The 71446-nt window shown below is 32.4% G+C and overlaps 7 protein-coding genes and 1 pseudogene across 15 annotated transcripts in view; 2 read left to right on the top strand and 6 right to left on the bottom strand.

The window, feature by feature from the left end:
- LOC114415461 (PHD finger protein EHD3-like) overlaps window positions 1-2646 on the bottom strand; it is a 10503-nt gene extending 7857 nt beyond the window's left edge. For 5 of the 6 annotated variants that reach the window (XR_003667361.1, XM_028380148.1, XM_028380149.1 and 2 more), the window contains exons 1-3: window positions 1841-2646; window positions 178-363; window positions 1-76 (exon numbers count right to left, since the gene is read on the bottom strand). The exon at window positions 1-76 is cut by the window's left edge and continues 257 nt beyond it. Coding sequence is in view for 5 of the 6 variants with exons in the window: in XM_028380148.1 (XP_028235949.1) it covers window positions 1-76; window positions 178-363; window positions 1841-2215 (637 nt within the window). In the remaining variant the exon portion in view is untranslated. The remainder of the gene's footprint in view (window positions 77-177; window positions 364-1840) is intronic. The other variant, XM_028380153.1, reaches the window with a different exon arrangement.
- A 1691-nt stretch (window positions 2647-4337) lies between these two features.
- Window positions 4338-6953, top strand: LOC114415460 (BTB/POZ domain-containing protein At4g08455). Its single transcript, XM_028380147.1, has 2 exons — window positions 4338-4730; window positions 6207-6953. The coding sequence occupies exons 1-2, from the start codon at window positions 4398-4400 to the stop codon at window positions 6654-6656; spliced, it is 783 nt and encodes a 260-aa protein (XP_028235948.1). The 5' UTR covers window positions 4338-4397; the 3' UTR covers window positions 6657-6953.
- A 2630-nt stretch (window positions 6954-9583) lies between these two features.
- LOC114415459 (UDP-sugar pyrophosphorylase 1-like) lies at window positions 9584-17946 on the bottom strand. The gene is made up of 17 exons (XM_028380146.1): window positions 17472-17946; window positions 17283-17387; window positions 17078-17194; window positions 16792-16932; window positions 16008-16098; window positions 15419-15546; window positions 14935-15006; window positions 14713-14777; window positions 14325-14385; window positions 14109-14226; window positions 13092-13216; window positions 12741-12817; window positions 12267-12372; window positions 12019-12078; window positions 11637-11717; window positions 10964-11203; window positions 9584-10250 (listed from the first exon to the last, which is right to left on the bottom strand). The coding sequence occupies exons 1-17, from the start codon at window positions 17517-17519 to the stop codon at window positions 10083-10085; spliced, it is 1803 nt and encodes a 600-aa protein (XP_028235947.1). The 5' UTR covers window positions 17520-17946; the 3' UTR covers window positions 9584-10082.
- A 2643-nt stretch (window positions 17947-20589) lies between these two features.
- On the bottom strand, window positions 20590-22293 carry LOC114415458 (NAD(P)H-quinone oxidoreductase subunit M, chloroplastic-like). The gene is made up of 2 exons (XM_028380145.1): window positions 21723-22293; window positions 20590-21023 (listed from the first exon to the last, which is right to left on the bottom strand). The coding sequence occupies exons 1-2, from the start codon at window positions 22188-22190 to the stop codon at window positions 20835-20837; spliced, it is 657 nt and encodes a 218-aa protein (XP_028235946.1). The 5' UTR covers window positions 22191-22293; the 3' UTR covers window positions 20590-20834.
- A 2379-nt stretch (window positions 22294-24672) lies between these two features.
- Window positions 24673-28694, bottom strand: LOC114415457 (annotated as a pseudogene).
- Window positions 28695-37222: 8528 nt separating this feature from the next.
- On the top strand, window positions 37223-40128 carry LOC114415456 (glutathione S-transferase TCHQD-like). Of its 2 annotated transcripts, none has more exons than XM_028380142.1 (3): window positions 37223-37473; window positions 38225-38522; window positions 39060-40128. In XM_028380142.1, exons 2-3 carry the CDS (start codon window positions 38314-38316, stop codon window positions 39652-39654), a joined length of 804 nt encoding a protein of 267 aa, XP_028235943.1. In that variant the 5' UTR covers window positions 37223-37473; window positions 38225-38313; the 3' UTR covers window positions 39655-40128. The 2 variants fall into 2 exon arrangements, with proteins under 2 accessions (XP_028235943.1, XP_028235945.1); XM_028380144.1 differs by lacking the exon at window positions 37223-37473 and adding an exon at window positions 37526-37543.
- Window positions 40129-44301: 4173 nt separating this feature from the next.
- Window positions 44302-58928, bottom strand: LOC114415455 (histone-lysine N-methyltransferase ASHH2-like). 3 transcript variants are annotated; one of them, XM_028380139.1, is made up of 20 exons: window positions 58765-58928; window positions 58516-58581; window positions 55401-58384; window positions 55041-55281; window positions 54573-54739; window positions 54361-54440; window positions 52893-53024; window positions 52684-52800; window positions 51766-51858; window positions 50499-50576; window positions 50166-50222; window positions 48858-49635; window positions 48726-48781; window positions 48310-48389; window positions 48107-48189; window positions 47913-47992; window positions 46876-46955; window positions 45890-45935; window positions 44699-45743; window positions 44302-44538 (listed from the first exon to the last, which is right to left on the bottom strand). In XM_028380139.1, exons 3-19 carry the CDS (start codon window positions 58327-58329, stop codon window positions 44700-44702), a joined length of 6141 nt encoding a protein of 2046 aa, XP_028235940.1. In that variant the 5' UTR covers window positions 58330-58384; window positions 58516-58581; window positions 58765-58928; the 3' UTR covers window positions 44302-44538; window position 44699. The 3 variants fall into 3 exon arrangements, with proteins under 3 accessions (XP_028235940.1, XP_028235941.1, XP_028235942.1); XM_028380140.1 differs by lacking the exon at window positions 44302-44538 and having other exon boundaries at window positions 44540-45743; window positions 55401-58376; XM_028380141.1 differs by lacking the exon at window positions 44302-44538 and having other exon boundaries at window positions 44540-45743; window positions 55041-55263; window positions 58765-58927.
- An 8052-nt stretch (window positions 58929-66980) lies between these two features.
- LOC114414010 (floral homeotic protein PMADS 2-like) lies at window positions 66981-69877 on the bottom strand. The gene is made up of 7 exons (XM_028378389.1): window positions 69606-69877; window positions 69375-69441; window positions 68735-68796; window positions 68538-68637; window positions 68409-68438; window positions 68052-68096; window positions 66981-67185 (listed from the first exon to the last, which is right to left on the bottom strand). Exons 1-7 carry the CDS (start codon window positions 69791-69793, stop codon window positions 67132-67134), a joined length of 546 nt encoding a protein of 181 aa, XP_028234190.1. The 5' UTR covers window positions 69794-69877; the 3' UTR covers window positions 66981-67131.
- Window positions 69878-71446: the final 1569 nt, after the last annotated feature.

The following is a 71446-nucleotide window of genomic DNA, read 5'->3' as shown; positions in this document are numbered from 1 at the left end:
CCTTCTCTGTTCTATGAGAAAGTGGCTCAAATTGCAAAGAGCATTCTTGTCCATCTTTGTCAATTTTAAAAGTTTCCTGCAAACAAAATAAGATGGAACATAAAATAAAAGAGACCAAAAATACTTTAGGATAAGTTGAGTAAGCAGGATGTAGGTAGTTCTAGCTGAAGAACCAACCATAACTGTAGTGGTATGATTATGTTTAGGATAATGAATAAGTGCTTCCCTTATGCACCCCTCTATGCCGCCATTGCCATCACCTAATGACTGATATAAATGCTTTAGCACAATATTTCCCCACTGTCCATGGGAGCAATCATCTGAAGTATTGCATAAGGCTACATCACATGGTTTCGTCACATCCTACAATAAAAAAAATAATCAAAATACAGTGTTGAAGATATAAACAAGAAACCGTATTTATCGTCCCATGCTGTTTAGTGATGTACAAAAAAGTAGGACCCAAACAACATGATTTTTATGAAATAGAAGAAATTAATTATTATTGAACTATGACAAAAAAGGAAGACAATTTTATCACATGTTTCCTACTGTGCAGTTTTTTGCATCTCAACCCTCAAATTACATATCTTGTACACATCAATATGGTATCATTTTATACTTAACCTGCATGTTATCTTATTATCAATAAAATCATTGAAAATTGCGGCATTCCTTATATAAACCAAGCAATTTAGCCCCTCGTACAACCAAATTTCTACATAATCAACTATGAATTTATCAAAGTAAATTGCATTCCCGGCATTTAGCACATAGGTTGCAACTTGGCTGACTCCATTTATAGTATACCCCAGAATAAATGTGTAGATACAGGAGGATCTTATCGTAGCAATGCCTAACACAAACAAAGCAAAGATAGTAAATTAGTCCCCTCTTGCCATCAAAGTCCACGGATGGTCCATGATCAATATATTCTTGTATATCCTTTCCAATGTGTCCATACTCTGATATATACTTATCCTAAGTTGCAACTTAACTCTGAACATAATAGATTTTAACTAAAAACAGCATAGGTACACTGGAAATAGTAATAACAAAAATTAAAATAAAACTGATGAACCAGAGTTGTGGGTGGACGTTCTCATAATTTTTTCTGTCATTCAATTCACAAATTTAACTCAACGTAACCTAAAGTTACAAAAATGTCAATCAAATGCATCTCATCTACTTAGCTAGCTTATTTTTATAAGCAGAAATGGTATACTAAAGATATATAAATAAGACTTCGAGTAACTCCACAAACCATCTAGAAAACAAGAGCATCAATGGAAAAAAAAATATATGCACAATAAGTTGCATTGACTTCTAATTAAACATTAGCATTTTTTCCAGCTGATATTTTTTTCTTTTATATATCAATCATAAAGCTTTAAAATATTAACTGATTTGTAAGTCATTGCAAGTAACCAAAAACCTAAAACCTGATACATTAACAGGCAGCTAAATGATGTGCCTATAAGTAACCAAACACTGCTCCAAATAACCTAAGAAGGATAATACTTCTTCATAATCACATCTTTTATTCCTGTTTATGACTAAAACAACTATAACTAAATAACTAATTACTAATGCACACCCACAAAAACAAGCATATCCCTTTGAAAACTAGGCACGGTTACCAGTTGCAAGCACAAGTGTAGATTACAAGCTAAATAGCTAGCTGAAAACATTTTTAGGTTTTACTCATGTGTGCCTTTCCAATTCATGTCAAACAATTCTAAAAAACCCCTTAACGCAAATTGACACGCTACAACAAATAATTGGCCATCATAGGTACACAAATTGAAAAACCAAAAAATAAATAAAAAGGATAGTAAACCTGATCTGCTATGTGAGTTGAAGTTTCCACGTTTTTTCTGCATTGTTCCTGAACTTCTCCTTTTGAACTTGACTTCTTACGCCTCTTATATGTTTGCAAACATTCAACTCCACCAGAGTCCCCTTTATCTGCAACTGCCACCCGATTACAAAAGGTTTCACTTTTCCAGATCCTACCCTCTTCAGCAACACCATTTTCATCAGCAATTGCAACCCCAACATTCATGGCTTCACTTTTCAAGAGCTGGCCCTCTTCAGAAACACAATTCCCATCCACAATTGCCACCCCACCATCCATTGCGGCACCTTTCAAACACTGAACTCGTTCATCAAATTCCGTTTTATCAGCATCGCTTGTTCCATCCTCAGTCCCCATAAAGAAAAAAGAAAATATAGATAACAACAACAATAAGCGGTGCAGAAGAACAAAAATAGGGTTTTACAATTTCCACCGACCAACCTTCAAAGATCCAAAATTTTGACAAGATTTGACTACCCAAATGCCTCCTAAAGCGAAACCCTAAAAAACCTATCAGAAGTCAAAACACTCCACTCAGTTGCCCCCAAAGAAATGATGACGAAAAATTGCAAGTTGAAGGAGGAGGATGCGGTAGTGGAAATCTGAGTTGAAGTGCAGCAAATACTCTTTTTATATGTGTGTTAATCAAAAGAACAAGAAAAAAGATGTATATATTTATGTATCTGACATCTGAGTAATTTTGAAACCGATAACGGACGACGCGTCTTCGCAGTTTCCTTCGCACGCTGACTGTGTGTGCCAGCTAGAACTCGCGTGTTGTTTACTTTCTTTGTAATTCTTATTGCGTTCTTTTCTCAACATTTTCTCATTATTACAGGTGGGAACAGGTGTACTACGCCAATGTTATTTTGTCTGTTCATTTTTGGTTTGTTATTTCATTGTTTTAAAATAAGTATTGAAATTTTATTTTTCCATTTAATTGATTTAATGTTTCATCTGTTTTTATATACTAAGGTAAATTTTATAATTAAAATAACGTGTAAATTATTATAAACTCTTAGTGTATAGTGCAGTACTTATTTTTTTCTTATGAATAAGAAAATCAATTATTTTAACTAAACAGTAGTTTATAGTTTGAATTTTAGATAACTACACAGTGTTGTTAAATATTTAGAAAATTTGTCGTCATAAGAGGAAATTGTCTTTTCATATTAAAATTTGTTTGGTTAATGATAGCATATTTTTTTAAAAGTAATGTTCATAAAGTTTGATTACTGTAGCACTTTTCTAATATATAAGATTTTCTTTACAAATATATGCTTTATTAAAATAATTTGATCAAATCTTTTTTTACTCAAATTTTATTATATGACACTTACCTAATTTAATTACAAGATTTATATAAACTTATAAAAAATATTTGCAAAATAAAATTGAACAAAAATAATTTTAAAATATTTTTACTATTATTGATTATTTGATTTAATTATGACGATATTTTACTTGGTTGAAGTATTATTATGACTTCTATAATATTAGATATTGAATTACAATATTTTCATCATGTTAAAAAAATTTAATAAAATAGTCGGAGATTTCCGTTTTAAAAAAATAAAGATAAAGAAGGATTTATTTTTTTACAAATTTCAAAAGTAAATAATTTTTTCAAAATTAAAGAAAGATATAATCATGTGGATAAGTTTCTAGAAAATGATAAACCCTAAGTGAACAAATTTTGTATTTGAAAAATGGTAATATAGTCTTTTCAAATAATTAAAATTTTCTCTTAAGTTGGAAAAGTTTAGATTCCCACTTTCTTTATGATTTTTTTTGGAAACCTAATTAAAATCATTCTTGAGAAATTATTTCCTAAGAATGTTATTTTAATATATATATATATATATATATATATATATAATTTGTAATTTAAGATTTTTAGAAAATCAATTTTTTTCTCTCTTACCAAACATTCCTAAATAGCCTTACACGGCTTAAACATATTTGTAATTTTTGTTATGAAAAGGGGAGAATTTTTTTTATTATCATATAACTTGTTAAATAATAATATTAAGAACATATTTAAATGATATACATATATATATATATATATATATAGTTTGTACATTACATATAATAAATACTATTTATTTTTACATAATTAAAAAATATTATTAACAAATATTTTGAAATATATGAATTGTACTACAACTAAAATATATTAAATATTTTTTTAAATATAAATTATATTGTAAATTTATAATGAATAATTTAAATAAAAATATAATATTATTTTAAAATATTACCAGTTTATAAAAAAATATAAAATTAGGAAAGGTAAAAGATGGAATTAATTTAAATTAAAAACAACCCTAATATTTTTTTCTGTACAAACAAACCCTAACAAAAAATTTAAAATTAATTAATTAATTAAAATAAATTAATGAAGAAGTTTGACGAATCACCAAACGACGTTTCTCTTGTGAGTACTGAGTACTACTTAAGTATACAAGGTTGGGTTTTTTCTTCTTTTTTTATTTTTTTTGTTGTTGTTAGGAGCGTGCGTGAGAGACAGCACATCATGGTACGGAATCGGAGAAGGATGCCTCCGCGGCGGTGCACGGCGTCTATGGGCAGCAGCAACGGGAGCGAGAGCGATGCGTCAGACTTGGTGATGCGGTGCCTCTCGTGCGAGGAGGAATACGACATGGACGACTCGGGAACCTGCAGGGAGTGCTACCAGGAGGCCAACGAGGCTGAGGAGGAGCTCCGCCGCGAGATCGAAGAGCTCAAATCCAAAGTCTCCTTCCTCACTCTCCCCTATCCCAATCTAAACGCTTCCACCGCCGATATCATCCTCGTTCCCGTCGACGACTCCGACGCCGTTCCCATTCCCGCTCACAAGCACCTTCTGGTCAGCCAATTTCTTCTCTTCTCTTTCAATTGAGACGAAGCATGCGTGTTGCTCTCCAATTTTAAGTGGTTACTGTGATTTAGTTTTGTCCAATTGATTTTTTATTGATCCTTGTTTATGCTGATTTTTTATTTGTACGAAAAATTGAAGTTATGTGTAAACAGTTTATGAGGTCAATTTTTTATTGATCCTTTATTTTATTTATTTTTTGCTTGGTTTGCGGTTATGCTCGTGGAAGTTAAATTATACTTGTTTTTTTTTTTTAAAGTCTAAATTTTACTTGTGTGAATAAGGTTTCATGCGTATCTGGCATATAACATTTGAATTTAGAGTAAACCGTCAATTAAATGGTCCTTAAAGCAAGATGAAATTACTTGAGTAGTGCTAGAAGTATTAGAAATCATGTTGAGTGGTCCCTTAAATATTGAAAATCCCTTCAAATTACTTGATGAATTTTACTGAAATACAACAACTTAGGTCTAAACTGATAGATATTCAGTACTTAGGAACTACTTGAACAATTTTATTATTTTAGGGTCTATTTAGGATGCAGCCTTTTTTTTACTAGTTTGGCAATGGATGGTGATGATTTGGACTGTTTGATAACCAAGAGCATATGTGGTTTTAGGTTTTTAGGAGTCATTTTGAAATCCATGCTAGGGAGGTGAATAATTGGCTATTTGGCAGAAATTTTATCTTGTGCAATTGCACAAAATATGGGGCACAAGGCATGTTTTCCTAAAGGGGGAAAAAATGCTTCGAGCAAATGACCCTCTGATTTCTGACAGCTAAAGCAATCAAGCTTTAAGTTGATGACAAGAAACTTTTACATTACATGCCATAGTATACTAGATGGTGTTACCTATCTTGTCCAAAGTCAGGATAGGAGTGAAGGAGTAGTATAATATGCTATAATAATGATCAAATGAGTTGAGAAACAATTTTTACCAAGGATATGTATTGCTCATGAAAGGCTATAACTTTTAAATAAACTGATGCTGTAACTTGTTTCAATCATTTATTCGTACTTTTGGTTATTTCATTCTGTTAACTGGACAGAAGGAAATGCCACCTAACTTGTTTCCTAATCCAAAATTTGGCTTCTTTCTTCTTATCTTTGTTTTTGTAATTTTCTTTAAGAAATCCTTGACAATGGAATGTGAATACTGAATAGACTCTGAAGCTGTATGCAGATTGGATTCAAGAGTCTTTTAGTTTACACCGCATTGAATTGGGCTCAATTCGGATATGTACTCAATTTTGATTAACGAAATTTAACACAATCTTTTAATCCCTGACCGTTTTATTTAACCAATAAATGAGGGGAGCATCACAAATACTTTGGATGTTGCTTTCCGGTGCAGTTAGGCATCCTTGATTAGATTTGCTACATTGATGTTGTTAAATGTTGCTATGATTTATTCTTGTGTTTTGGCTGTTCTTAATGAAACTAATGATATTTTATGATACGATTAGGTTAGTCGCTCTCCTGTTTTCAAAGCAATGCTTGAGAACGATATGGCAGAAAGGCGGAGTGGCACCATCAAGATTTCTGACATATCATATGATACCCTTAGTGCTTTTGTTAATTATTTATACACTGCTGAAGCGTCCCTTGATAACGAATTGGCCTGTAACCTGTTGGTTTTAGGAGAAAAGTATCAGGTGAAGCATCTCAAGACATATTGTGAAAAGTATTTGATCGCCAAAATGAATTGGAATAAAGCTATTTCTAACTATGCCTTTGCATATCAATACAATTGCAAACAATTACGAAGTGCGTCCTTGGCAGTGATCTTGGACAACATGGACCTGCTCACTCAAAATGAATGTTATGCGGAGCTGGTGGACACTAATCCTCGTCTTGTTGTGGAAATATATGAAACATATATCGGCAAGCAATTAAATACTGCAGGCGCATTTTAGGTTATTGGAACAGAGCTAAGGAAGCTAGTGAAATCATCTTTAAGCTGAGGTGTGATACTTCAGTTGGAATTATATTCTTGATTAGTAATTAGTCTGTGGTAGTATTTAATTGTACATTATCATACACTACTACAATTAAACATGCAATTGGACCTAATACCTCTTTCATTATAGTATTGTTCTTTCTAGATTACCTTTTGGTTCTTGGTAGATTGGGTACCAGGTATTATTAATTTTTATTAGTGCAGTGATTATCGATGGAGATTCCTTCTAAATGTTACTATTGTTGAAATGCCATATTTACTCCTTGAGTGCCCTTTTTGCTGACTGACTTCTTCAGGAGGAATAAGAAATATTAAGAGATATTGGGTATATGAATCTGAAGGTTGAAAATGTTGGATATGGTGCTAACTAGTACTTATTCGTCTGCAATGAAGCCTATTTCTGAACCTCAATACTTTAGATAGATTGAGTGGTTTGATGTTGCATTGTGTTTCCCAGGGGAACAAAAATATTTGTTGAGATACTCAAACTATTTAATGCCTTGGCAAACTTTGGTGTGTATATATATATATATATAAATTGTATCCTAGTAAAACGTAGGAATGTTAGTTAATCATATCATCTGATATCCTTTCTGAACAAAATGATTTTGCTCTTCTTGTGTTTAATTCATTACACACTGATATAAACTTAATGTCCGTGCTTTAATTAGACAGTTTGTAAGTCTCTGTTAAGCTAAGAATTGTAAGATAATAGAAGTAACCTTGGCACATGAAGTAAAATTCATGATCATGTTACACCAAGTTAAAGCAGAAATTCCCATAAATGCACAAGCCTTTGTCAGAAATAGGATTCTGTAGCGTCAAAAATCAAGAGTTTAAATGATGCAGGGCACACTAGAATCGAGCAGGCATAAGCTTAAAGATCAAATCATCTCAGTTTGGTTAGTTTTTGACTTTGTGGATGGTTTTATTTTTATAAACAAAGAGTTAACTTTCACTGCTTATTAAGCTCTGAATTTAACAAGCTCTGGTTTTAACTTTCACTGCATATTAAGCTCTGATTTTAACAAGAACTAAAATTTAAAACAAAAACAGACATTAAGTAAATAATTTAAATTTTTTTCACGCTTAAAACGTCTTTGCTCATGAAAGTATACACTACTACGAAGAAAAAAAAATATCACAAAGAATTGTAATATGAAACCCAAAACCTACTTCAAGATTCAGATAAAAATAAAGGTCAATTTGTTTAAATTTAAAAAAGTAATTTTTTAAGAAGTAAATAAACTTTAAAAAACAAAAAATGTATTTAAAAAAAAAGGGTTTAGATAAATACATTAAAGAAGTAAAGCAAAATTGCTTATTTTATTACAAAAGTGTTTTTTTATATAAAAAAAAAAAAACTAAACAAACGGGTCAAATTTATCAGGACGGCCCCAAAATTATCAGCTTAAAAAAAAATTGAGCCATTTTAAAGCTACCAGATAGATCACATAAAGAAAATGAATAAATTTTAAAATTTGAGCCATGCTCTTGGCTTGTGATGAAACCATCTCCATCCAAGTCGAACGTCTTGGCGAGGTCGCTCTCGAACTCCTCCTCCGTGTCTTCTTCACCTCATTGTTCAGCTCCGATATGGAGTTCTAAAAGAACAAGAAATCGCTGAAACCAAGACTCTTCTTTTCCACAACCGATTCAGCTCCTCAAGGCTCACGAATCCGTCGCTATTCACGTCCAATCTACCTTACCGTAAGTATATTTTTTCTTGGAAAATATTGTATTAGGTGAATTCAATCCAATTTGGCATTGGAAGTCAAAATCAAACCAGAACCTTGAATGGTTCTTCCTTTTTCTACTCGAGCACGGTTTCAATGGCGGTTCTCCGAGGTCACTTTCTGTATGATTTCACAGTTTGTCAATCATATTTTCATACGAGTGCTGCTGTTGTGTTGTTGATAGGAAGAAGTGGATAAGCAATAGCCCATGAAAGTAGGCCCAAATTTATAACCGCAAATATTTTTCCTTAAAAAATTAATGATTAATTTCTCCAGGTGTAAGACATTTAAAGAGTTGACCTTCCAATAGATTTTTTTCCAACTTATAAAAAGTTAGAAGAAGTAACTGAGAAGGTGAGATTTCGCTAATGGATAAACTTTTAGTTTTTAATTATAGGACTAATTTGTCACGGATTTTTTTTAAAAATAATTCCAATGTAAAATAAAAGACAAAATTTAATTTATATTTTCTTTAACGGTTTATGTTTGTTTACAATCAATTTCTTTCATTAAAAGTAACAACTGATTTTATGATAAGTGTTTCTAAATAACATAGTTATAATCAAAGTTTAGATTTTTTTCAGCTTTTGATTATTTTTTAAAAACTGAAACAAACACATGAAAAATTAACAAAAAGTGGTTATTTTATAAAAAAAAATCTAGAAAAAAAACTATCAAACAAACTCATAATTTTCAATATCTCATTAGGACATTTTCCCTATAAGTTTAAGAAATAGTCCCTTTTATTATATTAGGACCAAAGAAAAAAGAGTGAAATCTACAGCTATATCTTCCATAAATATGGCAGCGTGCGCAGGTTGGTATGCTATTTTTTTTAATTAACAATTTAGTCATCAAATTATTTTAAACGGAATAATTTCATTTCCAAATTTTTAAAAGGATTAATTTAATCCCCAAGTCAAGTTCTTAAACATGAATCAATTTGATCCCTGAATTTTTAAAAAATATTCAATTTGATTCTCATTTTTAAAATAAATCAATTTAACCCTAAAATTAACCAAATTGATAATTAAGTTTTTTCTTTTTTTCCCCATGCAAACGCAGATTGGTTTGCTGTCCAGGGAATCACCAGATGCGTCACACTACAAAACAATTATGTACTTTTGAATTTAAAGTATAATCGAGATAAAACAAAAATCATGTATTAAGTGTCCTTGTATATTTTGCCCCTTTGGTGTAACAAAACTACAAGAAAAGGTAACAGATTGAGATCCAGTGTATAGGATGGGTAAAACAATCAATATTAGTCCAACTTGTTGGCACCTTATTAAATGGCACGTCAACCGACAACCGTCTTCCATATGCACACATAATGAATCTGCTCAAGTTTCTATCACACCAATACAAATGGACTCAGATTCTTTAGACATTGAGCTAGGAATGCATAAATAGTTTCTCTAATCGAAGTGGGGGCAAAACTTATGAACAAAATAGTACATCAGCATTTATCCCCATCAAACACCTAAAAGGTTGGGGGGGAGGGGAGAGGAGAGAAACTCTGCAAAACTTCTGATCCCACTGCTTAGAACATGAGAGCCAAAGAGTAGAAAGACAGGTTAAAAAAGAGACAAAGAATAATAATGAATGTAGCATGAGGATTAAAACTTCTTTACACAGATGCATGTTCAAGCCTTCAAGTGAAATTTGCCAGGCTCGGAGTATTTCGTTTCCAGCTGCTCAATTTTGTTAAATTTAAAACCCCTGATTCTCAACACCTCAGGCTCCGAGGCATCTTTGTAGTCAATAGTTTCAAGGATCCACCCATCGTTTTGAACTGAGCCACTCACGTTTACCTATTTTTTTATAAGAAAAAATTCCCACCTCAGTTTAAAATATTCAATAAACACAAACATGAGCATTCGTAGTAAATATAGTTTCAAGCCTTAATTAATTTTTTTAAGAAATAGTGGTGGAGGAGTACAGTAATAAAAGAATAGAAATCACTAGACCATGTGCAATTATCAGGATTATGAAATTATTAATTATCAGTTGGGAATTTAGTATTCCGGAGAGTCAATTAAAAAAAAAGTTATTGTATTTAAATTTGGATAACTTGGCTATTTAGTTAGGTATTTATTAAGAAAAGCTAGGCTCCAGTGTTTTATGCCTTGCTATGTAATTTGGGTTCTCAATCTATGTTATGGTGTTGAAAATTGAAACAAATCTACCCTAATTATCCTTTGAGTAATGTTGTTAACAAATCTACCCTAACTTGTTAGTACACCTCATTTCTACATCTCAGTGTTATCAACTTTTACTAAATCTGTTTTCTGACTATTCAACATAACTAGTTATTGTCCAACCCCGGTATGACCTGTGAGCAAAAACCATTTTTGGGTTTGGATAATTAGAAGAATAGTAGATAATATTAAGGTGTAGACAATGAGGTGTACACTCTACTGTTCTATTTTCATACATCAAATGGTAATTAATTACTCCTCTCAAACAGTTAATATGAAACTCAGGAAATAAAAAATAAAATATTGATAAATTTGTCTTGCCATACCTCTGCATCATCCACAGCATCAATGATTAGAGCCCCATCTACGGACAGATTTTCAATAAATATATTTGGACCCTTAATAGCCAGAGTAGACCTTAGGGAAATGGAGCAATTTCCACTGACTTTGCTCTTGATCCGATTAAAAGTCAGACCCCATTTTGGCTTCCATGTGATACGAGGCCAAACTTCAACCTCTTGCCCATTGAAGACCTGCACTACTGGATCTGCTACTTGGACACCAGCCTGGCAGGAGAAAAAATGTAGAGACAACTACTCAGTTGTCTGAGGTAGGTTGTAAATTTGTAATTGTAACAGCTGCCATCTCAGGAGTTAGACAAAAGCACAAAATGAGGTAAGAGAAGGATATGCATACATAGGAATTCTAAATCAACCTGGACACAAGGAAGATCCTTGGACTTGGAATAACATTCTTAAGCAAAAATATAAATTGTATCTTGCAGGCCCTTTTATATGCATATTAGAGCTTCATTGGCAAGTAAATAATCTTATAGAACTTTCCTAATCCATAATGTTCTAAAAGGAATTTAATTCTATGACAAATACTTTAACATTACCAAAAAATAACAAGCCAATATTTTCAAAAACTAATTCCTATAGAAATTGCAATAAAATCATATACAAAAATCAAGACTTGAGGGTAAAAGCACTACATTACCTTTTTGAGAATAATGCTATTTGCACGATAGATGGCCATTTCTCCAGAAGTTGCACTATGGTATGGATTTCCTTTCGGCACCTTCAGAAATATTAAGAAAATGTGTAAGAGATAATTCCTCTCTTGAAAAACTTTTTAGTGAATTAAAATACCATTATTCAAAACCCCTACCATCAAAATAGCATTTCAAATCCAAATTTCCCAATTGCATCCAATCTTTTTGGTCAGACCTTATCAATCTACTTCAATTAAGTACTGCATAGTTCTTACACTTCAATATGAAATCAAGGGCTCAAAAGTCATACTCCCTCTCTTTCTTTTTATCAACTTTGTTTCTCCGGGTGTAAATTAGTAGTTTAGTACATTAGAATTTATGCTGTACCTTAGCAGCATCCTCAGCATTATTCTTCACGGGTGCATAAGCAAGCCATGTTTCCATCACCTACACAATTATATAGAACCAGTGAGGTAGCACCAAGCATAACAACCGTTCATCCATTTCCATTAACTAAAGTGGCATCAGCATGGACGGACTACATCAATAACCTAAAAGGCTAGGTCCAAGGATGGAAAAGTCAAGCTCAATTGATTTGCTAAGATTTTTGCACTGTTCTCAAATAGATAATTTACCGTGAACCCAACCCTGGCAGATAGGGCCAACGTTTTTGGATAGTCTTGCATCATACATTCAAGTCGAGTTGAGGACTTAAATGAAGTTTTGCTGGCATCCTTATATCTGCAGTAAGGAAATATATTAATATAGCATTGAAAATTGAAGCATGCTACAGCAAAGTGTTACAAACAATAAGGGAAAACTCTCAAAAATAAAACTTTTCAAGTTGTGTACTTCGCTCTTAATCCACCACAACTAAGCTTCCTGATTCCAGAATAGTCCTAGAATAACCAGATAGTGACCTGAGTCCTTTTCCATCCACTTTTTTAACAGTTGTGATGGAATTGAAGTAAAGTGCACAGCTCAACATTTATATACCATTTTACGCATTTTGAATGTAACAAAGACCAAAACACACTAGGTCAAATACAGGGAGGTTTTTAGAGATTTCCCACATAAATAGTAAAGTGAGTATTAGAAAGAAGAATTACTTTGGGTTAACAAACTCCTGTATGGCACCTCCTGTTTTTGAGAGCTCTTCAATGTAAGGACCAAGTTCTAAAATCAACTGTTAGAATAAGATGTTGTCACTATGCAATCATGGTATAATCATGGTACGGTTCAACTAAATAATAATAATAATTCAGTTACAATTATAACTAAACCATGGTTATAACAGCCTGATATTTCTATATTTCAAACATCATTATGAATTAAAAGCTCACACCATGTGGTGTGTGAGAGCAATGCAGATAAGAATAATAAATCATCCCGACAATATAATTGAAAAGGTAAGTTGCATGAGAGGGAGGAGGATGTTGAAGTATGAAAAAGAGGGTTACTTGGTTAATATTTCCTGGAAATGGGGAGTAGCCAGTCTCACAATTTACATCACCATTAGGGTATCCACTTGCTCTGAGAAGAGGATCTAGCTGATTGTATTCCACATTTATCACCATAGACCTCCCTGATTATGTATTCAAATTAATCCTCAAATGCTAAAAATATGAATCCAGGAAAATTCATAAAAAGTGGCATTGATATAAAGAAGTCAAGATACAGATACATTATTTATATAATATTAATACATTTGAATAAACTATCAAGCATGGAAAAGTATAAGAAATCTCACTTTAAAAGTCTCATTAAATGGTAAAAATACATGGCAACTTATTATTTTAAGTTAGATCTCACTCCAAATACTTTTTCTCAAACAAAAAGATCTCTCCCAGTAACCACTGAATCGAATTTGGTAGCATTTTCAATTCTCAGAATACAAATAAAAAGAGGCGCACACACAAACATTCAAAGAGACAGCAAGTGGGATGAAAAAGCTGTTAAAAACATTTAGCTTTCGCTAACAGATCGACAATGTGAATTGTATTAGTTCAAGTGAATACCTGCAAGATCAGCATCAAATTGTTTGAACATTATGAATACCTATGTGTTATCAAAGTAGGTACCAATACCCATATTAACTTATAACTTTTGTTTGTAGAACAGTTGGTTTAAGATTTTGTAACAATCCACAATATTTACAAACTTTTTTTTTTATCATTCATTAAAAAATACAAACAGTTTACCTGACCAGTCCTACATCAATATCAGTGGATGAATGTCAATTATACAAACCATCTTGCCCTCATAACTATCATTGTCTACCATTTACCCATTAATTATGATAAATAATAACATATTCATAAAATTTACAGTTTTAAATTACTTTACAGAAGAAAGAAGTTATATTCCACTGTGAAATACACCAAAAGCAAGTATATTATCCTCACCCACATTAACATATAGTCCAGAATCAGCATTATTTTCTTTATATGTGAGGGATGAAACAATTATTAGCTTACCATCAGAGTGAGTGAGTCTGGTAATTCCACCAATAGCTTCTTTTGCTTTCCGAGGTACTGCAAGAGAGTTAACATGGTACTGTTTGGCAGCACTGACGCCCAGTGCTGATGGAATTGCCTGCATCCTCAAATTACTAGGCAATGAATACATTAAAAATATTAATGGGCAAACCAGAAAAGTGTGTCTGAAAGTACGAAAATGCAAAAATAACTAACCTTGAATAAAAGCCCATTTGTATCTTGAAAAAATAAAACCCATTTCAACCCAGCTTCATACCTAACAAATGTAAACCGTTGTATAAAATTATAAATATATATATATATATATATATTATGATCAAAGTATACAAGTGAAAGACAAAGATCCCTTTGCACTTTTAATTTCTTGGATTTCTAGAATACAATCCTGTCAATTTACAGAATTAAAAATTAATAATTATAGTTTCACATAAAAGTTTTTTGTTGTGCACAAATATATTCCGAATATTCTTTAAATTACTTGGAAACATGTAGTGAAAAGATTTATCAAATGTCTACAACTTAGAAAAATGAAATGGACTACACAAACTGATCCTAAAAGATAAGTAAACTGTTTGAGACATACCATACTTTCAGAATGCCACTTGAAAAAAGAAGCGCATGCACATCACCATGTCCATGAGGTTTTGTCTACCCAAAGAGAAATGGTCAATGGATTGCACTTAGTTTGAAAATCTAATTATGAGGTTAATAGAATGCATCTCATTCATTGCTTTTTGCTAAATAAACTTCCTGGTCACACAATCATACTGTTACCCAGCAAGACAGAACAAGAAGTCAACAATACCTGAATTTTGTACTTGTTTTGTGGTTCCAATGCAAGCCTGGCATCGTTATCTTCTAAGCATGCAACTTTTTCCTGAATAACATACAAAGTTAAGAATTATTCAAAAAAGGGTTAAATTAAAATTTTGGTCCCTACACCTAACACTATTAGTCCCTATATGAAAAAAAACCCTACATTTTAGTTCCAACACTAAAAAACATTTACAAATTGATCCCTGCAGTTTGTCAAAGTTTTAACAGTATTAGATTTAGTCCCTATACTTGACACCATTTTTTGTTTTGCATTTTGGTTCCTACAGGGAAAAAATTCTAATACCATTATAACTTTAATAAATGATAGGGACTAATTTGTAAACAATGTAAAGAACAAAATGTAGAGTTTTTTCATGTTGGGACTAGACAGGGAAACAGTGTTTGATACAGGGACTGAATTTACCATTTCACCATTTAAATATTAAATCGAAATTGAATTTTCCAAGACATACCTGCTTTAAAAGTGTTACTTGCGTGGGTTGCAAACCAAAATAAGAATTTGATTCTAATAACTCTAAAGTACGTCCATGGGTGTCATCAGATGTCATAATAACAAGAGGAATCTGTGTCTGGGATTCACCTAAAAGTTGAAAAACACAACCATTACTTCAAGGGACTTTCAAATATGATAGTTAACATTAATAACTACAATAGAGTGGGCTATTGTTTGAAAGAGTGGCAGAAGAAAAAGAAAGTCTGGGAGTAATTTACCACAAAATGCTTACAGCAGAAAAAAAAATTTAAGAAAAATTTACCACAAAATGTTTTCTAGGAAGCTATTTTCTACTGGGAACATTTTCCAAAAAAAACAAGTCATTTTTAAAAAAAATTCAAGCACAAAAAAAGTTACTTTCATCAAAACAAATGAACTCAGCATCTTAAACATTGGGTATAATTTAAACATACTATCTATTTCCTGTATAAAAGATTTACATGCACAAGTTTATCAATGTTTTGTTTTGTTTTACCACATAAGCAACCAAATCAGGAGGATGAACATGACTCTTATTTTTATATAGCAAAAGCACAACTGGTACTAACCTTGTGAGCTGGCTTCTTGAAGAGCCAATATAGATTCAATGTATTGTTGTACAAAACATGTTCCAGTAGTGCTTTCTGCAGGAAGAGCAAGCTGCAAGAGGCAGAAGCTACAATTAAGAACAGGAATTAATCCCTTGACATACTGGAACTGTCCACACACACAAACACAACAAACCCTTTACATTGTATCAGAAATAGGACCAAGACTATTAAAAGGCATGAAATATCCATTAGTAAGAAGTTTCCATAGCCACAGAGGCACACACAATGAAAGTCATACCCAACTGTAATAAGAAAAAATGCAGCAAAGACTCCATCAGTCCTTATATCATAGTATTAGACTTTTAAGAGTTTTCTGCCAATTGCCAATGGGTGTTGCGCCTGTTGGCACAAGTGATCAAGGATCTAGAGTTAACTCTCATTCTCCCCATGAATGCGGATTCAATTCTTTCTAAAGCCATGAAAATCTAATTTGGTGGACAACCCTATTCAGGAAAATCACTTGGAGCCTAAGGGCTAATTGAGTAACTGTGACTAGGTAAAAGTAAAACTGCTTGCTGTCTAGGCATGTAAAGTAATCGTTTGGGTAGGCTGTGCAACCCCAACATGCCACTGGGCACTAGTATTGGGGGTGGCTCGGCCTCCTCAATCTACTACGAATATTCTGTTATAGGTTTAATAAAAACCACTAGAATAAGCATTCCTCTAACCTGAGTATATATCTAGATTACACACAATAACAGAGCAACAAAATGACGAGATGACACAGATCGACAAGGCATACCTTAATCCCACTGTATCCTAAACGCTCGCCAAGACCACCGGCAACAAGAACAAACGCAGCTTTCCGAGCTTCAAGTACACCTGCTTCCTCAAATTTGATGTAGCTCTCATCACCAAATGCCAAAGTCTCACCCGTTGGAACCTAGAAAATGATTACCACACGGTCTCATGCATTACTCAATGGCTAAATCGAGAATTAGAATTTTATTACAATGGCATAAAGTTATACATTAGATGTGCAATGTCGAAAATATAAGCATATAAAAAACACGTTTGTCAAGACTTACGGAAGGTGTAAAGCCGTCGAAAGGGTTTCTGCCGGCCTTAGAATCAGCCAAGAGCCGTTTAGCGTTTTTGATGTATGATTCCAGACCACCAGGGTAACTCGAATCGAGCCGAGTCAACTAATGAAAAACGCAGCGTCGTTTAGGAATACAAGGAAGGAAGGAATGGATCTATGTATTTGAATTGAGCGAATGAATAAAACAAAACCTGGTCAAAGAAAGCTTTCTTGTGGTTATCGTCGACGCCGGGAGCTGGCCAATCGCGAAACAGGTGCTCTTGGCCGTTATCCAGTAGCACCTTAACCAGCTCTTGCTGAGAGAGTCACCGAATCAAAATCAAAATCCGAATCCAGAAGCGTTCGTTGAAATTCGAAAGAGAGAGAGAGGGAGAGAGAACCTGTTGAGGAGAGAGAAGGTTGAAGTTGTCGCCGAGGGAGGAAGCCATGGAAATGGAATCGCTGAAGAAGAGAGTGGAAGTGGAAGTTGGTGGTGGTGTGAAGACAGAAGAAGAACAAGCATGAAAAATAAATGCAAATTCTGTTGTTTGTTATTTTTTAGGATTATGATTTTATGATTATTAACTGGTGAACCGGGGGTGCCTGTGATTATGTGGATCTGAGTCTGATCCAACAACACGTCAACTTCACTTCTGACTGGAAGGCACGGATCACGCTCAGTTAGTTAATGGGACCCACACTCTACGTCACGTGATACCACCACGCGTCGCCACCGTCGCCGCCGCCTCCGCCATCGCCGTAGGTTGCACCACCAGGTTCCAAACATCCACCGTCGCAAGCGAGACTCACGGAGTGACGCTAGAGGGATTTATTCTACATTTTGTGGCGGTGAATATTTGCTACCAGCTATAGCTGCGTGAATCATTACTCCTCTTTCACCCTTTTTTTGCCAGTGAATAATTATTAGGAAGAAAAGAAACTTTCAAGTAGAATTACTAAATTAGCATTTTTACTTATAAAAATATGAATTCTTGAAACAATACGAACTAGCCTGTAAACAGCAAGTGGACAAATTTGCATTTGAGATTTAATCATATTATAACTCAATTCTAGTTTACAAAATATATATACAAAAAAAATCCTATTTTATTTTGAGGTGTTTAATACATATATAAAATTAATATAAAAGATAAGGTACGAAATTTTTAAATATTTTAATTGGAATCAAGTCATGTGGGATCCACTACTGATTAGATTATCAACATCCCCTCATTTGATTTTTAAATATTTTTTCCTGTAACAAGTACAAAGTTATTTAAATTAGGCCTAACTAGCTATCTCCTTTAACACAAACAACTAATTATAATTAAAATTTGTTAAAATAGAAAAGACATAATATTTTTAATTCTCTATTTTCTATTTTCATTTCTTCTCTTTATTTTTATCTTCCCAGTTTAAACATAAAGCTATTTTTTTTTCCTTCAATAAAACTTTAGACATAAAGCTATGGCTCTTTTTTCTTTAACAAAGTAGTAAAATGCATTTTCCTCATAATAAAAAAAAAGGGTAGTAAAATGCCGAATGATTGTGCACCATGTCAATTGTCAAAATTTCCGTGTACGCAAAACTATTCTGATTTCTGAATAATAACTTTGATCACGTAGACTGATAACTCATAACTGTTTAGCTTCTTAATTAAGTACTGCAATGGTCAATTGTGTCATCTTTCTCAACTAGATTAGCAGACTGGTGTAAAAGTGGGGAGTTTCTTAATCTAAAAAATTGAAAACTGAAATAGACCGAACATAGATTTTTTTATTATATTAGATTAAATTTTAAAAAGTGATTTAATTCAATTTAAATCAAATCTTCTGTATATATAAATTGGAATATTTATTTTAAATTTGAGTTTCTTTAAAAGTTATTCTTCCATTTTGAATGAAAATATTAATCTAAAAAACTATTCTTGTGTGTGTGACAGAAAAACAAAATATAATATGTGGAAAAAAAATGTTAAGTCTAAAAGTATAAACCAAATACTCCAGAGTCCATCCAAAGGTTTTTTTTTTTTTTGTATGTGTGTGACAGAAAAACACTTTAGTGAAGTGAGCCAGCTAAAAAGAGCAAAGATTTTCCCGTGCCTTTTTTCTGCAGATACGCACAACCTCTTTAATAATCTTTATTCTTTACTTACATGGAAAGGTGCCATTAGACTCGAAAGGTCTTCAAGAAAGAAAGAAATTCAATTATTTTTTTTATTATTCTGCGTGCTTTTTTTATTCTGAATAAATGCTAAAGCTGGAAATTAACTAAGAAACAAATGGGGCTCTCCACCCCACTTTTCAGCATACCCTCACTCCTCATATTTGTGTTGGTTGAATGGTATGAGATAGTATATATAGCTCATAGTTTTTTATACAAAACTAAAACTAGAGTTATTTTAATTTACATAAACAAACAGTTTTATATAGTATATTTGAATCTTTCTAGGTCCATCCTAACAGTTTTTTTTAAGGAGGGAAAACAACATATTAAAACCAGAAGCAAGGAAAGTGGATCGAGGTGATGGTAATCAATCATTATGGAGTGACTTAAAGCTTGGTAGCAGGAGATCTATTTTATATTTTCATTTTACTTGCTCTATAATGTTTACTAGATGCATATGGTTATAGTTTCTAGGCAAACATTGTTCTTTCATTTGCTGAACATTCCACTTCAAAAGGCTAACACCTAACTTACTTGCCATTACACCGGGGCCTTGTGCAATTGACAAAAGAGTGAAATCGGAATTATTGGAATTGACAATGCTAAAAGCTTCAGCTTTTAACATAGCATTCCTTTGAATAAAATAATCCACTTTGTGGATATTATTATGAGTTTTGGGCCCATAAATGTTCATAGAAATCGTTATGCAGCAAGATCAATTACTGGAATTTTGCTATATATTTAGAAGCAAAAAGAGTCCCGTAAATCTGAGCGGCAACTAAGTTTATCACAGTTAATTCTATCCATGAACTTTGATCTTTGGCATTATTTGTTTGAACTCTTTTATAAAGGAAATCAGATATAAATCCTCTGTTTTTAGAATATTTTTATATTCCCAGTGGCCATGTAGAATCAGTCAAGTGACTTAAATTAAGATTTGGTCAATCTATTATCAAAGGAGAAGACTATCAAGTCAATTCCATTTTCTTCTGCTGTACCTGTATTTCTGTATTTTGCGCAACCATATAATGTTCTTACAATTAATCTAGCATTAAAGTTTTTTCATTTGTATTTGTGGTCAAAAGTAAAATCATTTGCCTTTATTCTCTATAAATACCCGGATAAGGGACTAAAAATCCACGATTTTAATTTAAATATAAGGAATAAAATTGAAATAAATTTAAAGAAAAACTAATTGCAAAATAATCATATTTTCAAATATTAAAAACATATTTAAACTCTAGAATAATTATATATGTTTAATAATGCCATACATATATCGCATGATAAATGATGTTATAAATTTTTACCAAAAGTAAAATGCATAAAAATTAAATGACTAAAATTTTAAGATAGCATATTAACATCCATGTTATAGCAGAGGTGATTATACTAGTTGTTTAGTAACATAAGCGAGGAACAGAAGCTATATTACGGACTGTAAGAATACTCTGTATCTATAACTATATTTAGGTTTGCATTAGTTTACTCAAACTCCAAAAAATGTCTTATGTTGGACTAGAGATTTTTACAATTTACAAAACAATCATATGCAAACCACCAATGATTGCTCACTTTTTCTTGGTGTATTTCACAAATCATTTCTCAATTGCATCTTCAGGTTGGATATCATTGTTGTTGAACATGATCCTTGGCTTTCCCATGCTGAAATTCAGAACCCTTGCATTCATGTTATACTTGATTACCCCATCGTATAACATCTTTCTTATATAGTGCTCTATGTCTGAACCAATCAGGCGAAGTGTGTATTCTGTCAATGGAGCACCCTGCTTTGCATCAGCACAGGTTAGTATTTCAACACACAAAACTATCTTAAGAACATATAAAAAATCTAATGCGTTTTTTTTTCTTTTTTGCCATAGCTTGTTGGATTACCATTTAGACTCATGAGTAGAATTTTTAGAAACTGTCAACCAAAGCCAAATATACATCAATTTTATTTTATATATTTTCTAGAGTTTCATTTTTATAATGGTAACTATTAAGATTTATACATTACCAACTCATTAGACATCAATCTAGATATGACTAGTAATTAGTACAAGAGTCGATAATTTTAATATACACGATAAATTATTATTAGATGATACGGTAAGAAAAAAAAAACTTTACACGGTTAGGAGATTTTAATTAAATTCGCTTTTTACCATTAATTAAATTCTTTGTTTATCTCTTTTCAGAATTTCAGGCTTCTAACTAATTTTGCTTGGCCAAGATTTTAAATTGCGATCAGGATCTTGGTTTCGTCACAATTTTATTTTTTTTATATATATATATTGTGAAAAACTCTGGCCAATATTGGTCACAGCATTGGTATCACAAACATCTTAAAAACATTGATGCTACAACCAAAAATCACAATCAGAGATGATTTTAAAACCTTGTTTGTAATTGTAAGAAACACTAATTAATCTAAGACATATCAAAAGAAAAATAAATTAGATTGTGTTTAAGGAAAGTACTACCTCGTAGTGATCAACAAGTTCCTGGAAGTAAGAATAGACCATGTTGCAAGTCTCAGGATTCCACACAAACTCATCAGTGGGATCAAGAATAAGGGTGAGCTTATCCATCTGGGTTTGATCAAACTCACAAGTCACCGGATCGATATACGCTGCATAGATCCTCACATGGCGAGTGGCGCAGCTCAGCCACTGCCCTCCATATTCCCTCAACATGTTCTTGCTCTTCACATTCAACTGAGGTTCCACTGGCCTTGGTGTTGTTCCTTTTGGCTTTGGTGTTTGGGTTTGCACTTGTTCTTGCTCCTTCTCCTCTTCTACTACCTTCACGCTCTCTGCTTCCTGAACATCACTTTGTTGTTGAGCTGAGACCAAGAATGCTCTCCGGTTTCTCGCTTCTCTTCTTCTTCCTCCACTCCAGCCTAGCATGGATAATTTGGTGGAAACCATGTAGGAGCAACTTGTGGCCATGACTAAAGGCTGTGGTCGTAGTAGCTAAGGTTTATTTTTTTTGGTGGTTGCTTTTAATAGAATAGAATGGCCAAGACTTACAAGAGGGTGTTATTATTATTAGTTTGCCAGTAGCTTGGGACCTTCTACTATGGATAAGATTTCTTATATAATAACTAGAGGGAATTTTTTGTGGTCTGCGAAGAAAGAAAAGTTTCTCAATGGATACGGCATTTCCAATTTTAATCATGTACCAATTTTTTGTTACATATATACGGTGAGTGCATTCTATCCAATACGTTTCTTTTTTTTACCTATTCAATGGGTGAAGGTCGCAGGAAGTCATCCCTTCCCCTTTTGGACTAACTAGGCACCCTTGAGACTGACTCGTTAGTCTCCCTAATGAGTAAGGTAGGACTTGACCTTCTGCACCAAAAAATTGGTGAACTCAGAACGTAAAATTATATTTCAGATTGATTGCATCTTTTATATTCTAGATTCACCAGTCCAAAATTAAATTAAAAAATCCAAAGTAATGGAGAAAACAATTTTTGGGGTGCAAGAAGCAACAACCACCTTGTCATAGGAGCCATTATCATGGAAGCCCATAATGTATCCGTAGGCCCAAACAAAAATCTTTTCTTTTCTTAATTAATTATATTTTTTTCATTCATAATAAACTCAAATCTTTTTAAGGAGATCAAGTCTGATAATACTTAAACCAATGACTTGATGATATCATAAAAACTACTTTAAAATTATACTTAGGTTACATTGTCATTTTGCCTTTGCTGCAGCTTAAATTAACCTTTATATACTTGCATTCTCTCCTGTATTTTCCCTAAATTTGCCACCAAATTTACTAGCCTTTTACTCCCGAACTTGTGCAAATTTAGCTTAATATAACTCAAGCATACTCATCAAATCAAAATTTTAAAATATACATGATTCAGTGGCGCGCCCTGACACAAGATATTGCAAGTGGAAGAACCGCCTAAGGTTATTTTCATAAATTTAATTATAGTGGAGTTGCTTAATTTGTGTTTGGTGATCCTACAATGTCACAATAAATTTGAGAACTTCAATATTTTTTTATCTACTTTAGTAATTTTTAGGAATTTAAAATGAGTCATAACTATCTTAAAATTATTGAGAACATTAAAAAAAACCACTGCTTATATATATATAAAAGAAGGGGATACAGAAAAGACGATATAGTTACCGGTGGTAACAATCCACGTAACATCAGCTGAAATAGGATCAGCAAGCTCCCAAACAACCCAATGTTATATCCTCTCTCCCCATACAAAAGTTTGAGTCTACATACCCCTATGTAAACAAAAAAAAGCCTACAATCTCAACCATCTCAACATTACACCTCCCTCAACATATCCAAACCCTATTCTATCAGCTTCATGATGGTATTAATTACAGGGAAAACCATGCTTATATAAACAATTAATCATATATAAGAATTGTTGTAATGGCGACTAAGAATTGTTCTAATGGTGACTTAAATGAATTGAAAAGTTATTTTTAATTTTTTTTACTAAAATAAGTTTAAAAAATAGGAAAAGTTATAAATTATGTTTATAAATTCTTTATAATTCTTTACCAAACGCCCACCAAGCTGTTGACAATAAAGAAGGTATATTTTGTTCTTAATCCATTGTTGAATGATTACCTCCCAAAGTTGTAGCACCACTGACTTTATCACGATAAACTTAACATAGAAAGCTCATTGTACGGTAAGAAGACATTTCATGATTTGGATTTATGTCTTGATACACAATTCCGAAGAGGGTCCCATTTGTAGAAAGCAAAATTCTGATTGCTGTAATGACTAATGATATAAAATTATAAATCCTCCAATGTCATATTCAATTATTCATGCCCGCTGCCCCTCTTTACCAATGCGTCAACTGCTACTTATAATAGCTCCTATTATTCCCTCATCACGGTCGGATTTGTCAGAAGTTTCATCATCTGCTGCATTCCGTATTAAAATTATGGACAATAAGCACATGATGATAAATTCTGCATTCCGTATCCATTTTTTCCATTATAGCACAAAAGAATATGGAAACCTATTATAAAGAAATAATCATATGTTTATGGTACACATCCAAATTATAACCAATCAAACAATCTGTACTTTTTTTTTTAAGTTTAAAGTTTAAACCTAAGATTTTATGTAAACTACCCAAACTTTTTGCTAATAGGCCAATCTTAGTGGGTTATCAAATAATTTGTACTACTTCTATTAGCTTTACAGAACATATGTCTGACAATAAAAAATTTATCCGTTCTTTTAAATTATAATGTAATTATAAAAAAAACTAATAATATATCAAATTTTATTTATTTAATCTAGTCAACCCAAATTCTGTAAACTCTGTCAATAAAGTATATTTCTCAAATTAAGAGGTTAATATCCAATTTATCACTGGTAGGCATATTTTGTATAACTCGATACAAATACTGCTGCAGAAAGAAGGATTCTGCGTGAAGAACTTAAAAGGCAACAGACATTCAGTGAAATAAAAGAAACCCAGGGACGAAATTGCTATAGCCTTGTTAAAATGCAAAGCTATGATCCTTATGCTCTAAATACAACTTCTTCATCTTTTTATCAATACAAATTACAAAACTCGATCGAATTGAGATCATGGACAAAAATAGAAACCATTTCAAGTATAGAATGAAAAGGGGTAACTAGCCTAACAACTTATAAGGCCTAGTTTCCTCATTATTAAGGAAAGGAGGAGGGCACACACAAACATCCTGTCACCCTAAATCCATTTTAAACCCATAGAAGATGCCATTGTTAATGGAAGAGGCACAAGAAAACTGTATCTACAAAAGAGATTAAGGTCAAAGGGTTGAGCTTCTTCTAGCGATTTGCTAGCAGTTTGCTCAGTCAAAGCTTGATGCACGGCTCCACCGGCCTCTCAAGTAGTCCTCCAAAGTGAGACCCTGCTCAACACTGCACATGGAGAGCAAGTCATCCTCCACATCAAGCAGTGCAAGATTTATATGTGACTGTAGATTACTAGGTGGACACGCTTCATCGTCAAGCATTTCTGGTGGGTCCAAAGCATTAACTTGTAACCTTGCCCACTTGATTGCCTCGGCGTCACCTTGAAGGAGCTTTGAGATCTGTGGTCCAATAGAATATCCATGAGATTTTCAATAAAGGACTATTGTAGAGAATGAGAATATTTCTATGGTGATCAAAGAAGATAAAGTTAAGGGCTGCACTATAGAGGTCAGGTATCACATGATTTAGGATAAACAAAACACAAAAAGTCCGTCCATTGTCCAGGAAATTACACTCCATATGCAACAAAGGCGTCTATTATTTGATGACATAGTGCACACAATTTGCAATAAAGTCAAAAGTGGACCACTTACAAGGTTCATTTGAGGCCTAGCCCTTGGAGCACGTTTTATACAGAGAGTGGCTGCCAATACGATCTTTTCCATCTCCTCATGATCATAATTATCACCTAAACTAGGATCTAACAATTGCAACACCTTTCCACTATTTAGAATCGGACTTGCCTGCGAAAGTGTGTTTCTATTATAATTTTCACAATACATATGATTAGGAAATAAGAAGTAAACGAGATGCCAGAGCATAGGACTATACAGAAACATACCCACATAACAAGACTCTCTTGGCCTTTTGGATAATCACGGCTTATGGGCTTTCTCCCTGAAAGAAGCTCAAGGAGCACGACACCGAATGCATAGACATCAATCTTATCATTTACTTTGCCGTACATGAAGTATTCAGGAGCCAAGTAACTGCATAAATGAGTGTAATACATAATTTAGGACCATTTCAAATGCACCTCTCTCGGCAGCATGTACTTATAAAGGGGATGGTATAGTTATGCAGGGTTTAAAAGTACAAACCCAAAGGTTCCAGCAACATCTGTGCATGTTATATGTGATGACAAGGTTGATGCCCATTTTGCCAGTCCAAAATCAGAGAGCTAAAGAAAATCAAGTAGAACATGATCATCAATAAATAAAAATTGTTCAAAATTAAAAGTCATTCAATCAAAAGATAAATACCTGGGGTTCAAAATTCTCAGATAATAATACATTTGATGACTTCACATCCCGATGGATCACAGGTTGATCATCTTTAGAATGCAGATAATCTAAAGCCTCAGCAACACCTACTGCTACCTTATATCTCTCGGACCAACCAAACACAAGTGAATTTTTCTTATTACCTATTCTGGCATGAAATAAAAGGAAGTAAATAAACAGTTGCCAAACCACATAGAAAAACAAAAGAGGGATATAGTAATGTATATTTGTGTACCATGAAGGTTCTCTTCAAGGCTTCCTCTTGATAAGAAATCATAAACGAGAAGAAGTTTGCCATTCTCAAAGCAGAACCCCAGGAGGGAAATAATGTTTTTGTGATGCAAGGTGGTGATAATTTCTATTTCCAGAAGAAATTCCGACAACACATCATCAGAAGGATTTAGGATCTTGACGGCAAGTTCCTTGCCATCAGGAAGGCAGCCTCTATAAACCTGACTGCTTCCTCCTTTCCCGATCAAGTTTTCTAAAATCACAATGGTAACCACATTAAAAGATACTAAAATAAACCATTTTGATAAATTGAACTCAGTCAAACTAACACTAGGAAACAAACCATGCAAGAAATTCGATGTGGCCGATACAAGTTCTTGGTACTCAAACAATCGGCAAGTTGACGAGTATTTCTCTTGAAGGCCCTCCAATTCTTTAGGAATGTTTCCTGAATTGTTTTCAGGCGAAGAAGCAGTCCCTAATTCAGCATCTACCAGAACAAGAGCGCCACTTTCACTATCTAAAGCCGCAGGCTGATCTTGACCTTGATCACAAATTTTAGATTTTTCATCACGATCTACAGCATATGAAAGGTTTCTAGAAGGCAACCTCATTGCCCACTGGACCACAGAGATCTGCAGGTGAAACAATGATCTACCAGCAGATTGCCTGTCCGATAAAATTCTTCCGTCTAGTAGTGGCCAACCTGGTTTCAATTCCGTTTTTGCTGCAACAGTGGGTTGCACAGGCACCATAGCCAAAGAATTCTCTCTACCCTCATCACCAGAAACTCCTTCTGCAGATTGGTAGAAAGAAGGGTCTGGCAATGCCAGGGTTGTGCCACAAATTGAACAGCTCGGATTTCTAACAGTTTCTTTAGATTCCAGAAAAAACTTCGCTAAACTGTGATCCGAAATCGGGCCAGTTTTCTTCTCATCGGCATCCATCCCTGAACTGTCATCACTTAGAACTTTTCTGTTCTTACCGAGTGTCCAATGTATTGAACCTAGCAAACCATTTCTGTTATGACGATCAACCCCTGCAAAACAAAAAAACAAAAAAACTCAATGACTGAGAATACTACTATGTCCATGAGATTCACAACAATCAAAACTAAGAACAATAAGAAACCTTGTAACTCTGCAACACTCGGCGGCGAGCTGTCACGCTTGAACACAACTTTCCCATTGTTGACAGCAAGAACACAACAATCCTTGGATAACTTTTTAGCGCAGTGCTTAGCTACAACGGTAGATGACCGGATTTTATGCAGGCCATGAGTAGTTCCAACCACAACATGAGTTGCGGAATAACCATTCGCTTCTCGAACCAAAGTTTTCTTCACTGACGAACCACGGCAAATTTTGAGCTTGAGATCCACCTAAGCAAAACCAAAAAAACTTAAAATTCAAAAAAGAAACAATTCCATAAACTTCAATTTTGTTTTTTCCTCTTTGGTTTCCAATAGGAAAAAAAAAGGTTTTCAAATTTAGGTCCTGGATTTCCCCACCAATTTGAAGACAACAAATGAATTTGCATATCCCGTTATAGTAATTGGAAAATAAAATTCACAAAGAAAGATGGTGTAAAATCAAACCTGTTTCAAATTGCAGAATCCTTTATAAGCAGCAAGAACAGAGTCAAACGCCTTGACAAGCGAAAGCAGCGACGATTTCCCGTCTCCATTCACGGTTTCTACGCAACCGCATTTCACCAATCAACCTCCACATTAAAAAAACAAAAACCCAAAAGAAAGAAAAAAAAGTAGAAATTCCTCTCCTACCATTGTTCCCAAGAACATGCAGAGCAACCACGGTATCACCAGGGTGTGCAACTTTGACCAAAGCCCATGTGAGCAATTCCTTGCTGGGGGAGTCCATCTTCACCCCCACCAGCACCGTGCGGCCACCGGAGCCGCCGGGACGGGTTTGCAGCATTTTTGACGACGTTAATGAGACAATCAGAGTGATGTCGTTTTGTGTTGTCGCAGACAGAGAGCTTGAGAGAGTGAGTAGTACTAAAGAAGAAATGAAGTGAGTGTGTTGTTTTGTAGTGAATTGTGATATGAATATGAATATGATGATATACTACTATGCAGCCACGACTTTGGTTTGGTTTGGTTTGGAAGTACTAGAGGTTGGTTCGGCTTAACCGTCGTTTGTTCGTTCGGTTTGTTTGATATTGAAGCTCCCACCCACGCCAAACTATGAAGGGTCTCACTTCAACAATAACTTTTCAGTTAAAACTATTATTATTAATCTATGACTTTTTAAACAAGATAGTTGAATGCCCTACAGTTTTGACCATGGATCCCACCTTCTTCTCCGTGTGCCACACATTGGACCTCAAACTTATGTATTTTTTAATGATGTTATATTCTTATTTTGTGAAATTCAGGCATCATTACCCATCTACCTTTTTAGAAATTGAATAAATTATACAAATATTCTAATTTTGTGAAATTATACAACTTTTTATAAAAAAAAATAATATTTACAGTTTTTTTTTGTGTGTGTGTGTAATCTCACAAAATACTATAAAATGTCAGTATAATTTACTCTGATAAATTAGTTGAAGGGGAATCCACTTTTTCTCGAATTAGAATTTGTAATCTAATGCATAAAAAAATATTGGTTGTTTTTATCCAGCATTTTTAAGAGAGATTTCAACTGAAGATAACAATTAAATCAAGTTATTCTAATCTTTAATCAGTAATTTTAAATTTCAAACTTAAATATGTAAGTGTTGACTATTTTTAAAAATTATATATATATATATATATATATATATATATATATATATATAATTTAAAATAATTATATTAAATTAGAGCTTTTTAGCTATTACTTTCCAACAAGATCAGTTTTAGTTATTTTTTCTTTTAACGAGAGTGTTGAAAGAAAAATTTTCCAATTGTTTATCTCTTTTAATCTATCATTTTTAACATCTTTAGTTTTAGTTTACATTTAATATAATTTTAAAAATATTAATAATTAAAATAACATTATATTATGACATAAATTATTTATCATAAATTTAAAATATAATTATATATTTAAAAAAACTTATTTATTATAAATTTTAATTATATAAAATAAATATTTATTAATAACAGACTAATTAATGATCATATTTGCCTCAAATTGAATTATCTCATTATACATGAGGTGTTTGAGAAAAACGAAAGGATGATTTTCTGAAATGAAATCAGGAGCAAATTTAATGAGAGGATGCGCTAATTTTTGTTAAGTGTGATATAAGGAAATTATTAAAAGGATGAAGGTTCCGTATGCGTCAATTGCATTTGTGGATATTTTATTTGTGTTGGAATTGGTATTGTTACGTCATTCTCATTTCAATAACATCATGCTTTAATTTGCTTCATTTTCAATCATGGTGTTAACATCCATCTACGTATGCTTGGAATACATATACATATGTACAATATGGATTTTCTATTTTAAGTTGCTTCAGGTCTGAATCCGAAGGTACGATTATTAGATAGTGGTTTGATTGTCTCTTGTTATGTTTTAATTATGCCATTTTTCACGTTCTCGTTATTCCATTCAACAACCATTCAGATCGTTTAAATTTTCCTTCACCTTTCTTTCATTTCATTTTCACTTTGTAAAAGCAAAAGTAATTCAAATCCACTAAGCTAAAAAAATGTCATTGCTAGTCCGAGAAACGTTAAAACCGTGTCTAATTATCATATTATATTTTTTAAAATTATTCATAAAGTAATAGAAATTGTCATATAATTTATTTCTATATAGTAAAATTGAATAATTATTTGAAATTAGATATCATATAATTTTTTTCTTATTTTGTAGCATAAGTTTTTTTTTTCTAATCTTTATATTATATTAAAGTAATAATTTCTCTCCTAGTCAGTGATTTGTTGAAATATTTTTTTCTCAATTTTTAATTAATACTTGATTTTTTAATCAACATTAAATATAATAAAGCATTTTAAAATTATTGGTAAAGCAATAATTTATTAATTAGATTAATGTTATTATGTTCCGTACATAAAATTTCAAATTCCGGTGTTTTTATTGTTAATAAATTATTGTTTTTAAATATTATTTAAGGTTTCGTTTATATTAAAAAAAATGTTCATTTTATGAGATATTTATTACTAGTTGGTTTGAATTGTAGGTAGGTGATAGAAAACCGTAACCAGTACCTAGTAGTTAATGAATTTGTATTATATTAACACTTAATTAAATTTTCAAATATTATTATCATCCATTTGGATAAACAATTTAATTAAAGTCTTCTTGAACAAGTACTCGTTAAAATAATTTAAATTAATTGTTTCATATAAGCTGTAAGTTATTTTTAAAAGCCATTCTAGAGAATTTATTGAAATAAATTTAACATAATTTATGAACATTATATAATCTATTTTCATAAAATCTTTCATATATTTACACAAGTGTTTGTTAAAAAATAAGTTCAGATAAATTCTTTTGAACAGACTCTAAATAAGAGATTTGAAATGTACAAATGTGTGATCTTATCAAAGATACAACTGTAATTTGACATTAATCTTTTAGTTTTGTTGATACATGACATCAATTATTAGTTCCATTAATTAGAGATTATTGATCTGGGAAAAAAATCTCAAGAAGAAAAAAGACCAAATACTAAAGACAATTACTTTGCCAGTATGCTTAATAAATAATTTTCCTTTACTGTTTTAGATGCAATTTTAGAAAGAAAGAATAGAGTTTAATTAATGATAGAAAAGGTTTTTAAATTAAAAAAAAATATCCATAAAATATTTTAAGAAATTAACCTAAAACTAGTTAAATATCAAACTTTATTTTACTCCGCGCGATTAATCATTTGAAGATAATTTAAACATTTTTTTACTACATTTCTTAAAATATACTTACATTTAATAAATACTTCCATCACATCAATCATATAATTTTATCATAAATTGACCGCTGCGATAGCACCACTCCTTTTATATAATTTCTGTGCACTTAAATTCAATAGTAGTATTTAGAAAACAAGAGTAAATTAAATGCATTTGTTGATGAAACCGACCATATCAGGATTCAGGAGGAAGGCTTTAATGCACGTGATGGGCTCTCACGTCAAATCGTGTGTGGGTCTACCACCACTTATATCAAATTTCCTTTATACCATTGAAATTAAGTAGAATAATGATAAAAGGAAAACTATAATGAATAAGAAAAGAAATTAATAAGAGATGTGTTGGATTACTATCATACTATGTAATAAGAAAGAAAGAGAGAAACAAAATAAAGGATGAAAAGTGAATGAAAGAGTAAAAAGAGTATTGAGTCTCTAAATAAATGAAAGACTATAAAATTAAAATGATCGCTAATAAAAATAAAATAAAATACTCTTAACTAAGCGCTAAAAGGTTAAAATAATATTTGAAGTAATATTTCAAAACATAGTATAAACTATTAATATATTTTTTTTATTAAATAAGTTTATTTTATTAAAATGAAATATTTAACAAATAAAATAAATTTTTACCTAGTTGAAAGGTGTTAACAATGGCACCGTAATTTCTCGAGACCACGTGCCAATTGCATTGTCCTAAATATCTCCTACTTTGCCCAACATACAAGGGCATTTATGATTCTGGGTCGTTTGCTCTCACGTATGAAACTCATAATTACATGACATTTTATTATTTTTATTGAACGTTTCACTATTATTTTATTGAACTTCATAAATCTATATTATTTGTGTAAACAATTTATACTATTAATTAATTAAAAATTATTATAAAAATTATCTTACCATTCGTAATGATTTTTAATTGAATGATGTTTATACATTTCATACATATTTATTCATTAATTCCTTTTTAATATATTTGAAAGAGTTTATTTAGGTGAGAGATTGAGATGAGAGAATAAAAATAAAAGAGATATTAAACATGATGTTATTTGGTTAAGATGAAATTACTAGAGAAATAAAAGATAGGTGGGTCCACATTAAAAAAATTCTTCATTTGAGTGGCCTGAAAAAGTAAATAAATAGTACAATAAATAACGTATTCAAAATAATTCTTACTGAAAAGTGTATCCAAAATAATTACCGGTATTTTTTTAAGTTTCAACTCATTGAACTAATTTTACTTGGGGTACGTGATTGGTTTTGTCTTTACATAAAGAAAATCAAACACAAATCCTTTTATTAAATAAATGATTCTCACTTGTGTGAATATGATGAGATCTAGATAATTAGTTATGCATCATTCATTCCTAGTTAGTTGTAGTGTGATGATGATACACTTTGTAGATGTTGACGAAGGATATTGGGTCATTTTTATGAGATTGATAAATTTTGTTTATAACTCATGTAGTCTACAAAGTAATAATGATATATAGTAGAGATATTTCGGATACCAAGCCAATAGGAAACCCAATAGGAGGCTAATTTGTGGGGTTAGTTGAAACAAAGCTCCATGTGCCCTAACATGGATACAAAGACAAGCATGCCCACTAACTTGAAGGCCATTTTTGTGTATTTCAGCAGGGCTGTGTGGACATGCTCTAAAGTTGGATTCTGTTTGGGAGTATATAGGATTGAGGTTAGAATTTATAACCTTATTGATAAGCAATTTACATATTATCTAAACTCTCTACAATTAGTTCAATCCTAATGGGTTTCTTTGTTTGAAAATAATTGTTATATGTTGTGTGAAATATCATAAAACTCAAATTTAAAAAAAAAACGATGAAGTGTTAAATAAGAGCCCTATTTGCGCCTCTCACTTTAGTTACACTACAGTATTGACAATCATGAGGGCCTAATTAATTATTAAGATGTAACTGGTACTCATAGGCAATTACAAGCAACAAGGTGAGGAGGATTGGAGAACCTATCTAGCATTGCTTACTAAGACATCATTCCATTCATTCAGACATACAAACATAAAAATGAAAGGCTCTATCCATCTTTCATTCATTAACTAATAAAACATCAAGGTGGCGCCGTTTCTTCGAGCTTAATTAAGGCTTTAAAACATATTGCTCGTGGACATAGCTGGCTAGCTTCTCACCACTTACCCAAATAAAGGAACCAAGTTATAGGCCTAGGTAACTTATGGAACAAATAAACACTTGAATGATGCTCAACATAGTTTTAAATTGTGGTTGACAATCGCAATTGCAGTGGTAACATTATTTTTTTTCGAGTTATTATAATCGTATTATGATTACAACTGCATCCATATCAATCATCATATTTTTTCACAATTATTTACAATATAAAGATCTTTTGACTCATCGCAGCCATGGAACCATGGTGCTCAAATCTTGCCTAATAGAAAGAAAGCAAGATAGGCTTATTAGAATCATAGTATTTGTGATGGCGGTTACATGCAATAATTTATTTTGGTACAGTTTGAGTTGATTTTGGCCATAAATGGTGGTTAAGATGGAGTATGGAAAACCAAAACGACATATTAACCAAAAGGGAAACTGAGGATAGCGGCAATGACACCACAACCCCATCAAAAACCTCACTCTTTTCTTAAACTAACTATTGGAATTTTTTCTCTGACAGTGAAACTTAGCTTGTCTGCTGGTGAGCTTACTTTCCATGATAAGACACTAATAGAAGCTACCGATTTTGTTCCAATTAGAATAAATTATCCTGTTTGTTAACCAACTTGATCACATACATATCATATATGTATATATAGTACTATTCATGACCGATACAAAAGTTTTAGTCAACTATATACACAGACAAAGAGGGGAATCTTGAATATCTAAACACAAGAACAGAATATATATATAATTGACTATTGATCTTCTATATATGATTATTTGTTAGTTGCTTCTTTTTTTCAATTATCTTTTATTCTTATTAAGTAGACACGTAAATTCACAATTTAAATATTTTTTTAAAGAACATTTAAAAATATTATTAAACTTAGTTACCTAAATTGTTTGTTTCAAAGTATTCATCTACGTTATCCATCAGATTATAATTTTTTAAATTTAATAACTAGTCGGTACTCTATTGAAACATATGCTTGCATCGTGCTATTATAAAAATTTTACATCTACCATATGATCAAAATATTTATCAATAATATTATTTATCACTAAATTAATAAAGAAAATATTAAAAATATATAAATATTTATATGATTAACTAAAAATCAAATTTATGAATAAAAAACAAATTTAAGAATACAATTTTAAGGGAAAAGGACCAAAAGTTTAATAACTCAAGAAAATGGACTTCAATTTTGAATAAGAAAAATACACATTTTTTATCTTTTGTTTTTTCCTAAATAAAAAATGTAAAGATTGAGTAATTGGTGTAAAAACAATTAAATTTCAATTGTTAATGAATTTCCTTTCTAATTTAAATTGAGATTTACCAAAATTGGTGATTTTTAATAAATTTCAATCAATAACTACCAATTTTTAATAAATTTCAATCAATAACAAAGAGAGTTGCTCGTATTCCTCAATAAAAAAAAAGTTGACTTAATTATTGTTTTAATTCCTAAATGAAAATATGCTTTTTTTGTCCCTAAATTTTGATAAATTGCTTTTTTTTAGTCCCTAATATAATAAATTGACACTTTATAATAATTTTTAGCCCTTTGTGAGAATTTTAAAATGCAAATTCAAGTGACTACAAAATAAAAATTAATTTATAGAAGTTAAAAATCATCACAAAGTGTCAATTTATTATGTTAGAGACTAAAAAAATAATTTGTCAAAATTCAGTAAATAAGCCAAAAAAAAGTTTATATTAGAAAAGAAAGAATCTAATCAATCTAGCTATTAAATAAAAAAATATTTATTATATTAAATTTTTTGTTGTCCTATTAATCTATATAGAAGAATCGTTTGAATTATTATGCGTTTTCCCAAAATTTCACAGAAAAAAAAATTGTTCTTCCCAAAATAAAAGCCACAAATGTAAACATATTTGAGTTCTTTTCCAAATTTAAAAAAGAAAAAAGATTTATAAATTATTTATAGCTCCTACTTCCTAATGTGGTTATAGACTTATAGTTGTAGGACCAGCAAGCAAGTAGCAAAGCCGTTCGAGAGGGGTAATTGGTGAGGTCCTTAGCATTAATGTATTTTGAGTATAATCAAGTTCAAAAATTGGAACCACATTTGCAGCATCAGACAGATTCTTGATTCCTCCAAAATTGAATTCGAAAACATGTTCGAGTTGAAGCACCCATTTTGGTCCATAATAACACCAGTTTTGAAATGAATGGTTGGAGCCACCATTGGGCCTACCAAATGACATGTATGCATCCAGCGCGATTAATTGCAGCTAAGATGCCGGAGAGAGGGCATAGTGAATTAATATGTCATTTCTTTTATCAGATTAATATGTCTAATTGATATCACTTGTTCTGCTTACCTAGAGGTCACATTTAATTTTTATTTGGAACTTTGGATACCATAAGTATGAGAAAAAAGGATTATATAGATTTTTGGTTTTTATGATAATAATTTTAAAGTCATATTAATAATGATATGTAATTAAATGATATGGTAAAGTTATTTTATAGTGTTTGTGAATGATCATTAAATTTCCATAAGTATATATGGTTTTTTTTTTTTTAATTTTGATGGTCGAGAATGGAGAGTACAAGATATTGCTTCCTGCACTCTCCCGAATGTTTTTTTTACACTTTAGATTGGTCATTCCAAAAGGCAAAAAGGAAGAGTAGTTGGAAATATAATTTTACATTATAGATTGATTATTTCAAAGGGAATGTAGAACCACCTGCGAAGTGCAGGAAAATTCATGTTTCTATTGGACTGCTACTAAGTTCATTTGGGTTTTACGATTGGGCTTTTCTTATTGAGCGAGATTCAGCCCATGTAGGAGAAATATTCTTCACAAAACTAACTTTTGTAATGTAAATTTTTATACTATAAAAGCTTGTTTTCGTAATGTTAAATTCCATAAAGTTTTTATTTTTTTGCAATGGAAGAATATTTCGTTAATGTTAATATACAAGATTTAGATTTTATGAAAGGACTAACGAGACAAATTACTCATTCAGAAACTATTATTCTGTTTTCTTAAATTGGAGGATTTTGCTTACCACAGCAAGGGGGCTAACTAATGGTATGTTTAACAGGAGAGAAAATGAAAGAAAAAAAAATAAAGAGAAAAAATATACGGATAATAAAATATTTTCTTTTGTTTGATTCGAGATAAATTAAAAGAAAATGAAAAAAAAACTTCTAAAATATATATTTTTTTAAATTCTTCCATTTTTATTTCTAATTCAAATTTAATTTTTTTTTCTTTCATTTTCTTTCTAATTCAAATTTTAAACATTTTCTTCTTTTATTTTCTTTCTTTCCAACCAGTACCAGTGACCATAAGTAAGGGATAGAGTAAAATCTGTCCCCTATTGCTATCCCTGATTACTCCCTCCTTCCACCTCTGTCAGGAATATTTATTTGATAATGAGATAATATTTTGAGATCAACTGCGATAAAATCTATTTCTTTACCAAATCAAATAAATAGTACAGTTTAGAGTAGCTGGTAGTATTTATTTTTCTTCATATTTGTTATTCTTAAGAAAAGAAAGGCTTTGGGAGTCAAAGGATGATGTAAGATGGTCCATATATATATATATATATATATATATATATATATATATATATATATATATATATATATATATATATAAGTGAAAAGTGATTAGGTGACATGTGTCCATTCAGTTGAGCGAGTAGGCATACATGCCTTTGTGTTTCAACATCAACCTTAAAATGTGACTTTATTATTTGTTGTAAAATTCTGATCTCAATTCCGTTTGTGGTTTCCACTTTTTTAGCTGTCATTGATTTCTGCAAAACCAAAAGGACTCGTTTTTTGTTTGTGCCCACTTCACTCTCCACACGATCCCCCACGCTGACTTCTTTTCTTCTTCATTCCAGACTCTTCTTTTTTGCTTCTGGGTATCTCTCCTTCATTCATTTCATTGCCTCCTTATGCTTATGTTGTGTCTGCTTTCACTTCTTTTTCTGGGTTTGTCTAACTATTTTGTAGAGTTTTATACAACTGAATTGATTTTTTTTTCTTTATGAATATTCTGAACCCCCCATCTAATATTTGTTTAATTGTCCGATTATTGAAATTATTTGAATTGGGGTGATACCTTTCTTTTGAACAAATCTGAGTTAACGATATTTTCTGGGGTTGGGTCAAGGTTTCATGTTCGATTTTCCCATATTTTTCATATACTTCTGAATGTAGACGTCTTGTTACACGCTCCTCTTTTACATAGGATCATACATATACTGAAATTTTACTTAAGGTAATAGTAAATCATAGCTGTAAAACAGATGTAACACTGCCAATCAAGGTTGTATGTCAATTTTCTGGTATTTGGAATGATAGCACTACATATCTCAATCTGTGGCTCTGACTTTTCTGTATTATGCATCAATTATGAATTATGACATGTGGTATTAGTTCTTCTCTGGAGGCTACTGTTGCATCCCTGCCAAGTTGGTATTTAATTAGAGTGGCTAGTAAAAGATGCTTTATCCTTTTCTTGACCCTATTTCATACTGTCTCTTATATTGATTGCTAGTCTTTCACATAATAATATATGTGGTTTCTGTAATTTATAAGCTTTTTATACAAGAATTTTAATAATAATTGAAGATGTTGCTCAGTGACAACTTGGATATCATTCTTTTGCAGACATCAGTGATCTGAATGATTTCTGGTGTTGGAACAGACGATAGTTCACTTGTAGCACAACCTGGTACTTCCTAAGAGGTGATAAGAAAATGCAATTGTACCATCATCCATTTGATTTGGACTCCCAGAAGGTGAGACTTGCGTTGGAAGAGAAAGGCATTGATTATACATCTCACCATGCCAATCCCATAACTGGCAAGAACTTGGATTCTTCATTCTTCAACATGAATCCCGGTGGAAGACTCCCTGTTTTCCAAAATGGGTCTCACATCCTTTACAAGACTATTGATATAATCCAGTATGCTCTCTTCACAATTTATTCATTCACCATCCTGTTATTATTGCCTCGAATTTATGTGTATAAAAGAAATTTCACTTTGAAGATTTATGCGGCATTAGAAATTAACCTCCCTCCCCCACCCAAATGATTGCTGGCAAAGCTGCTCTCTACATATTTATCAGGGAATGAATCCATGTTGAATTTTCACATGATCATATCATGTGAAAATTGTGTCTATCTTCTTAAAGTACAGAAATTTTAATATGGTCCCACCTATTTAATTTTTCTATAAGAGAAATAGACAATTTTCACATGAAGCGGTCATGTGGAAATTCATGAGAGGATCTATTCTCTATGTATTATTACTCTCCAAACCAATTCCCTTGAAGCACACAAATTTTATGGTCTTTAAGGTATATGAAACATTGGATAAAGACATAAAGTAGTGGTTTTTATGCTTTCTTGATAAAGCATAATCACTGAACCTAAATGTCAAACTTGAAGTTACTTTTACATGCTTTTGTTATGAGTAATATAGTGCCATTGGATTTGCAGGTACATAGAAAGAATTGCTGTGTTCTCCTCAGGGTCTGAGAATATCAGTAGCAGTAGCAGGGAAGTGATTGAATGGATGCAGAAGATACAAGAGTGGGATCCTAAGTATTTTTCCCTTTCCCATATACCAGAGAAATACAGGATATACGTTTCCAAGTTCTTAAGGCGAGTGGTGATTGCTCGAATGTCCGAGTCCCCAGAATTAGCGGGTGCTTACCATAAGAAGTTAAAAGAAGCCTATCAGACTGAAGAGAAATTGAAAGAGGCAGCTGTATTGAGAAGGAGCAAGGAGCATTTGATTAGGCTGCTTGATGAAGCAGAGAGGCAGCTGAGTGAAACACCTTATTTAGCAGGTGAAGAGTTTACCATGGCGGATGTCATGCTCATTCCGGTGTTGGCTCGTTTAGTACTCTTGGATTTGGAAAATGAGTACATAACTGGCAGGCCCAACATTGCTGAGTATTGGGTTTTTGTTCAGCAGAGGCCTAGTTATAGGAAGGTGATTGGTAGGTATTTTGATGGTTGGAAAAAACACAAGACATTGTTGAAAACTTGGTGCTTTGTTCGTATTAGAAGTTTGCTGAAGAGGTACTAGTGACTAGTGAGGTACATATTGGTTGCCAAAAGGAAGTTGCATAAGAGTGAATATATGAAAGAGCTTTTTGTGTGTGTTGTAGTCTTGTAGATAAGGAGTTATAATAAATATTGTTCTTTGTATTTTCCCTTTTGGTTTCAACAATCTTGTTTTTTTTTTTTGAGAGAAAAGGGAGATTCATTTTTCTTTCTCCCTTGCCAAATGGTGATGAGGGATGCATCTTAGTGCTCAGTCTCCAAAAAATCTTTGGACTTGGTTGGTACTAAAACAACTTACGGTTGCTATCTTCCTTCATTGGTAAAAGAAGGGGCAAATTTGTGTTTCTGCAATCAATTAGCAATTTCTGTGCAATGTTGTGTACTGATATTGGAACAATTCCTTCCTATGAGGATATCTGCTTGTTTTGTGTACACTTTTTTTGGTATCTGTAAATGCAATGGCAACAATAAAGTACTCATTTCAAACGCTTGTGTCTCCTAAACAGATCATTCTGGTGTTATACATTTTCTTCTTGCTTTGTTGTATGATCATCAAAGATTAAAAAAAAAATCAGATTATAATAAAAATCTCATTATTGCTATTTTCTGTGATAGAACGTTGATTATCTGATCGGCAGGCATGAATAAATGATAGGTTGGTCTGTTTATGAAGTTAGAAGTTATTTGAATTTATAATAATATGAATAATAACCATTTCAAGAGGTGTATTTTCCAAGAAAAGAGAGAGAAAGTGATAAATGTAATATAATAAGAAAAGAAGAAAAATATAGATAAATATCTTAAATGAATATAAAATAAAATGAAGAGTAAGGATGGATTAGAGTTACTCTTAGAATAACTTGATCCCTCCACATATAAGAGAAAGTGATGTCAAATGAATTTCACTCTTCTAAAAATGATATTTTATCTTAAAGAAAAGGTCAAAGTTGTAATAATAAATCAAAAACTGATTGATTGTGATTTTAATAACTTATACTAAGGGGAATTTGTGTACAATGGCCCTCATATTTTTGCAAATCAATGAGTCTTCTAATATCGGGGTATGTTAGTTTGTTATATTTTGTGATGCCTTATTTATAAAATGTGAGATTCATAAAATATTGTGATTTTGGCAAATTTTAACCGATAAAAAGAAATGCATTCAAAAGATTATATCAGACAGTGTATTTTTAGCATTTCTCTGCAATCAAAATTATATCTACAAGTTGTAATTACAAATCATTGAGGTTAGTTATCTCTAGCATAAAAATATGATTACTTGTAAGCCATTGGCCCATTGCCTCCAGGTCTCCCAACAGTAAGTGAATTGTCAGCATTTCAAGCATGGCTAATGTATCAGAACATTGGTTTAGCCTAACCATATTAAACTAATCCCGAACAACATAAATTTGAAAACTTTCTAATATTTTTTTTAAAACATTGAAATACTATTTATTTTTAAGAAAAATTGAAATATTATTATATTACTCCAATTTTACAGAAACAACTGATCAATATTATTACAGTACGTTAACGTGCTCACAACTACAATCCAATTTTACAGAGAAAAAAATGCACACATTTTGTTTATGGAAGGATGAGAAAACGAACATCATAATCTACCTGGAGAAACTGCAAAGAAAACATCATTGTTAGTTTTCCTTGGAAGTTGGACTTATTACCCTTTCATACACTTCACCCCATTACTACAAATGTTGTACCAAAAGTTTGTGTTTTCGTGAATAGCATTGAACACTCAGGTACGAGCAAGGTTATCAAATCGAGTTTCGAATTGTGAATCATAATTTGCATTAGATCATAACATTCAAGAGAAAAAAAAATTACTTCATATTAATCGTATTGTTTTAATGTAAATGATTTCCGTGAATCATAATTTGCATTGGATCGAAAGATTTAATGTCGATAAAAAATTACTTCAAATCTATCTTATTGTTCAATTAAACTTGAATTAATAAACAACTTAACCAAAAGTCTTATAAAACAAAAGTATTAGTTATATCTAACTCTACGAAGCTTTATCGTAGAAGAATCAAAACAAAGCAATTAAATACTCAACATAATATATACATTAATAAAGAGATTTAGTTCAGCATAACACGTAAGTTATTTTTTTATACTTATTTTTTATTCCTTGAATATAAAAAAAAAATACACGCAATCATTGAGTGATAAATTAAGTAGTAAAATAATCAAACATAATAAGTTCAGAGGTATTCCTTCAATTTCTTTCCATTTAACAATTTAAGTTTATATGATTTTTCAATTTTTAGTTAGAATTGGTGAAAAAAAAAAAAACAACAAATCATTGAATTGTGTGATTCATATTAATGATATGAAATTACATAGATTCATTCATGTACCATATTATAAGATACATCTTATAATAGGAATCGATAGGTACCTGAATTATACCGAATGGTAAGATTCAAATCATGAATAATAAGATTATGATAAGTATGGATAAGAGTGAAATGGGAGAGAAAATAAGAATAGAAAGTGGAAATAGAATGGAAGTTAAAAAATAGGGTTGCTTTAAATGAAATAATGAAAAAAGAAATTAAAAATAGGTGAGTCCCAGAAAAAAAAAAAAAAAAAAAACTCTGGAAAATCGAAGAAGCGTTGAAGAAATGAAAAATAGATGGACCCCCAACGGTAAAAAAATTTCACGCTACCTAAAATAACCCTTTCTTTCCCACTCTTGCTAGTTGAAGAACCCTCACACCGTTGCGGTGTGTTTCTCGGATTTGCTTGAAAGTGACGCCAAAATGATTCTCTTATTAGCTCCACTCCATTTTAAGCTTCGATCTGCTCTCATTTCTCCTTTTCATTATCGATTGTTTTTGCCTTTTTGAGATGATAATCGATTTTGATGTTGTGTGCGACTAGTAATTGATTGATTATTGTCGAGTCGGTAATCAATTTTGTGTGTTGATAATGGATTTGAGCTGATTATGTTGATAATAGGATCTGGTATTTGATTTTCATAGTGATAATCAATTGTCATATTGGGAATTGATTATTGGTTCCTTGTAAACGATTTTTTTTTTTTTATAAAATGCCAAATTTGTTGTTTGAAACATACCGATAAGGGGACATAATAAGACTATAGAGAAAACTGGGGCACATTGTTCGACATAGATATTTGACATGTTGAATGAATAATTCCAACCTAGCACTACCACCATTTCATTTCAATTTCATTACTACCTCTCTTTTGTTCTACTCTTTGGTACGAACTTTGCATTAATGACATGGGTCCAGTTCTTTTTTTCCTGTAGCTGTAACCCTGCTACTACCTTACTCAATTGAGGATCAAGACAGAACTGGGGTTGTTCCATTTCCTTTTCTTTTTTTATAAAAAAAATTGATTCATTATACCATGGAACATTCATTTCATATATAAGGATCATTTTGTTACCTGATTGTTTTTATTTCATGATCAATTGTATAACATTGTTGGATAAGAAGTTGTATATAAGAATAAAATAACAGCTTTATTTCTAATCTAAATTTTCTCTTCTCCTATCCAAACCAAAACAACCTCTATTATTTCCTTTCGATTTCTCCGTCATTTCTCTCAAACCAAACAACAAAAAGTTCCACTTTATTTCCTACACTCATTCTTTCGATTTCTTTTCTCGCTATCAAACCGAGTGAAAGAAATCTGTTTCAAACAACGGGAATGTCACGTTGTGGTCAGGTTTAATGCAGGGAATGACAGCGAAAAATTTCTAAACCATGTCAAAAAGCAGCTTGATTATGGCACATTATTCAACTTTACCAAGTTGTCTTTACTGCTATAGTTTAATGACAAAAGTGCACGTATCAACTATGGAGGTAAGCTATAGAAATAACCAACATGAAATATTAAATATATTCTCTTCCAATTTGTTAGATGTAAAATCATTAGCATTAACCTAAAATCATAAAACTTTAGCTGATTAATTTTGATATAATATCAGAATCTTTATGCCCTTAGTAATACTGACCACTCTCAACTTTTACATAAAAGAAAAAATTTAGAGTTAAGTGCATACGTACATTGCCTATGTTTCAAACACCAATGGCTTTTGCTTGAAAATATATATTAGAATCCAAGAATTTAGAATATAATGACGTTTTTTTACTGTCAAAAAACCCTAAAATCTAGATTGCCATATCATCGAAAATCATCAACTTGATGATAATTATTTAAAAGACATACCTAGGGTGTTACCCTGTTGATAGTCAAAACTCTTTAGACCTACTTCAAACAATTTTTTTCTCTTATACTTCTGAAAAATCAATAAACTCTGCTTAAGTTTTCTGTGGAAGAATAAAAACAGAATAACCTGCAGTCAACCAAAAATAAAATTGGCAACCATTAACAATTTCTAATCTAGAAGAAAAAAGGAGATTGCCCCTATCAAAAACTAGAAACATTTATTCCCAAATTCTCAACACATTCACAGAATCACAGGTATAACTTAGAAGCTTGAGAACCACAAACACCTGGTCTTCGGAAAGAAAAGAATCAACTTTAAAGACGAATCTAAAATAAATCTATATATATATATATATATATATATATGATCTTTCAGGGTCAAATAATAAATCAGACAGATAGGAGTAATATGATAGCAAGGGAATTAATCATTATTTTTACTTATTTGTAAATAAAGATAACTACCCATCAGATTCAGACTTCAGTCCACTCATTAAATGTTAAGAAAATGTTGAAACAAACAATACTTGTCTCATCAATCCTGTGCATTACCATAGGAGGTTTTCCATTTTCGGAGGATTACAAGTCAAGAGAAACACCTACCTCTTGAAGGTTTGGGCAGATCAGTATTGAGAACAGCAGGATTGCCCCGGGTAGTGTAGAAAGTGAAGGAGAGGAATGCTGAAATTGAATGATATTTTTCATTGAATAATAGATCCAGGAACAAATGAATTGACAGTACATTAATGTATAAAGAAGAAAAAAGAAAAAAAAAATATTTCTTTTTCCTGTGAACAATATTGATATTGCTGCTGTGCATGCTAATAAATATTATTGCCACCTTACTCCTCTCTACAGATTGCATCCTCCGCGTCACAAGTAACTTTTGACTCTTTTGGTACATCTCCTACATCTATACTGCACATATCACCACTAGAGTTGTTCTCATCACATTTCCATGCATTCCTCTTGAACCATGGTCGGTGTATTTTCTGCTGTCTAAAGTACCTCGTTCCCAAATCATTTGAGTCACCCTTCAATCGTTTACTTATGTGTTTATTGTCCTCAAACAGAAGGTTAGAGTCTTCAGGGTTAACACCAGTTGTGCTGGGAATCATATCATCAGAGCGACAATTAACCATACCGCTGGTATCCCCCTGCTCAACTTCAGCAGGCTGATCAATTATCATAGCATTAGTATTAGAAGGTTGACAATCTTTGTTGTCCCGTGGATACGGGGGTAGTGGAGGAAATGGGTTGAAAGGCATGCCAGGTGCAGTGACCCAACACTCTGGAAATTCAGCATGAGGAGTTCCATATTGCTGGGCAACAGACCATGGCATTCCAAATGAGACAGCCAAGCAAGAGTTAAATTTCTCTTTTGGATGACCAATAATTATATCAGAGGGACATCCAGAACGGCTTGCATTTTGCAAGGCAAGATTGCCAGAGTTTAGGGAAGCATTTAATGAACCTACTGGACACGAAAACCCTGGTGGAACATCCTCATGAATGTTCTGGCTTTCACCAATAGAGCTCATAACGACATCAGAATGCGAGTTTGTTTCGGCTGGTTGATCCCATCGGCTTTTGCGCTTACGCTTTTCAGCTGTTTTGGTTTCAACCCCATCTAGAGACTGCACAGGAAAGCCTTCCCGGGCTTCAGCATCTACTGGAGTTGTCACAAGCATCGACTGCTGACTACAATCACTTGCTTCTGTAGTCTTTAAATCCTGTTCATGCCTATAACTCTGTGATGCTGAAAATCTGTTACACTTGAAACTTCTGTGAGATTCCACTCTGTTATCATCCCTGTCCATATAGCCATGTTTTCTGGCATGTCTGGGAAACCATCTGTCTCGGAAGTTTCGAGCAATTTGATGGACCTACATGTGCAAACAAAACAATGAAAAGATTCAATTCCTCGTCCCCAAAACAGATTTCAGCACATGGTTATAAAAAAATCCTCTAAAACATTATTTCTTGGCACTCGTGTACAATATAGAAATGAACAAGTTAACATAACAGATACCTGTTTGTCTTCATGCTCTGTCAGAGAAAGCATTGACTCTCTAAAGCTGAACATAAAAACAAATTATAAGTAAAGGAATAGAAGCTTAGAGAGCAACAGAACAATTTCATCTAAGTTATAAGAAAATAGGGTAATTCATTTGCAATGATAAATAATTACAACATCTCTTCAAGTCAAAACAAAATTGCAAGCAACAACAACAAAGCCTTATCCCACTAAGTGACAAAATAAAAATGCAAATGATTTGAAGATTAGCAGTAATGAAATACTTGATTCCACATTCAAGATTTAAGAGACAAACTACAGGACAGAAAATTTCAAGTTGTTTCCAACAATAAACAAGTGACAATGGTATCAATAGAATTAGAATGAAACAAAAACCTATGTAAATGAGACATGAGTACCAATGAATTAACAAACGAGTCCATCCTAATGGGAAGAATATATCTACAAGACTGACATTCTTTAATATTTCAAGCAAAACAGGAATATCAATACTTATTGATAACTACTAAAAAATGTCACATTAATGTAATGATTATGAGTAAAATGCAAAAAAAATAAAAATTATAAAGAGATTATACATCTCGTAATCCCTACAATATTTTTTGGTCATTATACTTAAAATAAGCTTGAGATACTAAGACATTAAAGTTAAGCAAAAGCCCAACCATTTTAATCATTTCAGAATCAGGAATATTATAAATCATCAATTGATTCAATTCCCTCCCAAAAATATGGAATAAGAAAAGTTGATGACTTGAAGTAACATATTTCATGCTTCCAAGCACTTGACAAAACGTTTTTTGTAGCTTATGTCAATCATATTCATACAAGCCACATGAAAAAGGGTGATGAAGAAAAATTCATAAATGAAAACTGCTACTAAATTTAGTGCCACCAGACAACCAACTTACAAAATTTAACAAATATCACAATTGCTTTAGTAAATTAGGGGAGAAGGATATGATTTGAAATTTTCTGACCTCTCCATTCCACGACAAGGAGGACCACCATTAATATGTTCATATGTCAAAATCTTGCCTGCTTCTAGGAACTCCAAGACCTGCAAAAGAAAGTTGATCAGCCAAGGGTCATATACTTTCTTGATACTCAGAATGAGAGAATGCAGAAAGGAGAACAGCAAAGAAAAGATTGGGATCTACCATCTATCAACTTATTGAATAATATAATCAATAATAACAGGATTGAACCTTCCCTACATTCTAACATTGAAACTAAATGATTAGAGAAATTGACAAACATCAAGATGAAGGGGAATAAAATATTTTATCATCATGCAAATGCCAAAATATGGCCATTGGACAAAAGTTTCAAAATATATTTTTACGTTTTAGATGAATAGAACAAACAGCACCATAGCAATCATATAACACATAGAATTCAACGCAAAATTAAGTCTTTCGATATGAGGTTTTAAGAGGAATTCAATTTTGAAGTGGATTTAAAATACCATATATCAAAATGACATTTTGGATATCAAAACAAAAGAAATTTCAAAATGATGGAAACTTTACAGGGGATTTTTCAAGTAAAATGAAAAGATTTCAAATAATGCCTAAAAAAAAGAATTTAAAAATTCCTTCATGCTTCGACAGCCTCACTCAGAAACTTTGGTGTGCACTATATCTTTGCAGCACCTCTCTCCCTTCTGCACCTCTATCTGTTCCTCTCCCATTCTTCCGCACCTCTTTTGCATGCATTTTATTTAAATTCCTTAAGAATTCTGAAATTCTGTATCCAAACACTACCTAAGGGTTTTTATTGTTCAGCAAGAACAATAATAGCATGTCATGATAAATATAGTTTCCGACTGCTCAACAAGCCTTCCCCATTTTAGTATCATAAGGAAAGAACACATACTCCTTTAGATGTAAAAATACACATCTTATGATTCAATGACATGAAGTAATTTAAAACACACACACACACACATATAACCTCTTGGGACAAAAGGAATATGACAAACAACTAAATTATGAGTAATTTCCCATCTAAGCACCTTAAGAAGCTTTCGTAGTATTGGAATTTTTTTGAAGTCATGCCTGTACTGCTTCATAATGTTATGTAACATCTGCAAACCTGAAAGGCAACACTATAGTTACTTTTCAACACAACCAAATGTGCGATTTGTTTTAGACATTTCAGATATATAGGGGGGGAAACTGCATTACATAGAAAGCAAATATGTATTACCATTTTTGTTAATTATATCATTCAGCACTGCTCTAGATTTTGTTTTCAGAAGAGCATCAAGGATCATGGAAAGATCTCGATTGCTGCAACCAAAGTTTAAAATTTACTTTACAAAGTATTTCATTACCATGAACCATGATAAAATATAAGAGTGTATAATGTGTGCTAGATGAAGAAACAGAAAAAGGCAGAGAAGAGAGGACCTTTGAATTGCTTCACCATTAATTCTATCTCCTGATGCCACAGTGAGAAACAAAAGCTTCAAGTACCCTTTGGTGGCATCCTGTTACAAGAAAAAGGGTGAGGGCAGTCAAATGGTGAAAACTGAAACATAAAACTGCCCAGGTAACTAGCCCTGTAAGACCTCCAATAAAGGCATTCAAGAACAAGAAACAAAATTGAAGAAAAAAAAAAGATAACTGGAGACACAAACTATTTCTCACAACTGATTACAAGACAAATATAAATTTAAGATATTACAGCAGTAGAGGCTGATGTCTCTTGCTTAGTTGCATAACCAATATTAACTGTGGGAAAGCACACATGCATGCACTAGCTTCCAAATAAATGCGCCTATTTAAAATATTATGTTCACTCTGCTACTATATAAAGTACTTACTTTTCTTTTGCTTATTCCACCATCTCCATCCAGCAACTCATTAAGTTTCTCCTGAACTGCAGGTAACAAAAAGGTTTATCCATTATAAATGGTTTTAATAATAATGTTACCAAACAAATGAGGATGACCAACCTGCTTCAAACCGTCCATTGGAAGAACCTTCTACTTTTTTGTGTTTTATTGATGGCACCTGTAATCGATTGGCTGTCACCTCAGTTTTAAGGCCATTTGGAGGATTAGCATGAACCTTTCCCTTTTTAACAGAACCTTTTAACTTAGGAGTCTTCCTGCCTCCAATTATTTCAGACTTTGACTCCCTGTTACTACCAGCAGAATTCGGTAACATTTTGCTGACAGTTGTAAGGGGAGAAGTAGTGTCTAATCTTTGAATGGAAGAAGTTTTGTCTGCAAATTCTGATTCCTTTTCATATCCTTGGTGTACAGCAGGCATGGGTTTGCTTGTTACATCCTCCATTTGTTGAGAAATTTCTTCAACTTGAACAGAAGATTGTAATTTACCCTTTGAATCCTCCATTTCTGCTGAGCTGTGCAACAGAGAAACAGCAGAGGCAGGGTTCATAGAACGCTCTTTCTCTAGAGAACCATCCGAATCTATAGCAGTTGTAGAATTGTCCAATATATCCCTGTCTTTCAACATATGTTTAGCAGATTGTGTATCAACATTATTAAAATACTCGGGTGTAGGTACAGAATCTTCAATTTCACCATCTTTGGTGAGCATGACAGGTTCTGGAAATTCTTCTTCTGAATCACTTTGAACTATCAGTTCAGCATTAAGTGGATCACCACCACCTATATAACCTCGACAGTTAGGTGAACCACAATAACATTTTTTGGCAGCAGCACCAAAAACCCTCACATAGTTGTAATCGAAGGTCAATTCTTCATCCTGGGGAGGGTGGTGATAAACAAATTCAGCTTTTGGCACAGAATAACACTTACACTTGCTTAAAAAACCCAAATGAAACAATTAAGTTTAACAATTAATTTCATATTCCAATACTAATAAGGTATAAAAATAGGACCTCCAAGTCCTCCAAACTAACAACACAAATCTACTAACAGAAAAAAAGAGCTATAAACATTAATCATCCAACCTTCTGTTCAATTAAGCATTTCTGGCTCAAATGGTCTAATATTTTTATATTTCATCTGTAGTGAAAAGACGGCATAACTAACCATTTTCATACTTGGAAGTACAAAATTAAGAAGATTCACATTTTCTCACATATTTGATAATCATAAATCATAATACACAACAGACATGGACACAAGAAAGTAAATTGAAGTTACTATTTCAAACTTCCAAAGTCACAATTTGAAAGGTAGAAGCAACAATGATCCACAGCACAAAACTGCAAGATCTAGTGGAATTAACAATACACACATGAAAGTAGCAAGTGAAGGCTGAAGGCACACCTTCTTAATATCCCTCAATGCAAACAGTCCAATACAGATTTCCCCATTCACCATCCACTGTTGAAAAAAAGGATCAAACACAAGGTCAAGTGATAGAAAACAACAGAATAATTATGAATTTCATTCTCCGGGAACTAATAAGTGCAAAATGGCATTAAGAAAATGTTTGGGAAAAGCATAAATTCACATTTCCTAGTATAAGATAAGCAGAATGCAAACGTAAAGCTAGCAAGAATATAGTTCCCAATACTATTAAAACAAAAGCTTCTCTAGTATCATAATCTTTCTTTAGTAAACCACCAAAAAAGCAGGTAATAATAGTATAATATTCACCTTTTCTGTCCGACAATTAGGATCACAACTATGATTAATGAAACGCCCCAAGTTTCCTTTTGCACTTGCATCTATCACCTGAAAATAAAGAAATGTGAATGGCAAAGTAGAAAACAATTGAAAAAACTAATAATAATAGGGTGACAATAACAAATCATGTTTAAAGAACCAGAGGACACCATTCCCAAGTCTCAACTGAATGCTCGGAATAATAAAAAATGGCAAAAAAAAGTGGAAAATTTAATGTGATATAACTATCCAGATGAGTTGATAAGTTGTCCAGAATCCAGTTACAGGCATGTCATAAAATGAGGTCAAAATAAATAGACATCCCAGATTAATCAACAGTAGAAGGCATGAATAACTCAAACAGCTATCTTCAAGCCAAACTAAATTTTGCTGGTAACTTCATCAATTCCAACATATCCTTTCACATGGGCTATGTTAGGAGAGACAGGTAAAAGGATACTTGCTTGGAAAAATAAAGAAGGGTTCATGTTAAGAACAATTAGCAGGAATTACTTAGATAAATAAATAGGAGGACGGAAGGTCAACAGGATCATCCTAAATTGTCATTAATTAGCATTTTAGAATTGAGCAAGTGCTGAGCCATGACAGGGGAGACCCTTTGAGGAGAGATCTCTCTCCTTGTTCTGTTTCATTTTCAAACAAGCAATATAATCATTATTTTCTTAATTTGTTTTCTCTTTTTCCATTGTGGACTCCCATCAAGTTATTGGCAGAAGTAAACCAGAATATTCCATTTAACTTGCCACTAGCAGTAAATTACCAAGACAATTATATTGCTAACAAGATACAGTTCACAATCAATTATAGAATGGCAAAGTGACCCTTTCAAAGGCATGGTTTTCATATTGAGGTGGTTTCTGGGTTCCCTAATTTTGTACAGGGACATATTTCTAGGGGGAAGATAATATGGGCTACATGTTGGGTTCTTATAAATTACCATAGCACCTAGAAGTCAGGAGATATAATGCAAAAGAATTATATTCCCAGAATATAACTTTCTACCCTTTTGTTTTTCTTTGAAGGAAGGCAAGAGAAGAGAATTTCCACAGCATGTGCATAAGGAATGCATTGTATGAAAAGTTAAACTACAACTGCTATCTATTGATGTAAACAATCATGTTGTGTAACAAGCTATCATGAACAAATCTGTGTTTCTAGTTAACCAATTAAAGTTTTTTACTTTGCGGGAAAAAAAATTGTTTCCACTCAAGTATGCAGATACAGGTTAAATTCATACCTCACTGCCATTCAAGGTCATAAAATAGAAATGCCGATGACCCTTCAAAGCATACTCTCTTTGCCGTGCCTCGTATGCTTGCATATCAAGTACCTGTTTGGACCATAAATTGGATATTTAAGTACCTAAATGTGAATGATGTGCACAAGCTGTACCTTTGCATATACAACACAAATCACATCAATACCCCTACATAGAATAGCAGCGCAAATACTAACACTAAGATATAACATAATCCATTAATTACAGAACCCAATCTGCTTAGAATACTCCTTCTCCTCAATTAACAAGAAAAGTAAGTTGAGTGTTAGACATAAGCTATTTTTTAGCCCCAGCTTACATGCATAGGCTTTCTTTTTGACATGTGCTACACTGCTACTGCATTAGATCAATACAATATTCTTTGGTTACTACTAAGCAAAATGTTAATAGTTTTCCATGGCTCTTAACTGCTATTTAAAGAGCATTAGAGCAATTCAAATCATACAAAAAGAAGCAAGACAAACTATGTCCATCTTGATGATACACACGGTAGTGATTTAATTAAAAACTAAATCAGCCCACTCCCCACTGAGTGCAATGCCAATACATCATATAATATTTTTTTCTTCAGTGAAAAGAAGATATAGGAGGATGAGGACACAAACATTATAGGGGGAGAAAAGAAACAAATGAGAAGAATAGAGTTAAGTACAAAAAATCTAACATAACTGCGCCTATAACTTCGTAGAAGGCAATATTAATTCATCCTTCTCCAAAAAAATCAGCTAAAATATGGAACCAACACATAATATGACCACAAAATTTTGATATTCAGCTTCAACAGTCAATATTTCATGTATCATAACAAAATTATAAGTAAAATTGTTAAGTTAGTATGGGGATAATAAAAAGAAAGAGAAGTATTGTATGCATTACCTCTCCAACGTATTCAATAAGAAACTGGCCTTGAGCTACATTCTCAATTGCCTTCAGTCCATAACCCTTTTTCCCACATTTAAACCACTTCAGGCTAGCATACTTGTGTTTTTGGAACTGAAATCAAGCATTTGCCCGGCAATCATGTCATTTGACAAAAAGACCAAATACTAGTATATTTTCAGTATAAAAAAATCAAGTTTATAAACCTGCTGGTTGGAACAACGGTCCCCGCATGGGCAGGTTCCTTGCACACATTCAATATTAAGAATCCGATTTAGACATTCATCCCCACAGCCCAACTTTCCTTCTTGAGATGGCTTGCAATGACAGACCATTATCTGATACAAGTCCAGAGGAGCAATGAATCAGAAATATAATTCCGATGCACAAATTTGCAAATTCCAAACATGCTTAATTAAAACCTAAGTACTATCCATCATATAAACCACAAAGTAAAATAAAACTTTTAGTGATTGATGTAAAAGCAAAAGAAAGGCATATATGTAGCAATTGGAAGCAAGGCATCAAAGTATACAGTTCCTCATCATACATAAGAGAATAACATAAGGTCAACAATTTATCCATCCTCTGCAGAGCACATCCACTACATAAAAGTACAAAAAAGTTCAATTCATATTTAGGCAGGGGGGTCATGGCCCCATCAAATTTTCTAATTCTCTCTTTTATATGTAATTTTTTTTAAAGACAAAAATATCAAAATTTATGATGAAGGATGAAAGAGTTTTAACAAAATTCACTCAATTTTACAATTTAATTTGACAAATCTCACACAACATATAGATTATGTCTTTGTTATGCAAAAATTTACAATATAATAATAATAATAATATAATGGAAAGAAACTTATATCAAGAGGAAAACATAACCAATATTATTACAATACATAACTTTCGACTGCAAATAGTAATTTTATGACTCAAATCTCTTGGTTTATAAGGGAGTTATTTTTTTACATAAACATGCATTATATAGTGACTTGCAGACATTTTCTAGTCGTGCTGATATAAGTCCAATCATAATTATTCTTCAAAATTCAGTAAACTTGCTATATGTATCTTGTGTGTAGGCATCTACAAAATTTTGAAGTAATCTTACATAAAATTACTATACATGTGAACCTATGTAATAAAAGATTATCAGAATTCTAAATTTATAAAGTGATTACTGCCCAACATTTGAAATTTTACAATAGAAGATTTAAAAATTTCTTTCTAATTAATATTTTATGTATATGGTCACCCCAACTAAAACAGTCTAGCTCCACCACTGTATTTAGGTATATGCTCTAAATGTCAATCAACTCTGATTCAGATGGGCTTCCATTATCCTGTGTGAGGGTATTGTAAAAGTAGCAGTTACCTATTTCACAATATTTTAGGGGGAAAACAATAATAAAATGATGGAAACTTGAAGGAGGGCAAAGAACCCTCCTGAAATAAAACATAATGCATATGTACTTAAGAAAGAAAGAACATATGCACATCAGCACACCAAAGGTCTAAAGTCATAAGAGGAAACCATCATGACCAGTTTCACATTTAAGTACACACTAATCCAACATCGTCACTAGTACACTAAAACATATACATATCTATCAAATTATGTAATATGATAATCATTTGTAATGAATTACAAACTAGAACAATCCAGGACCTCATCAATAGTCTGAGTTTTATGGCTACGATGCAGAAATTCATTGGTCAAAATATGGGTAAAAGTTGACTCCTGGGAAACTGCAATGCATAAAGGAAATTAAACATCAGACAATAAGATAAAATCACATTCCTAAAAACAGTCTAGCTTCAAGCTTAAATTTCATTTTAAAATAAAAAACTCCTGGGGAACTTGGTAACAAATGTACATACCTAACGGAGGCCGATATTCTAATTCCTTAAAATTTTTGGAACCTTCATATGCATCTTCTTCACCCGAGGCATCTGATAATCCCAACTCCGCATTAATCTCTGCATTTGACTTTTCTTGAGGGATAGCACAATCAGCAAAGGCTTTATCACTGCTGTCCTTACATGTCCTTCAAAAGAATATCACCCATGACAAGATGCTAGTTATTTATACTATGAATATTATGAATAAGGTATTTGCTTATGTACCTCTGTATGCAAAGACATAAGAGGATTTTAGAAATATAAATCATGACTAATTTTACAATTAAAACCCAGATAATGACTGAAGCACATGGCCAATTAGTTACAAGTGAAGTCAATTATGAAAAAATATATTACAAACAGATACATATCATATTTTGCCTCTTCAGCTTCTAATCAAGAATTATAGAAAAATAATAATGAGTAATATGAATAAACATGGTATACCAGGTGCAGTTAGTTTCATCAATTCGGTCTGCAAGCACAGCTGGAATTCGCCGCCACTTGTGACAATCATCACAACGAACCCATGCATTACGGGGTGATAGAAGTTGCTCCCCATAACCAACACCAGACAGCATGTCCAAATTAGATAAATTGACCGATACTCTGTTGTCATCAGCAATAATTTTTCCAACAGCATCCAGCTTATGATTTCCAGCATTTTCTTCTGAGACAAAAAAAAAGCCTATTGATGTTTAATTTCTCAATCCATATAACTAACAAATAAGATAAAGAAATAATAAAATAAAGATTTAGATAGTCATTAAGGACCCAAGGTCATTCTCAGATGAATCCAAAAGCTACCTGGATGCAGGCAATCTTCCACTTCACATGTAACTTTAAGAGAAACACCTTTTCCCTTGACTTTGCTCTTATTAATTGCCTTTATCTGTTTCTCCTTGCGTATACCAGCAGTAGTCTTTTTCCTGCCAGTTGAGTCAGAAGCTTTAGATTTGGTCTTGCTAACTTTACTAGCTCTAAGACTTTTAGGTAGTTTACGCTCCAAAGGTCTTGCAGATGACAGCATATTCTCAGCAACCAGGGAATCTGAAAATCCATGGTCAACAGATGGTTTGTCACTTGTCTTAACGTCCGTATGATTTTTAACTTTCAAAGCCTCAGTGGAGCCTCCAAGTTCAGTCTCTACAGAAAGAGGCAATGATTCTGGGGACAATTCTTTACTGCTCAAAGATTTGCTTATATCAGTGGGCAATTCCAAAGAGCTGACCACATCCCTGCAATTTTTCTTACGTCTGTGATTCTTTGAATGCTTAGCTCTACTATTCTTATGTGGACCTTGTGATCCATCTTCAGTGATACAATTACTTGAACAAATAACTTTCTCTTTGTTCTTCCCTCTCTTACTGATGGTAACATCCAATTTAGAATTTAATTCTTTAGAAGAACCTAAAACAGCATGATGTGCATCTTCTTGATGTTTTTCTCCAGCCTGGACTTCGGGAATTGAATTGATAACTTCAGAATCAGGTGAGGTTCCAGGATCCATACCCTTGTTATTGATAGGTTCAATCAATGCTTCAACCACCTTCTCTGGAGGAACTGCAAGACAAGGTTCCTCTGCATCCCCATATGACTTCTCTGTTATTTCAGTGGTTTCTAAGGGGTTATTTGCAACTTGTTCATTTAGAACAAAACCATCCTTGTCCAGGTCATTATTGAAAGATTCTGAATGGCCCAAAGCCACCACTTCAGAAATTTTATCATCAGCATTGCCAGCTACTTTCTGAGAACCTGAACCAGACCCCAAATAGGAAGCAGAAGCCAAGCCATCAACAGACTCTGGAATCAAGACATTTGAGCAACTTAAATCAACTTCTTTCCCAAATTTGATCTTCAGACGAACACGAGTAGTTGAAACAGAATGCTTCTGTACTGAACCCAATGAGGTAGTACTTGCACCATTCTTAACCGCTTTCCCACTTTGAGGCTTGCTTCTAGCCTTCCCCAATTCTTGGCACACAGCTTCACCATCTCCAAGCTCATTATCTTGCTCAAAAAACTGTTCAATATTTCCAATCAATCCCCAGATAGAAGAACGAGCTGGTTTGGAGAAACAACTTCTTTTCTTTCTAGCAGCCTCTAAGTTTAGCTTCATACCCCCATTTGGATGTGTAACCTTGGTTTTGTTCTTGCATTTTCTTGAAGCCTTTTTGGTTTGTGTCTTACGGCCAAATTTAGTTCTTCGACTATTCCTTTGAGAAGGTAACGGTATGCCTTCAGTGATACAATCAACTTCAACAGCTTCTGTTCCATCATTATCCATCTGCCCTTGATTGTTCACAGCATTATTATTATCAATGGAAACATCATCACCCTTAGACTGTTGATCAGGAACATCCTTTGCAGAGCAGTTGGTAATTAAAGCAACAGAGGGCAGACCTGATTCTGGAGAAAATGGTTTTCTAAAGGTAGAGTTGGTAGTTTCCTCTGAGGAACAGTCCTTCAATTTACAGGCATCATCTTCTATTTGCAGCATGCCATTCTTCATTTCATACTCTGGATCCAACAGGGCAGGCTCACAAGGAAAACCAACTACAGGTGAGCTCCCAACAGTCTCATTGCAACCTGGAGAGGATGATATTTTTACACATGAATTAATGTTGATGATTTCTTCACAAGTACTATTTTGATCCTCACCATCTTTCGGATCACATGGCTGATCACTTGTGCTCTCTACTTCTGTATCTGTCCAAAATGCCCCTGATGGCACTTCCATAGCCAGAGTAGGAGATATCTGCCTGCAAACATCAGTTTCCTCACCATCTTTCTGATCACATGGCTGATCACTTGTGCTCTCTACTTCAGTATCTGTACATAATGCACCTGATGGTGCCCCTGATGGCACTTCCATAGCCGGTGTAGGAGATATCTGCCTGCAAGCATCAGTTTCCTCCACAATTAGAGCGTCACATTTTTCCACTACATTCAACAAGGGATCAGTATTTCTCATAATTTCCTCCTGCTCACTTTGCCAGTTGCAATCAACTAACAAGTCAGCCATGGATTCCGATTCCAAAGACACTTCGCAATCCCTGAAATCATGTACATGACTGAAAGCATCAGCAAGAACACCAGTGACATCGTTTTTGCCTTCCACGACAGCCAAATCATCTCCTGCTGCAGGCAATACATCGCTCTTATCATCCTTCTGCTCATCCTGTTGAGCACAATGCCTCTGTGAATCATCAGTAATTAAGGACCATGACTCATCATCCTTCTGCTCATCCAGTTGAGCACAATACATCTGTGAATCATCTGCAGTTAAGGACCCCGAAGGCAGATCAAAGTTACCCTCATCCAGAAATCTTCCCTCTGAGCCACTGTTTACACAGGGAACTTCAATGCTCCCACAAGAAACCCCCAAATAATTCTGGCAATCATCTTCGGCAGATTTCTCCAGTGGCAACAAATCAGCATTTTCGCATTCACTCACCAAACCCAAACCCAAACCCTCTCTGGACCCCTCGGTAACATCAACACATCGTTTGGAACAGACACGGTCCTCTCCCAGACAACCATCAATCACAGTGGAGAGCTCAACATTAGAGTCCACCACATTGCAAGCCTCTTCCTCTAAACAAGACTCCTGCACAACAGAAACAACCTCCTGCTCTTGAACCTCTAAGCACAAATGCTGCTGCTGCTCAATAATAAACTTTTCTGAGGGATTATCAATGGCAGCAGATCTCCCACACGACCCCATCTCAACCATTTAAAAACCATCAACAACACCACAGGCCACCACTAACCCTTCACTCTCTGATTAACTTCAAAAAAAAAAAATGAGAAAACAAAGAAAGGCAAAAGAATCACTAAAATGCATCACCGAATACCTAACCACACAACAACCAAAACGAAACGGCACCTCGAATTAAGGCAAAGTAGAGAAGAACAGTACCTCTACGTGAAAACCATTGCCCGCAAAGAAAACCCTAGAAAGCGGCATTATCCTGAGACCCCCCCTCTGCACGGAAAGTGAGGCAAAAAAATCAGATAAAGAAAACCCTACTTGCAGAAAAATGCAGACGCTATCACGAGTTCCTAGGTGCAAATACGCTACGACAGTAATAATATAAAGCCAAAATTGAAAACAAAAAATTAAAAAAGAAAGAAAAAAAGAAAAGCAGAAGATTAGCGATATTATTACCTTTTCTCAGGATGTGCGAGATTGAGGATAAGGAGGTTATTAGGCTTAGGCTTTTTTTTCAACAATGGTTTTTTGTTTTCAGAAAATAAAAGATAATAAAATGAGAAATATTCTTTTCTTCTTTTCCGTCTGGGTCGAAGAGAGAGAGAGAGAGAGAGAGTTGGGTCTGCGTCGCGCGCAGAGAAAGAGATGGTTGGTGAAGTTATCAACGAAAAACAAAAATAAAAACAAAATCCAAAACGGTTTGAGAAAAAAAAAAAAAAAAACACACAAACAAAAGAGAGACACTGCTGCTTCCTTCGTTTCTTTCCGACCCAAGCAAGATTTTTATTTTTCTACTATTTCTTTTTATTATTATTGATTATTTATAGTAGTAATACTCAGCGAGGGCCTAAGTTCGATGTTGATTAGACCGTTTTGCCCCATGCGACTCTCATCATCATTCATCAATGTTTTTCTCTCTTCTTTTTTTTTTTTTACTCCTATGACACGTCACTAAAACCTTGCCACCCATAGTTTTTTTTTCATCAATTTTTCCGGTTTTTTTTTCAGTAATTTTTTCCGTTTATGTTTCGAAGGGGATTCGATTATAGGAAAAAGAAATAGTGAAAAATGTCAAATTTTTTAAGATTTTTTTCCTATTTATTTAGCTTTTTGAGAATTTTTTAAAGTTTAATATCACATTGATTAATTTAGCATTTATTATGGATTCAAAAGAGAAAGAAATAAAATAGAAAACTTCACCACCATTTTATCCATACTATTAATAAAAAAAATCCTATTTTTTGTGTCCATATATTTTTAATAATTTTATCATGTATCAGTTTTTAACTTCTACCATTCTCTCCTAATAACTATCTCATGTTGTTAATTGCTTTATTTTAATTTCTAGTTTTTTTAAAAAAAATTATTTAAGATATGTAAAGAAACACGAAATGTCTCTTCCTGATTAAAATAAAGAAAAAATTATCTTATTTATTGGTTTCTAAAAACAACAATAAAAAAAAGATTAAAATGAACACGATGTAGTAATAAATATATAAAAAGAAAAAAGAAAAAGAAAGCTTACTTTTGAAGGAGATTTCAGACTGGGGATACTTTAATGCTACGCGCTATAAAGACCAAAGAAATTTTCCGTATTGTCCTCGGTTTGTTCACTTTCGTATTATGTGTTTTGATCGGTTTGTTTGTAGTTTGTGCATATCTTCTCGTTGATAACTTTTTTGTAATTTTTGTAAGGTGATTGGGTACTTATTATTAGTCTCTTCCTATAAATAATAATTATTTCTCCACCAAAATCAAATACTCACTCGGTGATGAGGAACTAGGATAGCATTCATTGCACTGTTTTGGAATAGAAAGAGCTTTTAGAAGTACTTTGAATTGAATAACTATTTTAATAAATGATTACCTTGTGAATTTTGGTTTTTGACAAATAAATCCTCTTAATATTGAGAATAGTTTAAATAGTTAAATTATTTTTTCTAGAATCAATGCATTTTAAGGAAAAAAAAATAGTATTCCAAATAAACATTTTCTCAAAAAAAAGTCCTCCAAGTAAACATTTCCTCAAAAAAAATGTATTCCGAATAAACATACTTGACATAACATTTCAAAAAAAATTTGGAATGTTCATTACAGTATTAAAAGGTTAAAAGGATTTTTATTTACTTAAAAACTAAAAAAAATTCTTTACCTTTCTATTAAATATATCAAATCAATTCCTTTTTTTACGAAAAATAATTATTAAAAAAAACGGTTGAATTCGACGTCCAAACATATGCGAAAGATGATAGGATTAAGGAACAGGCTTTTTTTTTCAACAACAAAAAAAAAAAAGGAACAGGCTTTCTACAGCATATTATCAGGAATAATGTTTACATAAATAATTCCTCAAAATAATGTTTACATAAAATAAAGTATTGAACTCTTAAAAAAAAAATATTGAAATTCATCAAGTACTTTTTTTTTTTAAAGATCATCAAGTTCCTTTTTTTTTTTTTGAGAGAAATCATCAAGTACTTAATTATATAACTTTTATCCAATACCAACTTGGACTTTCTTTTTGATTGCCTTGTCTCCAATATGCCTGATCAGCCACAGTTGGAATAATAAAAATATTTTTCTTTTTGGTCCGTTTCCGTTCAATGGCCACCTTACACAGGCCTCAAGTAAGCTGGATATTCGCTCAAAAGCAAGTAAAATAAATATAAAATTCTTAAACTAAATACAAGTCGTAACACTTAAATTATATAATAATTTTAATATAGTATGATACCGTTTTTCAGTTTTTATTATTCATCTAGGTTTTTTAAAATAAATTGATTTTTATCTCTTGATTTCTATGCTTAATTATTAAAAACTTCCTACCCCATTGCCCAGAGGCTCTTCGCTATGCGAAGGTATGGGGGAGGGATGTTGTACGCAGCGTTAGCCTTGCATATGCAAAGAGGCTGTTTCCGGATTCGAACCCATGACCAACAAATCACCAAGGCACAACTTTACCGCTGCACCAGGGCTCGCCCTCTTCTATGCTTAATTATTATTGCAAATAAATTATAATGAGTTGTTCCAAATAAATTTATATTTAAAAAGTACGTGTTTTTAGTTTTTTTTATAAAACATGTTTTAAATTAGCCAAATTAAAATGCATATTAATTATTTTTACAAAAAAATGCATATTAATATAATGTTAAAATTATTTGAATTTTTATTTTATGTTAATAATCAATTTCATCTAATCAAATTTTATATACTGTAATTTTATTTCATGTGTATATATAATATAGTATCCAAAATTTTGTTTCTAAAAATAATAAATTAACAATTAAAACCATAAACGTTGTGCTATTAATAAATATTTAATATGTCAAATGAATTAAGTTACATTATTTTATTATATAAAACAAATTAAATAATTATATTAAACAAATTTAATTTGAAAATATAATAATAAGTATAAAATTCAAACACATTCATTTATTTTTAAAATTATTTTTCATTCGAAGGGAAAATATTAAAATAAATTTATTTGAGATAATGTTCGTATTTTTATTTTATATTTATTGTATTTTTTATTATTTACAATTGTATATATTTCATCATTAATGTTCCCAATAGCTATAGTAATTCATACACGGCGCACCATTTATTTTGTTTTTTATAGACAAAACCATTTAGCATAAACTTATCTACTTTTTATTAATTAGGTGTCTTGGGAAAAAAATTGGTGGAAAACTCTACTAGGGTTTACGAGGAAAGGGAAAACAAACGAGGGAGAGGAGAATGTGGAAGTGTGATGATGAGTGTGGATATAGAAGAGGGGATTCCCTCTTGGCTCCCAAATCATACAAATAGTTGTTTCTCCATTCAAGAGATACTATTTCTAACAAATTTATATATTGGTGTTCCACTTAATGTATAAATACCTCAAAATGGGATTTATGTGACGGAAATACTATAATGATCAAGATTTTAGATGACAATTCAAACCATTAAGTGGAAAAAATAATGAAAGTCTTAATGAAAATAATACTAAAGGTGAGTTTTGCATCTATTAATGGATAAAATAAAATAAAATAAAAATGGTGATATGTGTAAAAAAAATACCAATTGGGAAAACCTGTAAATTCAGGGACGTGGAGAGGTGTGGCAATAAAGTGGAGAAATATAATTGGGATTCTATTTTAAATAATGTCAAGCATGGGTTAAGAAATAATATAGTTAAAGATGAGGACCAACCAAAAAAGAGATGACACTAATGGCGATAAATGGATTATTCATGACAGATACGTGCATAATTATGTAGGTAAAAACAATGAAAGTACATGATTTTGGAGCAAATAATGATAGGAGAAGCAGTGCACCAAAAGGGGATTACAAATCCTATGTCAAATGAAACATCTTAAAAAAAAACATTAGGCTTATAAATCAAGCTTGGAGTAAAAGTCATATAATAACAAAAATGTTGTAGAAAGGGGATTCCCTCTAGGTTCTAAAATTATACAAATATTTGCTTCTCCATTCAAGAGATACTATTTTTCTACCAACTTATTGTGTTCCACTTGATGTGGAAATGCCAAGAAAATAGGATCTACGTGATGGAAATATCATAACGCTCAAGACTAGATCATACAATCATTAGATGGAATAAATAAAGGTCTTGTTAATGTGAGTAATACTAACGTGAGTCCTATAACTATTAGTGGACAAGATAAAAGGGTGATATATGTGCAAAATGCCAAGAGGGAAAATCTGCTCATTCAGGGACGTGCCAAAGAGGTTTGTCCAGACAATAAAGTGGGAAAATCTCAATTAGATTTTAATTCAAATAATGACAAGCATTCGTTAAGAAGGAATCTAGGTAAGTGTGGGGATCGATCAACCAAAAGGGAATTGCGACGAAGGATTATCTGTGGTAGACACATGCATGACTATATATGTGTGAATAACGAAAGTACATGATTCTTTAGCAAATAATGATAAGAGAAGTAGATTAACCAAGGAGGAATTACAAATTCCCTATCAAAATAAAAGTGTTGAAGAAGAAATAACACGAGGCTTTTAAATCAAGGTTGAAGGAAAAAAAATACAATAGTGAAAATGGAGATTCCTTATGGGCTCATAAATCATACAAAATTTGTCTATCCTTCCAAGAGATACTATTATTTTACCAACTTATTGGTGTTCCACTTCATGTGAAATTCCAAAAAAAAAAGGAATTTACGTGATGGAAATACCATAACAGCCAAGACTAGATCACGATTCATTAAAGAAATAAATAAAGGTCTTGTTGATGGGAATAATACTAAAGGTAAGTCTTACAACTATTATTGGACAAGATAAAATGGTGATACGTGTGCAAAACGCCAAGAGGGGAAATTTGCACATTTAGAGACGTGACAAAGAGGTTTGTTTAAGTAATAACGCGGAAAAATCTCAATTGGATTCTACTTCAAATATGTCAAGTACACATAAAGAAGAATCTAGTTAAAGGTGAGGACCAACAATCAAAAGCGAATAATACCGATGGTGATACATGGGTTATTTATGGCAAACACATGCATGATTATGCATGTGAGAACAACAAAAATAATGTTTATTTAACAAATAATGATAAGAGAAGTAGATGAACTAAGGAGGAGTTACAAATCATTTATCAAATGAAAACGTTGAAGAAGAAATAATGTGAGGCTTTTAAATCAAGGTTGAAGTAAAAGCGATACAATGATGAAAATATTTATTGGTTTTTTAAATCAAGGTTGTGGGAGAGGGGATTCCTTATAGGTTCCTAAATCATACAAATATTTATTGGTGTTCCACTTGATGTGAAAATGCCAAAACAAATAGGATTTATATGATGGAAATATCATAACGGTCAAACCTAGATCACGATTCACTAATGGAAATAAATAAAGATCTCACTGATGGGAATAATACTAAGGGTGAGTCCTACAACTATTAATGAATAAGATAAAATGGTGATACGTGTGCAAAACATCAAGATGGCAATCTGCACATTTAAGGACGTGGCAAAGAGATTTGTTTAGGTCATAAAGTGAGAAAATATCAATTGAATTCTACTTTAAATAATGTCAAGCATGTGTTAAGAAGAATCTTAAAGGTGGGGACCAACCAAAAAGGAATAACAACAATGACAATAAAATGCTATTTATGGCAACACGTGCTTGACTATGCAAGCGGGAACAACGAAAGTACATGATTCTTTAGCAAATAGTGATAAGAGAAGTAGATGAATCCAGGAGAAGTTACAAATCCTCTGTCAAAAGTGTCGAAGAAGAAACAACGCGAGGCTTTTAATTAAAGCTTGTGCATTGCAACATATAAGATCATTATCAATATCTTTGTGGCCCACCTCAAACAAGTCATTTCCATCCTAGCTAATTGCTCGTAATCAATGTAGCATCGTTCCTTGGAGACAAAGGGAAGATCATATCATTACATATAACACATGAAATCTTTCATTTCATAAAGCATGTCTTAAAGGAAAAAATGGATTCATGGTTGTCAACTGGCGAAAGCTTTTGAAGCCTTGAGTGGAGCTTCATCCTCAACACTATCGAGGACATTGGCATTTCCATCTATTTTTGCAATATTATACTACTTTTGGTCCTATATATAAGCAAAATAGTACAAATCATCAAGATCAAAGAAAGTGGTAGTCACATTTAATACTATTATAAATTTAAATTTTATTCTAAAAGTGCTCTTAAGTTTAAATGTTGTAAGTGATGGTCTTCTTTAATGTTAATACTCATAGTTAGTTCAATAAGTGTGTGCTTAGTAAATAGAGTTAGCAATAAATTAAGTATATAAAAGCTATTTAATTCGAAATAAGTTTGAAAACTAGTTATTGTTACTTATAATTAGGACTAAAAAAATATATCATTTGTTGCTTATATATAAGACCAAAGTTTCAAAAGTTTTCATCATATTCCATGCATACTGGTTTTATTCAATGGTCAAGAGTGAAAGAGTCTAGACCTTCCAAAGGCATGTACAACGAGATCCATTGTTCCCATTCTTGTTTGTGTTTGCCATGAAAAGATTAGGCCAACTCATTCACCATGAAGAGACATTGCTTTGCGCACCAGACAAACTATTTGTGCACCCAACACCTTTTATATTTTCCAAAATCACCCCTAGCAAATTTATGGATCCGTAATCTGTATGGACCCATCATGGAATCTGTATGGGTCCATACAGATTACATATATTTTTTTAAAAAAATATGTCTTACAAATTAATTTAAAATTAATGATTCATATAAGATTTGAATTTGTGACTTTCAAATTATTAACACAACACTCTAATAAACTGAGTTAATGCATCAATTATATTATAAAATAATTAATGTCGTTATATAAAACACTAAATTTTTTAATGTATATTTAATACACATGTAAATTTATATAATAAATTTTGTGACAATTACGTAAATTCACATATACATTAAATATATATTAAAAAATTTAGCATTCCATATAACAACATTAATTATTTTATAATATAATTAACTTACTAGTTGAGTTGGTTAGAATGATTAATAACCTGAAAGTTACACATTCAAATCCTACATGACCATTAAAGCAATGTCCACCATGAGGTCCTGAATTAATAACAATTAGAAGTCCATTAAACTCGCCCTAGAGAGGGCCTCGCATTTCACACTATGCTTTGCAAAGCCTCGGGGGAGGTTGACATTCAAGAAACAAAACTCCTCTTCTTTCGCAACATTAACCATATTAGAGCCCACGTGCAACTTGGATTTTGAGCGTCAGAACAAGCACCTTCGAATTCACTTTTGCCTCCAGGAAGACCAACTCCCAATCCTTCGCAAGACAACTCATGCCTTCTCACTAGGTCTTGCAAGCCTTCTCAGCTAATATTTTTCAGTTATTTTTTTACTCAACTTCTCAACTAAACTAACAACTTATTACACAATTTAACTTAGCAATTGTTTTGGAATTAACAATCGAGGATAAAGGATTTCGAGCCAAACTACACGAAAGTAAATTGTAATTTATTACCCTCGGCATTCAGCAATTAACTTACATAGATAAAAATATTAAATTAAATAATAAATAAAGGGTGATACTCACTTTTCTTTTTTTAAGTTATAGTGATACTCACTTGAATCACCAAGTTTTACTTAAAACAAATCTCCAAGTAAATAATATAATCGTGGTCCTAATATATTAAGAATGACAATTTGGTGCATTTTAGTGCTCACATGATTTTACTTTTGCAATGCTGACCTTTGTGGGGTTGATTAGTCTTCTGCATCTAATTTTATTTATTGGGGGCCTATTAACCCAAAAATAATTAAAGAATTGGTGTGCAAGTAGTTAAGAGTAAATAGTAGTACTAGTGTAAAGTGTTTTTATCAGTTAATCATAAACAATTATTATGATAATTAAGCTTATCGATTTTTTTTTTATCATAAAAGTCATACTTGCAACTATTTCTGATTAATTTTAGCAATTCTTTTTTCATACTATATAAAAATTAAACTCATGCAAGTAATTAGCATTTCTCCATATGCAACATATATAGCTCAATAATCGTAATGATATGCAGCATACACGTTATATAATATTGATAGTTTCGTAATTAGATCGAATTCAATAATCGTATAGCAAGTTTTAGAGCTACGTACACTACCGAGCTTTAAGAAATACGACCAAAATCAGAAATGATAGAAGTTCATATAAATTAATTAAGGGCTTTTGAGCAGAACTAATTTGACAAAACCAGCCATTAATCTATATTTTTCTTTCTTTTAGATTTGGCTGTTTTAGGCTAGCTGCGCGTTGCATATGCGAATTGAATCCCCTTTTGATCTCGTCAAATCCATTGTTCATGCATGTTTCCAATTCCTTCTACTGCCAAATGCTGTTGCTGTAAGAGAACAATTAAAATACAGTCAGTTACATTAGATGGTTCATGAATTTTCCCGTGAGGATTATACTATATATAAATTTCCTTTTATGAACGAATGAAGCCAGTTACTACTTGGTATTCATAAATGTTTCATAAATACCCTAAACCTAGAATAACCTTATACTAGTATATATTAAAAGCGACTAGAAATTTAATAATAGAATTACGTTTTCCTTATATCTATCTTATATTTAGTTGTAGTTATAATCGGCTAACCTATTTCTTAAAAAAAACAAATGATATATATATATATATATATATATATATATATGAGACAATAAGTTTTGAATCTAAAATTTTATACAAATCATCTAAAACATCCTAAACCCACACTAGCTTGTACGCTAGAGAATCACTATTCTTAATAATATGCTTAGACATATATATAATAATTTATACACTCTACTAAACTAATGTGTGTTTTAAGTTCAGTCATATTTATTTTTATTTTTGTGATCCACATATATTTCAATTAATAAAACTAAACTTTGCAATTATATATGGAACAGCTGAAACTATACGGTTTACTCACAATACGCTGCAGGAAACATATACTTAAAATGGATGTTAAATCCAATGATACTAGACTCATATATAGTTTGAGTTTAACATGTTTTGAAATGTGTCTACTGAAAATAAAAAATACACTTAGGCATTTGTGACTTTGATAACAAATCCATCAGTATACGGCCGGGCTAGTAGATGTGTTATATCAACCATGTGTGAAACAAGAAGGATATCGATCCAAATTAGAAACATGAATTGAATGGTAGAAGTTGCGGACACACATTAATGCATATATACAGATGGAGGATGCCACGTACCAGAAGGAAACTGAGTTCCTTATTTTGCTCCTCCAAAATCTTTCCCTGAGCAGTATCAAAGGAATTAAACAAGAGTCAATGTTTTTTTCTTTTTTTTTTATCATATATTTCATAAACTTTTACTGCAAAAGACATCATCATCATTATTTATAGAATAATCAAATGAGAATTATAATTGACTATGGTAAAAAATGGGAATAACAAGTACGCACCAATAGCTCTTATGGTTATAAACGCATATCATGTTTTTAATTGCTGACATAAACACTAATTAACTTTTTTTAATGAACACTAATCAACTTTTAATCTTTCTCGTTAATATATATACACACAGTGGAAAAATCTAGACCCTCGTACATTTCTCTTGAACATCCGGTGCACTTCCATCTGTGGAACAAACAAGAAAGGTCTGATGAGTTGAAACTTGTTTAATTTTTGCTGACCAAATAAATATAAAGCTATGATAAGTATATTAAAAAAAATTGCCTTTTTCTCACGGACTCCACTGAGGCCATTTTCAAGGGCATCCTCTAGTGCCATCAGTTCCTTGTAATTGAGTGACGTGATGTCCTCCCCTTTCAAGTGCCTGAAACGTATACACTTGATCAGAAAAATAAGAGATCATGCTGTTGGATATATATATATACAGGGTTGCAGTAATTTATTTATATTTACATATATACCTGAGCTCAATTTGCATGCTGTCATTCTCTTTCTTGAGTCTATCAATTTCATTGCTGAGGTTCTGCGGCGAGTTCAACAACATTATTATTATTGTAAATCCGAACATATATATATTCTGTGCCCTCACCCCCAAAAAAGACAAAAATGGACGAGAAAGCAAAACTTCTCAAATAAATTAACATTATTATTATTTGCACTAGATCTGGCTGTATAGCTTAAAGCTGGTTGCAATGTCAGTGAAGAAACGTGTAGTCAAGAGAGAAAATTTATCACATGCATCTTTGTTGCTAACTCCTACACCATTCAGCTTTTGAAACATTTGCAAAGAAAAGGAAGAAAGTGAATATTGTTTTTATAACCAGATCCGTTCATACATACATATATATATATATATATATATATATATATATATATACTAACCTTGCCTTTCTTTGTCAATATATATGGAAGTTATAACACTCATCAGATTAAGATATATAGAGGGAGTGAGAGTACATGTTCCAAATGCAGATCTACTCATAGAAACATTGGTTCTTGGGCCTGAACATATTTTTAGCAAGGCAAATCAAGCAAAAACTACTAGATGCTAGCTTTTATAGTTATTCATATTTTAATTCTTTTAAAGATAAAAAACCCTACCTCATGCTTAGCATCCCAGAGGGTCTTCCCAGAAGCTCTTTGGTATCTGTCGAGAACGTCAATCAACCTTAACCAACAAAAAGATCCAAAGAAAAAAAGAAAGTGATGAGTTTTGAAGATAAGTGGAAAAAAAAGCTATATATTTTCCTGCACTTGAACTCTTCTTGATGAAACAAAGATATAAACAAAGAAGATGAAGATTAAAAAGAACAACTCTTAAATTAATATTACGTGGTGTAGGGGCTGATGTATTCATGCATCTTCCCAGAGACACCAAAGATGATAAGGGAAACTTGAGCATCACATAGAACACTAATTTCCTTTGCCTTCTTGAGGATCCCATTCTTCCTCTTTGAGTAGGTAACTTGCCTGTTGCTTGAGTTCTCAATCCTTTTGATCTCAATCTTACCCCTCCCCATATCTCTCACAACCTTTCTCTTCTTCTCTTCTCCTTCTCTTTATTTTCTTTCTATCTCTTGAGTTTCTTAAATGCTGTGTGGAATGGAGAGGTGGGAAGATAAAGAGGGTATATAGCGGAGCATTCCATTATGGGTTTGTGGATGAACAACTTTCTGAGTGGCACAGAAAGGAAGTGCTTGTTTAAAGTTGTGACAAAGCCAACTCAGCTGCCTTTATTTCATGTTTATTAATTAATTAATTTGGCTTTGTAATTTATCAGTTTTGAACTTGTGATCCATTTTCTTAACCCTTGGTTTCTTTATGCATCTCTCTAATTGGAATTGTTTTAGGGCTCTCATTTCAAAATATGTGAAATTTTAGGGTGTACTTGTTTATTTATCTACTTAAAACAAGGTTTTGGTGCAGGTTTGAGATGATAGATTGGTGTGTTTAATTAACTTTTGTATTGGTGTGTGTGATTGGATTAACTTTTTTAGGGTTTGAATGACGGGTAGTGGAAACTAGTTGTGGGGCGCTCAACCATCAAATCGAAAGGAAGGATTATTATTCTCATTTGTGTGCAAGGAATAAAAGCTTTTTAGAGTAATGTGTAAAAGGGCATAGAGAAAAACAATTAAAATGTTGCAACCACAATGGAATGGAGAAGTCTTAAGCTTATCCATCAAATTAATGGAAGACCAAAGATATATCATGAATTGGAGTTTGGGCAAGCATGTACTAGTAAATAATGGTGACTCCCTGCTTGAGTGGAACCTCTGATTTGAAAGGTGTGGTTGGTAGAAACTGCAACCCTCAAATCACTAGCTAGCTATGGCTGGAAGATTTGCATGACATGACAAACTCAAGAGGAAGAAGTTATGTACTACAGCTATATCTTGCATGCTAACTGGTACAAGGAAATGTATATATGCCTTAAAACAAATTCCGAGTGGTTTTTGAACAAAATTGGACAACAAAAAAATTGTTCCATTAATTTTTAAATGTATATGAAAAAATGAGCGAGAAATAAAAATAATTATAATGTTACATACATATGGTTAATTATTATTTTTTTGTTTGAATAATAAAGCTGTATTTAACCTCTCTATAACAAAGAAACCAAATCATATATAGAGAGAGAGATAAATTTAAAATTTATTTATTTACCAAAAAATTATTTGACAATTCTATCAAATATATTATTAATTTGACTACAAATAATTATTTTGCTGATGAAACAACCAATGGTGATTTCAAATATAGATTCATCGATGATCTGTTGTCTCAAAGATTGGTTTAATTTGGGGGTGACACGCTTAATTCAGCCCGACAATTACAGCAGTTATGTTAAAGAAATTAATAGAGGTTTAATTTTTAAACAGACCTAAAAGCTTTTATTAGGTCATAACTATATAACACAATATAAAATCTCTCTTGAAATTCTTCTTTGGTCAAAATTTAGTACTTCTAAATCTAATATTTTTGCTTACCTTATAGAATTAGAAGTAGCAAATATTTCTTATGTCACACATTGCTATTTTTTTAGATTGAAAATATTTCTAAAAAAACATGAAAAAAATATTAAATAATAGTGAAATTATGTGTCATAAGAAGAGAATATAATAAGTTATTTTTTATGAAATTAAAACTCAAATTTATAATATAAGTATTAA

This window comes from Glycine soja, chromosome 6, assembly GCF_004193775.1.
Source record: "Glycine soja cultivar W05 chromosome 6, ASM419377v2, whole genome shotgun sequence".
NCBI classification, from domain to species: Eukaryota; Viridiplantae; Streptophyta; class Magnoliopsida; order Fabales; family Fabaceae; genus Glycine; species Glycine soja.
The sequence above is the reverse complement of the archived record's forward strand: the minus strand, read 5'-3'. Positions and strand labels throughout refer to the sequence as shown.

Bases quoted from the DNA above. Each gene is read 5' to 3' on its own strand.
- LOC114415460 (XM_028380147.1), top strand. From the start codon at position 4,398: ATGGTACGGAATCGGAGAAGGATGCCTCCGCGGCGGTGCACGGCGTCT. The intron at 4,731-6,206 runs GTCAGCCAATTT...TGATACGATTAG, and splicing joins CCGCTCACAAGCACCTTCTG to GTTAGTCGCTCTCCTGTTTT.
- LOC114415459 (XM_028380146.1), bottom strand. From the start codon at position 17,519: ATGGCTTCCTCCCTCGGCGACAACTTCAACCTTCTCTCTCCTCAACAG. The intron at 14,227-14,324 runs GTTAGTTATTTT...TTGAGGATGCAG, and splicing joins CAAATGGGCTTTTATTCAAG to GCAATTCCATCAGCACTGGG. The intron at 10,251-10,963 runs GTATGGCAAGAC...ATAAAAAAATAG, and splicing joins ATGCTGTGGATGATGCAGAG to GTAAACGTGAGTGGCTCAGT.
- LOC114415458 (XM_028380145.1), bottom strand. From the start codon at position 22,190: ATGGCCACAAGTTGCTCCTACATGGTTTCCACCAAATTATCCATGCTA. The intron at 21,024-21,722 runs GTAGTACTTTCC...GATGCAAAGCAG, and splicing joins AACTTGTTGATCACTACGAG to GGTGCTCCATTGACAGAATA.
- LOC114415456 (XM_028380142.1), top strand. From the start codon at position 38,314: ATGCAATTGTACCATCATCCATTTGATTTGGACTCCCAGAAGGTGAGA. The intron at 38,523-39,059 runs GTATGCTCTCTT...TTGGATTTGCAG, and splicing joins AAGACTATTGATATAATCCA to GTACATAGAAAGAATTGCTG.
- LOC114415455 (XM_028380139.1), bottom strand. From the start codon at position 58,329: ATGGTTGAGATGGGGTCGTGTGGGAGATCTGCTGCCATTGATAATCCC. The intron at 48,390-48,725 runs GTAAGTACTTTA...TTCTTGTAACAG, and splicing joins GTGGAATAAGCAAAAGAAAA to GATGCCACCAAAGGGTACTT. The intron at 48,190-48,309 runs GTCCTCTCTTCT...CTTTGGTTGCAG, and splicing joins AATGGTGAAGCAATTCAAAG to CAATCGAGATCTTTCCATGA.
- LOC114414010 (XM_028378389.1), bottom strand. From the start codon at position 69,793: ATGGGGAGGGGTAAGATTGAGATCAAAAGGATTGAGAACTCAAGCAAC. The intron at 69,442-69,605 runs GTAATATTAATT...TTGTTGGTTAAG, and splicing joins TACATCAGCCCCTACACCAC to GTTGATTGACGTTCTCGACA. The intron at 68,439-68,537 runs GCAATTTTTTTT...TTTGTTCCACAG, and splicing joins GTGGAGTCCGTGAGAAAAAG to ATGGAAGTGCACCGGATGTT.